This window comes from Prunus persica, chromosome G1 (assembly GCF_000346465.2).
Source record: "Prunus persica cultivar Lovell chromosome G1, Prunus_persica_NCBIv2, whole genome shotgun sequence".
Classification (NCBI taxonomy): Eukaryota; Viridiplantae; Streptophyta; class Magnoliopsida; order Rosales; family Rosaceae; genus Prunus; species Prunus persica.
The window spans coordinates 5,726,034-5,794,719 of record NC_034009.1 but is presented as its reverse complement, the minus strand read 5'-3'; the positions used below and the strand labels follow the sequence as shown (position 1 = coordinate 5,794,719).

General features: G+C 36.1%; 9 protein-coding genes across 15 annotated transcripts in view; 3 read left to right on the top strand and 6 right to left on the bottom strand.

Annotated features, from left to right (window-relative positions):
* LOC18779001 (U3 small nucleolar RNA-associated protein 25) overlaps window positions 1–6,557 on the top strand; it is a 15,201-nt gene extending 8,644 nt beyond the window's left edge. Inside the window, exons 11-25 of the mRNA XM_007213871.2 lie at window positions 692–894; window positions 1,384–1,456; window positions 1,572–1,631; window positions 1,768–1,806; window positions 1,901–1,989; window positions 2,249–2,313; window positions 2,544–2,590; window positions 3,647–3,706; window positions 4,247–4,318; window positions 4,797–4,826; window positions 4,921–5,015; window positions 5,103–5,208; window positions 5,382–5,444; window positions 5,612–5,680; window positions 6,094–6,557. Of these exons, the coding sequence (XP_007213933.2) occupies window positions 692–894; window positions 1,384–1,456; window positions 1,572–1,631; window positions 1,768–1,806; window positions 1,901–1,989; window positions 2,249–2,313; window positions 2,544–2,590; window positions 3,647–3,706; window positions 4,247–4,318; window positions 4,797–4,826; window positions 4,921–5,015; window positions 5,103–5,208; window positions 5,382–5,444; window positions 5,612–5,680; window positions 6,094–6,168 (1,146 nt within the window). The 3' untranslated portion in view covers window positions 6,169–6,557. The remainder of the gene's footprint in view (window positions 1–691; window positions 895–1,383; window positions 1,457–1,571; window positions 1,632–1,767; window positions 1,807–1,900; window positions 1,990–2,248; window positions 2,314–2,543; window positions 2,591–3,646; window positions 3,707–4,246; window positions 4,319–4,796; window positions 4,827–4,920; window positions 5,016–5,102; window positions 5,209–5,381; window positions 5,445–5,611; window positions 5,681–6,093) is intronic.
* LOC18778545 (60S acidic ribosomal protein P3-2) lies at window positions 9,226–10,604 on the top strand. Its single transcript, XM_007212181.2, has 2 exons — window positions 9,226–9,626; window positions 10,235–10,604. Exons 1-2 carry the CDS (start codon window positions 9,429–9,431, stop codon window positions 10,394–10,396), a joined length of 360 nt encoding a protein of 119 aa, XP_007212243.1. The 5' UTR covers window positions 9,226–9,428; the 3' UTR covers window positions 10,397–10,604.
* On the bottom strand, window positions 11,461–14,650 carry LOC18781282 (probable 18S rRNA (guanine-N(7))-methyltransferase). Its single transcript, XM_007211699.2, has 8 exons — window positions 14,409–14,650; window positions 14,211–14,294; window positions 14,032–14,087; window positions 13,815–13,871; window positions 13,402–13,451; window positions 13,071–13,223; window positions 12,081–12,213; window positions 11,461–11,890 (listed from the first exon to the last, which is right to left on the bottom strand). The coding sequence occupies exons 1-8, from the start codon at window positions 14,578–14,580 to the stop codon at window positions 11,726–11,728; spliced, it is 870 nt and encodes a 289-aa protein (XP_007211761.1). The 5' UTR covers window positions 14,581–14,650; the 3' UTR covers window positions 11,461–11,725.
* LOC18778442 (pumilio homolog 6, chloroplastic) lies at window positions 15,944–24,602 on the bottom strand. Of its 4 annotated transcripts, none has more exons than XM_007214490.2 (10): window positions 24,320–24,586; window positions 22,440–23,136; window positions 20,845–22,151; window positions 20,620–20,761; window positions 20,423–20,530; window positions 19,229–19,441; window positions 19,011–19,121; window positions 17,347–17,541; window positions 16,947–17,118; window positions 15,944–16,413 (listed from the first exon to the last, which is right to left on the bottom strand). In XM_007214490.2, the coding sequence occupies exons 2-10, from the start codon at window positions 23,073–23,075 to the stop codon at window positions 16,394–16,396; spliced, it is 2,904 nt and encodes a 967-aa protein (XP_007214552.1). In that variant the 5' UTR covers window positions 23,076–23,136; window positions 24,320–24,586; the 3' UTR covers window positions 15,944–16,393. The 4 variants fall into 4 exon arrangements, with proteins under 4 accessions (XP_007214552.1, XP_020410622.1, XP_020410621.1 ...); XM_020555033.1 differs by lacking the exons at window positions 15,944–16,413; window positions 24,320–24,586 and adding exons at window positions 16,439–16,825; window positions 24,191–24,277; XM_020555032.1 differs by lacking the exon at window positions 15,944–16,413 and adding an exon at window positions 16,440–16,825 and having other exon boundaries at window positions 24,271–24,602.
* Window positions 25,816–30,687, top strand: LOC18780380 (mitochondrial outer membrane import complex protein METAXIN). Of its 2 annotated transcripts, none has more exons than XM_020553781.1 (6): window positions 25,816–26,097; window positions 26,801–27,135; window positions 27,311–27,387; window positions 27,557–27,617; window positions 29,427–29,565; window positions 30,161–30,687. In XM_020553781.1, exons 1-6 carry the CDS (start codon window positions 25,956–25,958, stop codon window positions 30,331–30,333), a joined length of 927 nt encoding a protein of 308 aa, XP_020409370.1. In that variant the 5' UTR covers window positions 25,816–25,955; the 3' UTR covers window positions 30,334–30,687. The 2 variants fall into 2 exon arrangements, with proteins under 2 accessions (XP_020409370.1, XP_007211653.1); XM_007211591.2 differs by having other exon boundaries at window positions 25,818–26,097; window positions 29,427–29,580.
* On the bottom strand, window positions 31,167–36,581 carry LOC18781358. Of its 3 annotated transcripts, none has more exons than XM_020553771.1 (5): window positions 36,322–36,581; window positions 33,714–35,041; window positions 32,727–32,899; window positions 32,304–32,527; window positions 31,167–32,142 (listed from the first exon to the last, which is right to left on the bottom strand). In XM_020553771.1, exons 2-5 carry the CDS (start codon window positions 34,837–34,839, stop codon window positions 31,437–31,439), a joined length of 2,229 nt encoding a protein of 742 aa, XP_020409360.1. In that variant the 5' UTR covers window positions 34,840–35,041; window positions 36,322–36,581; the 3' UTR covers window positions 31,167–31,436. The 3 variants fall into 3 exon arrangements, with proteins under 3 accessions (XP_020409360.1, XP_020409356.1, XP_007213633.1); XM_020553767.1 differs by having other exon boundaries at window positions 32,727–32,938; window positions 35,131–36,579; XM_007213571.2 differs by having other exon boundaries at window positions 32,727–32,938; window positions 36,322–36,579.
* On the bottom strand, window positions 40,473–44,457 carry LOC18781227 (pentatricopeptide repeat-containing protein At2g34400). The gene is made up of 4 exons (XM_007214569.2): window positions 43,466–44,457; window positions 41,276–42,295; window positions 40,956–41,045; window positions 40,473–40,876 (listed from the first exon to the last, which is right to left on the bottom strand). Exons 1-2 carry the CDS (start codon window positions 44,383–44,385, stop codon window positions 41,356–41,358), a joined length of 1,860 nt encoding a protein of 619 aa, XP_007214631.1. The 5' UTR covers window positions 44,386–44,457; the 3' UTR covers window positions 40,473–40,876; window positions 40,956–41,045; window positions 41,276–41,355.
* Window positions 45,291–49,557, bottom strand: LOC18780204 (pyruvate decarboxylase 1). Its single transcript, XM_007214435.2, has 6 exons — window positions 49,069–49,557; window positions 46,886–47,049; window positions 46,129–46,779; window positions 45,931–46,048; window positions 45,629–45,817; window positions 45,291–45,499 (listed from the first exon to the last, which is right to left on the bottom strand). Exons 1-6 carry the CDS (start codon window positions 49,555–49,557, stop codon window positions 45,335–45,337), a joined length of 1,776 nt encoding a protein of 591 aa, XP_007214497.2. The 3' UTR covers window positions 45,291–45,334.
* On the bottom strand, window positions 51,061–51,585 carry LOC18780453 (pyruvate decarboxylase 4). Its single transcript, XM_020563937.1, has one exon. The coding sequence runs from the start codon at window positions 51,583–51,585 to the stop codon at window positions 51,061–51,063; it is 525 nt and encodes a 174-aa protein (XP_020419526.1).

Sequence of the window (68,686 nt, the reverse complement as noted above, 5' to 3'; positions counted from 1 at the left end):
TTGATGGACTATTTTTTCCTGGTTTCCTGTGTATTTCTTTTCTTTTCTGCACCTTATTCAACTTTCTATATAAAAGGCTTTCATATTCTTTCCATATTATTGACTTATTTTCTGGCATCTCTGATACCTTTGATTTAAGAGTAAACCCCACAAGCATGCAATGAGTAGAAAATTATGAGGAAATTCCACTACCTTTCTACCAGGAGTCTAGGCTGTATTCCTTTTTTGGAATATTTTCATAAACTTTATTAAATACTAATCCTCCAATGCTCACTCTGCCTGTATGAGATTGCTCCACTTATGTTGGTTAAAATGAAAACAGAAAAGTTTTTATCGCAGAAAGGTCTGATAATGGCCCCTTTCCATGTTCCCCCTGAATTCTGAAATTGGATGCGATTTTCAAGGGCATAGTAGTAAATTCCTCAGATGTTGATATAATTGTTGAGATTGTTCTTAATGGAAGCTACACAGCTACATTCTGCTGCTCGAAAGCTCAATTGCCAAGAATTCATGTTAGCAAACTTTGTAAACCAATTCCTTAACCAAAAATGATCTTATTTACCTATGAATTAAATAACGAGGGTTTAGTCAAGTGGTCAGGCCTGTTGGTTACTCCCACATGGTCTGGGATTTGATTCCTTAAGGTACCTATGTTTATCCTCTTTTCAATACCTTATGTCCGCTTTCTCAGGTTAATGTGGAGCACATGGATCGATTTTCTAGAGAGTTCGGAACTGAAGAGGATCATGATAATGAGGACGAAAAAGAAATTCCCCCAGGTGACCAGGACTACGGAAATGTAAAACCTCATAAGTCTACGAAACCTGGTGACTTTCAAGTACTTTTTGGTGGAAATAGCAAGGATGACTTCATGGTTGGCATCAAGTTCACAAAGTAAATTACTTAACTTATAACGATGATGACTTATCTGCAAATTTTATAGTAAAAACCATTCAGGAAAGTATTGCTCTTATTGTTGCTTTACTAAGGGTGTTGTATAATCTTCGATGCAATGTGGAATGAATTAAGAAAGTAGTTGACATGTGAGGTTGGAATTACTAGTATCTTTTGGCCATTTAGTAGATAGTATATCTTTGGTAGACGATGTAAATTTTGAGATTTAACGAAGTCAAACAATGTGAGCAATCAAACAGTTATGCTTTAGAAGATTTATTGATAGCCTCAGTATCATAGAATACACACAAAAGATACTATATGAGTATGATATAATATGGATAACTCGAGAGTGTGTAAATCTCTTTCAAGAGTATGCAGGGCTTGTGGCCATTGATAGTAATCCCATTTGTCTAATGTGTTTAATAAGTCAAAACGTTTTATAGGAAATTAGATTTTCAACTCATTTTTTCGTTCTTTGTTTTGTAGGAGGAGCATAAAGTTGTACAGTGATTTCTATACCTCAGATATGATAGTTGCCTCTTCGGTTGGTTTGTTGAAGGTACTTGATTGACCTTTTTTTTTTTTTTTTTCAACTTTCTACACCCCAGATCTGATTATAATGTGATTGGCTACCACTTTCTTTATATTATTATTGAGTGGACTTATTTTTCCAGAAAATTGATGAGGCTAAAGTAAATAAGGAAAAGGATGTCGACTATCTTTCTTCCATAGAGGTAAATCTCTTAGTAACGTACTAACCTGTCAGTGTTTGGTAGTATGTCTGTATGGTTCTCATGAGTTTTTATTTTTATTTTTTCTGCTTCCGAGATTCTGTTCCACTAATGGAGATATATTTCTTTGATGTGGCAGGTTCTAATTGTTGATCATGCAGATGTTATAACAATGCAGGTAAAGAGTGTAATCAATTATCTATTTGAAATATATATTACTTGCAAAATTTTATATCGTCTCTTTTCTTATAAAAATTTATAAAAATTTCCAGAACTGGAACTTTTTAAAGTCAGTTGTTGAACAATTGAACCACATACCCTCTAAGCAGCACGGAACTGATGTCATGCGTATAAGACAGTGGTATGTTTTCTTGTCAATCTTTTTCCAACTGATGTGAACATTGTTTTGTGGTATGTGGTTGCATGGTAAGTTTTCCTACTTATAGTGTCCTCCCTCACGCTACTAGTTACGAAATGCTTCCTATACAGCCTATATAGTTATGAATATCTCGAGAAGCGCAAGACAAAAATGTTGTTTTCTGAATTCCAAATTTGATTTCAAAACTAGTTATTATATCACATGTCATGAAGATTGACATAACAATGCTTTTCATGGTCAGGTACCTGGATGGATATGCATCCTTCTATAGGCAAACGATACTTTTGAGTTATTATTCAACCCCAGGCAAGATGACTTCTTCTTTTCTTATACGGAAAAAATTTAGTTGATAAGCTATCAATGACAACTGTGAAATCATTTTCTTTTTTTTTTGTATGTTCTTGTATACTTCTGATATAATTCAAATTTAAAAAGTCAATAATATATGCATTAAAGTTAGAGGGTATTCATTACCTTGATAAAGATATGCATTCCAGTTCTCAATCTCCTTTAATCTTGATGCCTTCTTACTGCAGATATAAACAGTTTGTTCAACAAGAACTGCAATAATTACCATGGGAAGGTGTGTTTAAAAATAAATATTTAGAGCATAAATCTTTACTTTTGACTATAAAATATCTTCTATAGCACTTCCCCTCCTACAAATTACAATAATGTTCCCACTATTCATTGGATGCTTGGTTGCTCTTGTTATTATTCTGTAAAAAAATTCTTTCCTTTTGGTAGTGTACTATATGAATTCAGATAAGTAACTTTTTTTGTGGTTGCTTTTTCCTCTTCGGTTCAAAACTTGTTTGGAACAGATCTTTTAATCCTTTAAAATAATGAAACTGAGACACTTGTCATGTTGTGGATCATTTTTAGTTACAAGAACGGTAATGCAGGAAACATGAAATGTTTTATTACTTTGAGATAGAATGTTTGAAAACCAGCACCAGTTTGTCTCTGTTCAGACTTGGTCATTTTAGGAGGACAGGAGGGCCTTATCTGTACTTATCCAAAACTACTTTAATGTGAATGGTCCACTGTTTTATGCTACAAACATACAAACCTGTGGGAACAGGTCTTTATTTTTCGGTTTTCCATGATGGCACCTTGTGCTTTTTCAACACCTGACATACTTGTCTGTGTCTACATATCATGATAATTTATTACTGACTAGTAGCCAGTAAGTATGTCAATCCAAACCAATAGTAACGTGTGTGTATATGGTATTCATGCTTGCATTGAGAAAATACATTAGAAGCAAAGATTCTTTGGGAAATTGAATCTCCTGAAGCTAGATTTTCTAAGAGAAACTGATAACATGTGTCCATTCATCTACCCAAATCTATTTTTAAAACGAGACCATAAATCCAGAATATGCTGAGCTTTAGTGGCCTGTAAATACTATTGTTCTGCGCTCTACTGTCCACTGGTCCTACAATGGATCAAATGATCAGTAGAAAAGATGAAATTAATGACAAGTCTATCAATTGAAAAATAATGGTTGTTTTCCCAACAAAATGCAAAAGAAAAACTTCTTTTTGTGATTTTCTCAAAACATTCAGACTGCTAATGCTTATTTTATGGTTCGCAAAATTTGCAAGTCTAAAATACTTATTTTGTTATACCATAGGTGAAGTTGGTGCATGAACATAAAGGAGTTCTTACTAAAGTTGTACTTCAAGTCCGCCAGGTATTTGTCATCCTTCATTTCCCCTTCTTCGCATGGTTAGGAAGCTGAGTGTACTGTCCAAGTATTATTTCAATTTATGTACTGCTCCTTGTATCTTTCTTGTTGCCGATAATTGGATTTTTTTTTTAGTTTTTAAGGTGGATTTGAAATGAAAACATTTAGTCAGGGATATTTTATTTATTGATTTATGCTTTGGGTTCACTTGGGACCTGTTGCGGCTATGTCACACAGGGTTGAGCCAACTCTTTCTCATCCCATAATCTCGAACTGGTAAATGCAGAATTTGATCCTAGGTCCCTGATTATGGCTCCTTCCAAGGTTTCATAACTCCATGTAGTAATAGAATCTCAAAATGGATATGGAATGTGTTCTTTTTTTGTTGGTGTGATTGAATATTTATCATACTAGGGTAAGTGTCACTATACTCAGTTACTTATTAAATTGTAAGGTATGGGTTTATAAATTATTTATGTCTCGGATATTTTCTGTTTGGAATAGACTTCATCAGCTAATGCATGCTGTTACTCCTCAACCTTCCAGATTTATCAGCGGTTTGATGCAGATTCAATAGAGCATTTTGATGATGCTCGTTTTGAATATTTTACTACGAAGGTTTGTTCTGCTTTCCATATTGGGTTCCTTAGTGACATGAGACTTTATAATTCATTGCAATAAATATAAATATAATTTGATTTCTGAATTGACGTAGTTCGACTTAAAGTAGATCTTTGTAACTAATGGCTAGATAATATATGGAAACTCTGATTAGAAATTTTCTTGAATCTGAATTGCAATAGTTATGGAACTTTTTGAATTGAAATAACTTATTTAAGATCATTGGTAAATATTAAACCTGTGTACTGTTTTACCTTTTTGTGAAACAGCATAAAAGGTAAAGATTTAAACCTTGATAATTCGATTTGAAGATTTTTAAAGAAGAAAAGAAGCCCATATATACACCCTGTTCCCTCCTACTCTAGTCATTGAACCTGCTGCATCTTGAAAAGTTAAATTTTGCACTTCACTGATTTACTTTATTTCTTCCATTTTTGCTCGAATGTTGAGATGTTTGTTGTTTTTCTATTTTCAGGTTTTCCCAAAAATAAAAGATTCTATTGAGGTAATTGTTTTAAGCCCTAAAATTTGCACTTATTGCATTATTAGTGTTTAAAATTTTTCCATGAATGATATCTTCCTCGGAATTTTTCATTCAGGGTGGGATTATGATATTTATCAGTTCTTACTTGGAATATGTTCGAGTTCGGAATTTTTTGAAGTCGCAGAGTGCATCCTTCTGTTTGCTTCATGAGTGAGAATCTGTCCTATGTATATTGTGAAGAGTTTCTTTGTGTGGTCACAAATGTGCTGATGGAATATATGTTTCTTTGCTCCTTAGATATGCAGGACAAAGTGATATTTCTCGTGCACGGGTTCAGTTTTTTGAAGGAAAGCGGAAGATCATGCTTTACACTGAGAGATCACATTTTTACCACAGATATAAGGTAGGTTCTTTAGAGTGTTTTGTCCACTGGTCATGTATATGCGTGCTCTTCTATATTGGAGACACTACATTGTTGTCTATTGTTGCTTAAATTGGAAAATACTTTATGGAAGATTGAAGTCAGTCTTAATAGCCTCTTTGCTGACATATCCTTTTTATTTTTGTGGTGAGTAGATTCGTGGAATTCAGAATTTAATCATCTATTCACTGCCAGAGAGAAAGGAATTTTACCCTGAGGTGAGCACGATATAAATTGTCCCTTCTCTTTAAGAAGCTCAATTGAGTGGCTACCTGATCCAAAAATAATAATAAGTTTCCATAATTGATATTTTATATCATTCAGTTTCAGATAGTCATATACTTGGTCTTTTTGTAAACCAAATGTTCTTTTGATTTTATCACAGGTTGTTAATATGCTTGATGCCCATGACATGGCATGCACGGTGCTCTTTTCTCATTTTGATCTCCTTCGGGTATTTTTTTTTTTCTCTCTTTTTAAATGTGCTGAATTCTGCTGTGATGTGGATGAGATAGGGGGTAGTGTTGAACTTAGTAGGAGATTTAAATGTTTAAGAACTCAGTTATCAATCTGTTATACTAGAAACCAGCATGGTTCTCTTCAATTAAATAAAGAAATTATCCACAATGAGCTTACATCGCAAGTGGTTATGAGCAGTTATCCATGCACCCCTGTATTAAAAAAAAACATCCAGCATTAAAATAGTGTAATCTGATTGAGAATATGTTGTCTTTTTGCCCTCCCTGATGTAGTGAATATGAATTAGATTGTCTACTTTGTTTGTTTGTTTGTGCTTGGGACCCCATGAATATCAGAAGAAAAACAAAACATTATATTCACTAGGTTTTTTCTTTTTTTGCTTTTTAGCTTGAGAGAATTGTGGGAATGGCTCCAGCAAAGAGAATGGTGACATCAAAAATGAGTATGTTTTCTTTCTCTTGAAGACTTTGGTGAGCTCAAGAAGCCCTTAGAAATTCAGAATATCAGGCACTTCCAGCACCGCAATGGTAGCTATTCTGTCGTCTTCCAAACCTTCCTTCATAAGATACGAGCAAAGGAAGTCTTGATTTTTGGATATAAGCATGGGGGTTCAGAAAGGATGTTCAAAGAAATAATCCATTGTAATTTAACTTTGTATTCTTGACTTATTTTTTTAAGCAACAGGACAGGTTTGATATTGTAGGCTGTTGTACATGTATCATTTTTTATAGTGAGCAAATGCCAATTTACAATTTTTTTGAATTTGTTTTTTCTATTATCTGTGGTGATACCGAAGGGTACTTTGATTGTTCAATACAAAAATAATGCATATTTTTGTAGGATAAATGTGATATGAGAGTTATCAATCCATTGTTAATCTGCATTTAACTTAATCCAACGGATTTAATTAATTGTTCAGATTATATGATCTGATATTAATCCAATTTGTTTATAAATCATTTAGTTTATAACACTTTCGTTTTTGGTTTTTTTTGGGTTTTCTTTTTATAGGAGATGGTGAAAAAAAAACATGATAAATGATTTAAATGACAAACATGAAAGGAAAACTATGGAGAAAGGAAAGGTGAAGAAAAATGCATGAAACAAAAATTTGAAAAAAAGAAAAAGTAAAGGAAAAACTACATATAACCCTCCAAATTATAGGGTCATTTTCAAGTTCATATTCACCTTTAGGAACATTTACGAGTACATATTCAAACTCTCGAAAACCCTACAAATTGCCCATTCTGTTACACAAATTGTTAATGAATCTATTAAATGATCCCGAGTCTCTGCATTTAGCATCGATACATTTACACGCATTTAAAAGAATGCAAACCATTAGATTAATCTAATGATTTTAATAAGTCCACATCAACCGAATTGTATTAAACTAAAAACTAATTAATTGAACCACATTATTTCCCTAGCAATGCAACCTTCCCCTCTTCCTCCCTCCCTCCCCAACCCACACTGCCAGCCATCCCTCCTCTCTCTCTCTCTCTCTCTCTCTCTCTCTCTCTCTCTCTCTCTCTCTCTCTCTCTCTATTTGCAAAACAGAGGGAAGGAATTATGTATATGGTATTGTACAATCATGGAGAGAGGAAGAAATGGGGTTTTCATTTATGATTTTGCAGGTGTAATTTTGATGTTGAGACAATAGTATTAAAGATAAGAATTTGATATTATCAGTTCCTAGGCTTTGTTGAGAGCCACTTATCCCAAATATTTAGGGCAGAGAGAGGAGGGAAACGGAGGTGGCAGCCATGGCTGGCAGTGTGGGGTAGGGTGTAGTTGCGATCGCTGGGGAAATAATAAGGTGCAACTAATTAGTTTTTAGTTTAATACAAGTTTGCTGACGTTGACTTATTAAAACCATTAAATTAATTTAATTGTTTGTATTCTTTTAAATGAGTGTAAATGCATTGATGTTAAATGCCGAGGCTCAAGATCCATGATGATGTGGTGAACATGGGCCCCATGATGATAATAAGGTGCAACTAATTAGTTTTAGTTTAATACAAGTTTGTTGAGGTGGACTTATATGCACCGATACTAAATGTAGAGGCTCGGGATCCATGATGATGTGGTGAACATGAACCTCATTCTCGGGTCCCAACCCCGAATTTTCTCAAGCCACCACCAAAACCAACCAAACTTAGAGAAAGGAAGAGGGAAAAAAAAAACCTATACAATTGGGTGGAGAAATTGTAGATAAAGAAAAGAAAAGGAGAATAACGATTGCAGGAGTTAATTGTTAAGTTCCATTAAGCTTCTTTTTGCCTTTTAAATTATTACGTTTGACAAAAAGAAAATAATAATTAAATGGTATTTTAGGAATAATGGTGGGTGGAAAGATATAATTATGTTTTTTCAAATTTACATGATATGTAGGAAGGTAAGGTGAGTGGGGAAATAGGAGAGGGGGTGGAAATAACATCACTTTTTCTTGGTGAAGCATATAATATTATGTTATTCGCTCTTGGAGTTCAACTGGTGAGAGGGAGAGTAGAGTAACATTTCAGAATTAGGATAAGTTAAGGCTTTTTTTCCGCTAATACAATAACTTGTTAAGAATGGAAGAACAAGTACTTAACCATAAAATGCTAGTTAAAAATCTCATCGAGTGCAAAGGACCCACTAGTGACTAGTGTAGTGGTTTAAAGCAATTACTCCTTCAGGCAAGGTCCTGAGTTCGAGTCTTAGCATCCGTATAGTGTGTGTGAGTTTAGTATATTATCACATATCTCAATAGGAAAGATCCTAATAAAATTAAAATCTCTGAGTCAAAATTGATATTATTCGTGTTTGACACCAGCCGATTTGTTTTATTCATGCGTTCATCTATCTATATATATAAAGCAAAAGGTAGAGAATGGTGAAACATTCAAAATACCAGAAAATGCCCTTTGTTAATTCAAACATTAAGAATTGAAATTATAAATTAAATGAGGATAATATGGTAATTTATTTTTTTTAATATTAAAAAAATTAAAATTAAAAACAAAATAAGATAATATGTCCTACTTTTATGGAACATAACTACCCTGTTATCTTTTATTAATTCTAAAAATAAAATAAAAAAAAAAAAAAAAAAACCAATTGGCACATGCGTGAGCATGTGTCAAGGGGCTAGTGTTAAGTATTGGTCAATTCAGACCGCAAAGTTTGGTATTGTAATTAGGAATGACAATTTAACCCAATTCTTGCTTCGCTTAATGGGGCGGGGATGAAGATAGAACTCCACATTTTTTACTCTTGCAGTTTACTATTTGAACTTTTTTTTCTCGTTGCTTTTCAAGTTTAAATTTGGGTCTTAATAGTGTAATTGTAAGATTATGCATCGCATTTTATGTGTTATTACACTAATTTACAATTTTTAATCATTATTAAGGAAACAAAATACCAATCAAACAAGAAAAAATAAAATAAAATTTAATATCAATAAAATAGTTATGTGGCTCGTTTACTTGTCAGGGTCGGCATTGACGGTTGATCCACAAGAACGAGGATTGTAATGACATATCCATCCCTAATCACATTCAGAAAATTACCAAGATCATACGGACAAATAGGACTTTTCGAGAGTGCATGCTAGGGTTTTGGCATCGCATTCTACATAAAGAGCAAATCACTAAACGAAGTGCCGTTCATGCCAGCAGTGTCTCCCGAGTCTCAAAAGCACTGACATCTGAAACTTAGGGTTAGGGTTTCGATTCGCTATGGGAGTGTTCACTTTCGTGTTGAGGACCTCAGGAGGAGAGTGGAGCGCGAAACAGCACAATGGAGACCTTGAGGCCTCTGCTGCCTCCACATTCGAGCTCCAGAGGAAGCTCGTCCACACCGCTCTCTCTACCGACTCTTCCGGTGGGGTCCAGACCTCCTACTCTCCAGTCACTCCCACATCAGCCGTCTTCCAGGTCTTTCTCTACTAAATCTCGAGTTTTTGTTTTTGATCGTATGATCCTATGCCTTCGATTTCTTCAGTTTTGTGTTTTTTTTTAATTTATGGTTTTGATAAGACAAGGAAATTTGAAATCTGGGATTTTCCTTTGATTTATTTGGTTGCTTATTGTTGATTTTGATGGGTTTATCATATTTGGTTTGATCGTGCATATGGGATTGTTTTGGAGCTTTTTCTTTTGATTTGTGATTTCTGAAAATTGCAATCGATTATTGCAAGAAATTACATGGAAAATAAGCTCTAAATGATCAAACACTCCTGTATTGGGTTTATGCTTCAAATTTAATAAAAATTATGTTGCCCAAATTGTTCACAGAAGCACTCTCGCTTGTTTTTGTTTTAATTCTGTTGATATTGTCTGTTGTAGTGAAAAGCCAAAGTTTAAAAGCACTTCCCCATGCAATATGTTTCGAATGGCAGTTTTGTGTTGGGAAAAACCTTGGAAACCATTGGTTTAAAGAGGACCAATTGTGGTTGATATATGATATTAATGCTTGCTAATCCCTTTTCAATGGTTATAGTGTTGTATTGCCGAATCCATAACTTGAAACTTCTTTGGTACAGGTGATCGTTGGTGGTGGCGGTGGTGGTGGTGCCTTTATTGGAGGCGGAGCTGCTGCAGCTCCTGGAGGTGGTGCGGCAGCTGCAGAGGCTCCCCCAGCCGAGGAGAAGAAGGAAGAAAAGGAGGAAAGTGATGATGACATGGGATTCTCTCTCTTTGATTAATCTAGTCATAATTCAGTCGTTTCCGGATTATATATTATGTCGTAATCTTACTAGTTTCCTTTTTCAATTTACATGTAGTGTTGGATTTTTGTGAATTGTTGGATAAGAATATGAGACATGAAGAAGTTTTGTTTGAGAAATTTTTGTTAGACAATTTGTTGGCACTAGTTAAATGGTTGTGTTGAAAATTTAATCTTCTGTTTGGTTTTGTGTCTGCATTTCTCATCTATTTAGCTGGTTATATCCAGCTTAGTTTTTGCTCGCGTAATTCTTCCGCACATATTCTTTGGTGGTGGTTACAAGGTTCCATACAAGTAAAAGAGTCGTTACTGTTAAGCCTTATTTTTCCGTGAAGGTATGTATGTATACTGTGCAGCCATTGAAATTTGTCATGTATGTACTGCGTTCCTAATTTGATTTTTAAGGTCCCTAACCTCAGTTATGTTTGTCCTATAATACCAAGCACAATGGCTTGGTACTTGTTAACAAATAAATTTGAAAATTGAAGGTTCAACATCAAAACTGATGGTAGTGACAATTTTTCATGGGGTGTGGCTTAAAATGTATATGTAAAATATAAATGAAATGTGAGAAAATTATTTTTATTCTATAATATATTGCCTAACTCCATCTAATGGCTTAAAATGTTCATAACTTTTTCAATTATAAACACTTACACGAGCAAAATAAGTATGAAGCTAACTAAATTGGATTGAATTGAATTAGATTGGATTAGATTCTCCCAAGCAAATCAATCATCCGATCCAATAATATCGGTTTTGGAAACTAGCAATCCAATCCAATCCGCCAAATCATCAAAACCAATTAAAAATGGATTGGATTGGATCTTGCACACCCCTAATTTCTGAGCTGCAAATTCCAAAAAAATGAATGCCAAACAAATAGAAGAGGAAAAAACTTTGGAGGAGTTAAGCTGGCTCAAATGCGAAGCAGCGTATTGCAATCCGGATTATGGTAATGTCGAGGGTTTACCAAGCCAGTCTTCCAAGAAAATATCATCACAAAACGATGAATGCAGAGGTGAAAAGGAATTAATAACTATATTCATTCATCAAACAAGGATTTTATTAAGTTGGTCAATACCTTAAAACAGAACAAAGTTTCTCTTTTCTCAAAACTGTTAAGGTTACAGGAATAGTCATATTACAACCAGACGTCCATTACCTGGAGAGATCTGTATATAAATTGCTTATGGCCAGTATTCTAAAGCACTATTGAGAAAAAAGGAAATGCATTTGCAGAGCCTACATAAACCGCTCAAAGCACACACCAAAGCCAGAACACTCAAAATTTAGGCCTGCTGTAAGATCAAAACCGAGCCTTACGTTTCCGAGCTGTGTACTTTGTGTCTGGCGGAACAACATTTCCTTTTTTCCTCATCTGTTCCTTCTTCTTTATTATCCATTCTCTTCCCTTGCCTTTCTTCGTTATTTTCTGTTTTTTCTTGGGCCTGTGCCTGTCTGAGATTGAAACCTGCTTCACACAAACAATAACACATCAGAAATTCAAAAATAAATAAATAGCTATGGTTTAGTACTTTGGAATTTGCACTAGCCTTGTGGAATAATAGAAAGGTCATACCGGAAGAGGACAATGTAGCTAGCCAACATCACCTTGACTAAGCAAAACAATGAAGATAGTAAATGCATCAGTGAAAACTTACTGTCTGATTGTCTTCATCTTCACTATCATCATCAGAGGAACTCTCACCATCTTCGCCTTTTCCATTGGGAGTGGATGTGCTAATAGATGGTGGCCCACAAGTGAGGACAAGGTATTCTTTTCTTTTCTTGGAACTGTTACAAGATAATTAATGTGAACTCAGAAACTAACCCTTTTCCCCATAAATCCTATTCATGCAATACTCTCTTAAGAGCTTCACTCATTGGGTTAAGTTACGGAAACACATTCCAATTTTTCCTCTGATCATCCAGGCAAGGAAAATATTATATTGAAAGGAAATCAAAAGAGGACTAGTGAAAGGTAAAATGATGAAATGAACATGTAGACAAGAAAATGAATAAAACCATTGTACCATACAATGATAGTGCAACTTGTAAAATGGAAGAGAAAAAGGTTATTTATTTATTTATTTATTTAAGACCTGAATTTCTTCAGGAGCTAATTCACAAGTCAACAGCAATGATGAGCAGTTCAGCAATCATTCTTTACATGTTTATTGCCCTCTGTATTCTCAAGAAAATAAATAACACGAAATACACAGAGATGAATAACCACAATGCCTTCAATATTTTCATTTATTCTGAAATTGTCTAATTATTACATCAACATCTCTTAACAAATCCATTCTATGTCCCATAAATTAGGGTCTTGTTACTCCTTTCGAAAGTACCATTATTTCATTTATCAATTATAGCAAGCCTTAAGAACTAGTCAAGGATGTCAAATTTCCATGCAGAATAAAAATCCAAACTACATATCTGTTCATATTTACTGGCATTGTTCAGATTTTTTGTGCAGTGCATGGGTCGATCTGATATATAAGGTTCATGTATCAGGAGTGGTTACAAGGTGTTTCTCAGTAGCTATATAAGCTCATGCATGAGCAAAGACCTTAGAGAGCAGTTTAGTAACCACATCGTTTCAGACAAACTAATAGCCTATCATTAGATTTCTTTCATTGGTTGCATACCTGTTGGGATAATCAACAACTACACCCCCAGCAAATCCAGCACGCATTGCAGAACTCAAAATCAGCTCTCGCTGGTCTAGATTTTCAGGATACACTTGAAATGCTGCTCTTGCTCCCCTTGCTAAGCATCTGTACAATGATCCAAAGAAAGCCCTGCAAAAGAATTTAAGACAAAACGCTCAGACTGCAATCAAGAAGAGATTACAGGCTCAACCTATGTTTAATGTGGCCAAGACCAATAAGATCCTGATACACCTATCTTCATATTTCAAGCATACAACAATATAGAATTATGATGAGGATATAAAAACCAATCAGAAACACCACATACTTCAATCGTAATCGTGGAATATGTGAGGACTTATCAGCATTGCACAACCACTGCATTCCAACAAAAAAAAAAAAAAGTAAAATTGGAGAAATATTCATAAAGTAGACCATACCACACTATCAACAATCCACACATGAAGTAGTATCAGTAATTACAAATGAAGAAAAAACAGGTATAAACTAGCAATTTTAATTCAGGAAAGCTTTAAGGATTAGACAAACCACAATCATTTAGAAAATGGTTGTTCATATATTAAAAATAGAGTGGAAATAATTGGCTTTTAAGCTCTCAACTAGTGGAGTATAAGAATACTCCTGACAAAGGGCACATGCTAACATAGAAAAAATAAAGCTAAATATTAATTTCATTGTAAGTATTGGCGAGTAAACAAGAAGAAAAAAAAAAGGGCAAACCTGAACGGCTGAGATACTTATGGCTCCATCAATAACTCCTGAACGAAGTCCTAAGCCCTGCAAAAATAAAAAAATTAGGGTTGAACCATAACATTTTGCTGATAAAAAAGAAACAACTTTGGGTTGAATGCATTTCTCTTTTCTTTGTCTTTTCAATGATTACGCTGAATTGCAAACCAGATATAAGCAAACATATCAAGAGCTTGAAGTGTGATACCTGACCCATGTCCCCGATCAAAAGGTCACCCTCAACCTCATTCTCCAGTGCAACATCTCCAATTATCAAATAAATGAAATGCCCATTTAGAAACAACCCATGGGAGCAAGCAAAGAAGCTCAAAAGCAAAACAAAACTTAGAACAAAGTATTAAAAAAAAAACCCAAAAAAACACATACCAAGCATTGACCGGGAAATATCTAAACCAATCCACTGATGCCCACTCTCTGACAATGTATCTCCGCTAAGACCCGAACCACAACCTACAGTGAAAAGCTCAAGCACTCAGCTTTTTCACTTGTTCAATAAATAAAACTAAAACCCCTTTGCTTTTTGATGAAAAATTGAAAGATGAGCTGCTGGGTTTCGAAAGATACCAATGTCGAGGAGCAACCTGGGGACGCCATCTTCAGGCAAAGCGAGAAGCTCGAGGGCTCGGTGGGAGAGCTCTGACTGAATTTCCATGATTCGAGAATTGCGAGTGTACTTGCGAGCCTCCTCTTCATTGTAGAAAATCTCAGGTGGAGCTTGCAGCTCTGGCCGAGACATGATTGCTTCCTGTTCTGTTTCTTGTTTTGCAAAACACAACAAAATGAAAGAGAGAAAGGGAGGAGACGGATAGAGCTTAAACCCTAGCACTGTGGCATGGGTTTACACGCTTCAGGCTTGATGGGCTTAGATTGAAGTCTCTGAAGTCCAACTTTGTAGCCCAGTTTGGGCCCATTGTTTTCATTATTCTCAAACCAAGTTTTTGTTTCCTTCCCGAGCTGTTTACTTATGCATTATTTATACAATAAGAAGAATTCCGTCAATCATCAATACTTGCAAAAACATTACAAGATCATCTCCTAACATGGTAGGCTTTTGACTTGGATGGAAAGCATAGATCCAATCCCAAAACCAGAACAAAAAATGAGAAAAACTAGAGTTGAGATTTCTCATACTAGCAAGATGAGTGAGAAGCACTAACATATGTCACAAGTTTGTATTTATGGGTTAGATTTTGTAACACGTGTTATGCTTTCACTTGACAGTATACACGGTATTCTGCCATGCAAGTAAAATTGCATTTGAACTTGTAAAGATGGACACCCAACTCACCTACAAAAAACGAGATTAAAAAAAAGATTGGTTAGCGGAGTAAGGGACACCCAACCCAACTGACCTATAAAAGATTAATATTTGCCTTGAACAAGCACTTAACTCATGAAACCATGCACACTTTTTCCCTTATTTATATCAATATTCACTCGCAAGAGGAGCCTGGGAGCCTTTTCAATACATCGTTTTGGATTTTGGGGCTAAAGGAACACAAAATTTTGTAGCAGCATGTCACCTCACAATGGCATGCATAAAGTTGCCCCAAAATAAGGCGTTCAGAATGTGTTAGCAGCGTCTCAGCTATCATACAGCCAAGATCGCATACTCAGAAATGTATTGACATTTACTTCAAGGGGTTTTCCTTATTCTCTGTTTGTTTTGTTTGTTTGTTTTTTTTTTCCATATGAACCAAATTATTATTGCTAAAGTAGCCTCACAAATCTCAATAGAGAATTATTGCTAAACAATTTGTTAGTCATCTTCTAAAAATTGATGAAAATAACCATGAGGTTACAAACTGTCACCACAATGATGCTTGGGTTTCAATTTAGAAAAGATGTTTATTTGTTGTCTAAAACACCAATTTACCCTTCATGTACGCCAAAAATAGAAGAGTCACACTGAATGCTACATCAAAAGTGGTTTTTTATTTTTTATTTTTTTGGGTCAATCATCAAAAGGGTTTTAGGGTTTAGAGTATAGTCAATTTTTGAAAGACTTGATGCAAATTGTCAGACCCCAATCCACAGGCGTACAAAACATATTTGACCCAAAAAGTTCGCACTCGTAAGTGCTTCAAAGATCATGACTCTAGAAATGAACAGGATATTGTGCTAATTTTTATATGGTCATAAAGATCAAGGCCTACTGAAATCTGAAACCAAGAAAAAGAAAAAAGATCAAGGCCTACAACTTATCATGAAAGCCACACATCTGAATAATGTGCTACATAAATTTACAGCACCAAGGTTTTCCTACCAATTACTCCATCCAATTGAGTTGTATTGCAATCAAATCATCCTAAAAGTATTTAAGTATATATTGCTCGACGATAAACAGATATTTACTTGCAACTATCAACCCGGCCCACATCAACCCTCTCTTATCGAATTGCACATGACAACTTCGCACATACTGAGGCGGCACGGCCACAATCTCATGCCATTCTCTTCAATTGCCAGGGGGATGCACATTACCTGCATGCTTTGACAAACCACAGATTCACTGAAGGTAAATTCTTGTTTAATTCCATTTGTTGGCATCACGATCCTGATTGATTTTCTGTAGGCCAAAGAAAAACAAACCGTACAGTCAAAAGACAGAAACACGAAAATACTTTCAAATGAAGTCTCTGCTAAGTTTGACCCTGTATACCACTAGGAGATGCTCAAAAATTTATTTCTGTGTCATTTATTATTCCGGATCACCAAGTAAAGATGTTTAGAGAATAGTTACAAAGCACGACCAAAAGCAAAAAACAAAAACAAAAACAAAACTAGCAAAGTCGCCAGGGGGGGCAGTACAGTGGACACTCATCATCAAAGATTATTATGCCATACATTTAACCGTACACGCAGATTAAACATAGATGCTTGCATCCGGAAGGTAGTATGCAACTCAGGCTGAGTGGATTTTCCTAGTCAATGAACTGAAAAAAAGAAGGAAATTTCAAATGCAGTTGAGGCTACTTCAACTGCATTTCAGTCATTTCCACTACCTCTTCAAGTTAATGTAGTGTTCAACATGCATGCTCCCTATTTAAATCCATGCAGCATTAATAAAGCAAGAGTGGTTTAAAGTTTAAGAATACACACCTTCTCCAAAAAGCTGCTCAAACCGAGACACAATGTGTTTCCCATAAGTGTACTTCTTCAATGCATGAGTATGAGCCCTTATACGATTAATTAATATCACCCGCTGACTATCAGTACAGATTTCAAGAGCCTTCTGGATCACATAATTTGCAAATTGGTCCTTCATCATTACCTAAGACAAATCAAACATGAAGGTAAAGAAAGAACATTGGAAGCTCCAAATGCAACACAAAATATGCAACTGACCTGAAAATCCAATTACTTGTACCGCTCTTAAAACTACAACTGACATATATAAGTGTGTGCGAGTGTGTGCACCAGCGCATGAAACATACAGAATATAACTGAAGGATTGTTCTTATAGGACTGGGACTGAAGGATCAAGAGAAATTATTCATACCAACAAATTCTCATTTCCTTCATTGTGCCCAACAATCTCCCTAACTAACCGTTCCCGTTCTGCAGCACCACCATACTCCAAGCATTTCTCAACAACATTTGAAGCAAACTTGTGTTGGCTCAGCTGTACAATATGACCTGACAACTTGCTTATAATTTGGCTTCTTTCATGAGGTTTTCCCCTCTCTAATACATGCTGTCAACCATCAAAAACATTCATTAGCCCAACAATTGACACAGATCAATCGCTTGAAAGATAAATAAAACATATATGCAGTTGGAAGCATAAAGTACATCCAGAAGTTTAGTTGGCAATAAGTATTGCACATTAGAGCAAAGGATATTTCATATTTGCAATATAACTGTCTCAACTTTCAGCTATTTGGGGAGAAAAAAGCCTACACATATACATGCATACATAGAGAGTTTTGAGGAACCAAATAGGCACGAGAGAGAGAGAGAGAGAGAGAGAGAGAGAGAGAGAGAGAGAGAGAGAGAGAGCACTTCAACAGCTCTCCTGTTGTCATTTCACATAGAAACTTGTGTGTAACAGTGTAAGTATGCATGTGTGGCAGGCAATTTCTGGAGTAGACTCAGACACTGAGCAGCAAGTACAGCTGTAAATCGGCTCTATACAACTTGAGTTCATATCGAGTTTGGGTCATCTGAACTCAGCTTGTAATAAAAGCAAGCCAAGCCTTGGCGCATAAAGCTCATGAACATCTTGTTTATAAGAAGTTTACTTGGAATGAAGGATCTTTTGAATGATGATTACAAAGCAATTCTATCAAAATCAAAGCATTTTGTTTATTTTCTTTTCTTTGATGCTTATATGGGCTATGTCTTGTTCTTATAGTACCATGTTGTGCTTCTACTTTTAAAGTTAATGTTGAAGAATGTATTTTTTAAAAATATTAAAGACCAATGTCCTTGCTGTTAAATCTTAATTATTATGTTTATACCTATATTTTTATTTTTCTTCTAAAAAAAATATCTATATTTTTATTCACTATTTATCATTAATCTTTCCCAGCTTGAAGATCTTGTTATATAAGCGGGCCAACTTATTACTGTAAATTAGTTTGATACAGCCCGAGCTCGATTCTTCTTTCATCTTGTTCAAGCTTGGCTCATTTACACCCTTAGCCACAAGCCCACTCCTGTGGACTACTCAACTTCTGGAGTAGGCATTCCTTTTCAAAATATTTAGACCATCTGAATTATTCTTACTATTGGAAGCCTCTTTCTTCACAAACTAAAGCCTCTGTCAAAAAAGTTACCCAAACAATTATTTGCATAGCGTAGTGTACTATCTCATTGCTTACTCAGCAATATACTTGGTCATTCTGTTAAATTTTGAACCTAAGACCTAACAAATAAACTATAATCTTTAGGCAGAAGCTGAAAAGAGATTTGAACAGGAGTCTTACTGAAACGATTAAGGATTCTATAACTGCCAATGTATGGCTATCCTCTTCCTATATGAGAACGAAAATTCTCATGATAAACATGCGACTGTGCTAGCTCTATATTAAGAATTACCACCAAGAAGTCGACTGGGTTGCCGTTATGCATAAATAATATCTTTAGAAAGGCACCTTAACTCATCAGAGACAGACTAAGTCATAATTAGATAGTAATTATAGTACAGAGCCAAATACAAACCTGGGTTACATAATTGCCATACTGGTCCTGGGCAAGAGCACAAACAGACTCCAAGATCTCATCAACTATAAACTGGCATTGCAGCTCATCTGTACAATGCTCCAGAACTCTCTACAATGAACCAAACACAGGAAACAAGTTCATTCTTTGTGTGATAACCAAAAGAAGAACATTAAAGGGGGGAAGAGAAGTGCCAAAACCCCTCAAGTTTAGTATACCTGTATAACACGACAACCATAAGGGTGCATTGAAAGTGTTGCAACTTGACCATGGAAAGCAGATATTATAAACCCAATTTTTTCTGTCGGAATGCTCTCAATGCACTTTTGTATGACATGGTTTCCATTTTGATCACGAACACATCTCATAACATGTCCATCCAGTTCATGTACAAGCTGTACTTTCTGTTCAATCTCAATAACCTCAAGTGCCTGCACCCACAAAAATAGTATATATATAAGCATTACAATTGGGACAAGAAAGAACATTATGCTAGAAAGGCAATTATGTTATGCAGCTTGCTTCCAGTTCCAATTACATTATGCAAATATTGTTGGCAGCTTGTTAGAGATCTCATTTTCCAGTCAAGCCCATATAATCAGATAATAACAAAGTTTCAGTCTTGAAAACAAACAAACCCATCAGTTTATTATGAATTAGAGGGTGGCTATTAAAGATTAGTATGAGGGTAGGGTTGGGTGCAGAAGATGGGGGTTGCACTGAGGTTGGGGTGGTGGCTGGTGAGGGGGGAGGGAGGATCTATTCGAGCAAGAGGGAGGATCAATTCGAGAGAGAGCTTGGTGGGTTGGAGTGGCAGGGATGGTGGGAGGTATATAGGGCAGGGATACTGGGTTTTATTGTTTTAATTTTTCCAAGGTTCTTTTATATTTTAATCTTATTTTTTAATTTTAAACAGAATTATTTTAGTTTAGTTCACAGAAGTTAAAAGCTGGACTTAAATTGCTAACAGAATGAAATACAGTAACCAAATGTGTTTTCAGGCCTAAACACAGTGGCCAAAATTGTGTTTTACCCAAGAAAATGTAGATTTACAAATTACAGGAACCTAATAAATTACCGCCACATGGACCTGCATTCAGTTGTTTACTTCTAAACATCACTAGTAATAGCACTTAATATCGAAGACCTCTTCAGCGCCTTCAAATATATATGAATGAGGTACACTACTAAAAAAAAATGAAGATAAAATTTAGCAAAACTTCAAGACAACTCAAGCTAAGATATCAATCAATTCAATCATAAGACCCCTCTAAAACTGTTCTCGACTATCTACACCCAAAAAAAGGAAAAGCTGAGTCGTGTTATAGAATTGCAAATCATAAAAACATAAATCTGCAACATGAAGTTAATAAGCCACACATATTTTAGCAACACTTATCACACTCACATACCTTTTGGATTACACGACAGCCATACATCTGCAAACTTAAAGGCAGAATTTGACCTGAAAGTTGCTTGGCAAGTTCCTTCCTCTGCTGAGAGCTTCCATACTCAAAAAACTGAAAAGAAAGGAAATGCAAATTAATAAAATGGCATGAACCATGACATTTCTTTAACTGCATATAGATAAGAAAAAATAGAAACGTACCTTCTGAATCACATAGTTACCGAAAACATCAGTCATTAGTTTAGAAGCATGTGGGAGAACTTCTTTGAATACAGAAGCCTTCTCTTCAGCACTACAGTTTTCCAACTTCTGCTGAATAAATCGACTCCCATGTTGATCAGCACTGGAGTTGAAAAATTCATGATGACTTACTTGTTTAAAAAAAATTATTAAAGAAATCAAAATTTGAGCACAAAATGAACTTACCTGAATTCAACAATATGTCCTGTGATGTCAGACAGCTCAAATTTGCGGCCTTTTCCAGATTTCAACTCTTCAAGGAAATTATAAATCTTGGGGTCGTCAAAACTATCAAAGCCTCTTTGCCCTGGCCATCCGGAATACAAGCCAGTATTTCTACCTGAACTTATGGGGGATACTGGCAACACTGGACCACTAAGGGGTGAGGTTGGATACTGCATCAAAATACCAACATTTGGTGCACTTCCAAAATAGTTGGGACTCACTGGCCCTCCTCTTTGTGGGTTCAAATTCCCCAGGCTTCCATTTCTCTGTTGTTGGATTTTGTGGTCATCCAAATAAGTAGCATGATTGGACACTTTCTTTGAGTCAAGGCCACCTCTAGATGCCAATGAATCAAATTGGCTAGAAACACCATATGACTCCACAAAAGGCTGTTGATGGTACTGCATGTACATAGGATCGGAAAAAGAAGTTTGCAGTGGAAAGCCAAGTTGCCCATAGAACTTACTTAAATGTTGCATATCAGCACCAGGTGAAATGCTGCCACCAGTTGCAACCCCAGATGTTTGAGCATTAAAGCTTGGACCAACAGTTCCATCAACAACAACAGGAACAGCACCTGGAGGATGGTATCCACCAATATACGGAGGAAAGCCAGTGGGGTTTAAAGCATATCCACCTACATATTGTGGAGGAAAAACGCCCGGTGCCTGAAAATTTGAATAATATGGATTAGCTGAACTCATGTAGGCTGCTGCAGTTGCATATAGTGGAGGTGTGAACCCAGATGTCTGGAGTAATGGCTGTACATCCGCTGCAAACTTGGTGGTGCTATGGAGATACTGATCCATGCCAATGTATGCTCCTTGGGAAGCTATTTGAGACTTGCCACTTTGAAGTTGAGATAAACTGTTTTGTTGTTGGTGTATCTGGTGTTGCGGGAAATGATTCTGGTAGCTGCGCTGCCATTGTTCTTGATTTTTTTTATTCTCGAGCATGTTAGATATATTAAGAGCCTTCATTTCAGATTCAATAACTGCAACACCAGCATCATTAATCCCTGTAGTCCTGGTAAAATCAAGAGATGAAGAACTTGCAATAGGGGCTGGTGAGGAATCATCATTTAGTGAAAGTACTGTATTATCTGCAGAAGTTGCAACCATGGTGGTCCTAATGGCAGCTGTCACATTAATAGGGGGATCATGCAAGGAACTGGAAACAGGTCTTTGATCAATGAATTCCTCAGGTATTTCATTGCCTAAGGTACGAGAGTGATTATATACAGGTTGTGGAGAGCCACCAAAATCTTCCTGGAAATAAAAGATGGTTTTGTATTTACAACCATGACATTGTAATGAAAGCAAGCTAAAAGCAATCAGTCATTACTTATTCCACATCAACTCCAGTGTTTTGCTAGCAGTAATATTCTTTGGAATTCACAGTATGATAAAACAATTATTTAATTTGTCAATAAGTGAAAATGATTCAAAACTTGACAACCTAACTAGAAAAATTATATTAAATGAAATTCTCAAGGTAACTAAAAATAGGAACATATGCACCTTGGTAAATAAAATTTCAAGGTATCAATTTTTAACCTGTATTAAATCACCCGCATTTTTGTGTTGGCCTACCAATGAAGCTGCATCCTCTTCGGACCAAATTTGGCTTGTCTGATCTACCCAATCACTAGAAACCTGTTTCGGTGACTGATCATCCTCAGATTCTTCCTTGTGTGTAGGAAGTGATCCCTGAGACACATGCAAAGGAGCATTACCACTGTCATCTACAGGTCCCCAATTCTGGCTGAAACTACCAATATGGCGTACCAGGCGTCTATTCTCCCACGAGATAAGTGGAGGAGGAAGTCTAGGATTAAGATTGACATTGGCACAGTAATATGCCAAATAAGCTGGATCAGCAAGTAATTGTTCCTCAGATTCACACCTTTCAATAACACTACTTAGACTTGCCAGGCTTCCAGTCGTGCTAGAGTGCTGCTGGGATAGAAGGTTATCAATGGATAAAAACGAACCCTCCATGGTTGGGGGTGCACTTCCACTTCGATTAGGGGAAGCATCCTTTTCGCTGCTATGAAGCCTATGGCCCCTCAGAAGCAATTTCAACTCCTCTGCTGCCATATTAGCAGAGGATGGTGTAATTTTTGCAGCCTTCTTATGGGAAGCCCATTTTCCACTAGTTTCGGACATTCTAATTGGACTTTCTGTCGCCATGCTAACAAAATATAATATGCCCTCTTTTTACTATGATAGTATAAGAAACCTCACATGGAACCTGAGAAAGCCAAGATATGCAGGGCATTAAAGGCAATATGTGGGGGACTATAGCAAGAAAATATACGAAGTAAAGATCAAATATAGTAAGACATTAAGTATAAACTATAGCTAATAGAAAGACCTAGAAATGAGAGAAGGCGCCCTAGTACTTCAACAGCATATGATTAGTAGAAAAACTTACTAACATTTCTCCTTAAACTGAGAACACTTAGTACTTTCATGCCAAGAAGTACATTTTCATTTTATAACCTTTTTTTTCCTTCTGAAACACGTGAACTTAAAATGTTCAAAGAAAATATTTAGTCCTAAGAAAGCAGAGGAATTAGAAATTTCTCAAACTTATAATTGGTCTTCGTATCTAACTTTTCTCAAATCGTACAAGATAAATGCACTATATGCTGAAAAGGAATTGATACATGGGCGTCATAACAGCTTTAAAAAGAGGAAATTCCAAAAAAAAAAAAAAAAAAAAAAAAAAAAAAGGCAAGATTCATTAGTATTATCCAAATTGCAGAATTAATAACAATTCTTATTAAGTGGTTTTTTTTAATCTTATCATTCACTTCCAATTATCAGCAAAAAGAAAAAAAAAAAATGAAACTTCATTGCAATACAAGTGAGAGCTTAGACCAGCAGATAACATGAAAAATTAACCCTTTGACGATAAAAAAGTTAAGAAAAGCAAAAACAGCCTCTTTAGGAAGCTCTAAAGAGAGACTTCATTTCAGACGTAACTAATACGAGTTCCTGAGTTTTGAGAAGAACCCAAAACAACATAATAATAAAACTCAAAACTCTCTCTTTCCCTTCCCCCAAATTTCTATCCAACCAATCGAAATGCAAGAAAAAAAGCCAATAAAAAACATGGATAATCAGAGGCAGACAGAAATATTATCATCAACAACAGCAAGCCCCAGCATACTACACAGCCAAAACCATGAAAAGCACAAACTTTATCAGCAGCAACCAGTCAAACACATAGAAATGGAAAGGGAAAGAAACCCAGTAGAATTCAAGCGTTCAAATACAGCAAAACGGTCAGAACAGAGTACCAAAGTATTGGAAACGACAGGAGCAACACAGAGAGATAAAGAAACAAAGACAGTTTGAGTTTTGGGAACCCTAGGTGGACCTTTTCTTGTCACAGCAAAGTTTGAGTAAAACGTTATAGATTCCCTTACCACCACCAGCTGATGCAAAAGATTCACTGTTCAAAACAAACCCTAGATTCTCTTCGGAGAGAGAGAGAGAGAGAGAGAGAGAGAGAGAGAGGGATGTGATGGCCCGTCTGTGGGTCTACTAAAAATGATGTATTTGGCTCAATTCAGCGGGTATTTGCTATTTAAAGCTCTGTTTCTTTAAACCGAAGAAAAAGCGCTAATTCCAGTCCAGATAAGGTTCTTGCTCTGTTTCACTTCAAATTCTTTTTTAAAATTTGCTTCCTTTTCGGGTTTTTTATTTTATTTTTTCATCTCTTAATTTCGATTTTAACGGGAAGGAGAGCAAAACCCAAACTCCAGGTGAATAAAGTAAAAACACTACTACAAACATGAGCTTAGCCAAGTTAGTGTAAGTGAATGTGTTTTTCACTTTCCACTCAAGTTCGTATTCGAATCCCCCTCTTATTATCGCTTGTATAAAAATAATAAATAAAAGTAAAAACACTACTATTATTGGGAATATGACCCTTTGGGTTTGGTTGACTTTAATGGCAAATCAAAATGGACAAACAAGAATGTGTGCTAAATAGCATGTTGCTTTTGCATATGCTACCTTGTGTATGTAAGCAGAAAAAGGAAATGGTATCTTCCATTTTTTTAATGAAGATCTTGCATAATTGGTGATGTACAAAAGAAGATAAAGTCTACATGATTATTATACTATTGTATTTAACTATCATAGTGAGATGCTGATTCTTGTGTGTTCATAATGTTCTTGTGTCCACAATGACGTTGTTTTAGGATTAAGGGTATGCATTGAATTAATAATTCAATAGAGAACTAAACATCGAGGGTTTGAACAAAAAAAACATCATATCAATTATGAAAATTAGGGTATGATACATACTTTGTAAGTGATATCGTTATTAATCTTATTTACTCTAAAAACGTGCATTATGTGTTTTTTTTGGATCTAATAAATGTGTATTAGGTGTTTGAAGAATTTGAATAAAATCTTTAATCTTTTTATTATTATTATAATTATAATTGGAATACTCTCCAATTGAAAACACATATGATACATCATTTTTATTTTGCAAGCAACATTTGTGTGAAGATTTTGAACATAAAAAGAATTGTTCCGTGGACGCTACTTCTTATATGAATATATTCGTGTGTTAATTTGAAACGTATTAAGTTATCTAATCAAGAAATATATATATATATTATCTTAATTATATTTAAAATACAAAGAATTAGAAATTAGAATGGGGTACAGAGTATAATTGTATACTGCATGAGTTTGACAAACTTTGTATATGAGCGATAAACGTGCCTACATTCACCTGATTGGTCCTTTGTCGTCAAGCTCGCCGTTTATTTCTGCTAAACAAAATATTTAACAAAAATAATAATAATTCAGGCCATTGGGCCTTGACCCATTTTAATTTGGGATCGGATCCGACCCGTTTTAGATTCCATGACCCATTTGTGAAACAAAGGCTAACAAAGACCCAATTTCCAAAACCCCCAAGAAAAACCCCCTGCGTCTGCGTCCCTGTCTCTTTGTGCAACACCCCCATCGAGGAAAAAACCCTACTTTGCTTGTGGATTTGAGCTCAGAAAGGCAACGCCCTAAGTGGGTTTCGTAGGTTTTATGGAAGAGTACACTCTCGTGGTGAGGAAGCCCTGTTTTGGCTTGCCTACTGCTTGCCCTTCATGCTTGCCGGTCTTCTTCTACCTCAAGTTTGCTAATGTTCCCTTTCACTTGGCTTACAATCTTACCTACCCTGACTCTGGTATCAACGCTTTCTCTGCATCTTCCTGTTTATCTTTCGTTTTCTGAGAATTTTATGGTTGGGTTTTAGTAGGGTTTGGCATTTTGGTGGTCAGATTTTTCCAGGAGGTCTTATTGGACATTTGTTTCTTGTTTGTTTTATGCATTGAGGTTTTTTGCGGACTGATTTTATGCATTGGGTTGATTATTCCATAATATATGGGTTTTTTTTTGCTGTTTCTTGGATGTGAAGTTCCTAATTCCCATCTGCTACTAATTTGAAGTTTTTCATTCAAATTTCTTATAAATTATTGGGAATTGAGCTTATATCTTGGTTTTGTGGATGGTGTCTGTTATGCATTAGCAGTACGGTTGGGATGTTTGTTGCTGAAAAAAAAGAAGAGGATTTTGTGGGTTTGGTATCAGTTTAAATGGGTTTCTTTGTATATTTAGGCAGATCTAATTTTATAGGACAAGGGTTCCTAGAGGCGTTGTTTCCACGTCTGTGCAGGAGCCTTGATCAGAATAGGCAGTATGCTTTTTGCACCTGCTTATTATATTTGAATTTGTATAATAATGAGTTTATTTATAGGATTAAGCTCTGTTGTTGTAGCAATAAAAGTTACAAATTTAATTTTTCATTTACATTTGAGTACAGTGTGAGTGTGTGCACACATCTTACAAGTAGACAAAAGTGATGATATTGACTGTGGCATTTGTTTTAGATAAAATCCCTTATATTGAATCTGGTGAGTACGTGACTTATAATAATGAGAAGGGTGGCATTATCGAAAGACTGAAAGAAGATCGCATTGCTGATTTGGACACTGAACTTCACTCAGTTCCAGAATGGATATCTACAAAGGCAATGATTAGCTCCTGGCTTGCTGATGCAATCAAGTATGAACTCTGGTTGGGAACAGATGGTAGTTCTGCTGAAACGATATATTATTCTGATCTCCCATGGCCAATTGGAAAGATTCTATTCTTAAAGCAACTGCACAAAGTAAAGCAGGAACTTGGGATTACCAAAGACAATTCTGAGAAAATAGAAGAACAGGTTTTTTTTTTTTTTTTCCTTATCCTACTACTTTGTGTTAAGTAATAAATTCTCTCTCTCTCTCTCTCTCTCTCTCTCTCTCTCTCCTAGCAGTTATTTTATATGTTTTTTTTTGTTCATTGTTATGTATATTATTGAAACAATATTTTTATTGATCTGAAAAATTGATGGACAGACATACAAGAGAGCCAGCCTTGCATTTGGAGCCCTGTCAAGTAGGTTGGAGGAACAGAACTTTTTATTTGAAAACAGGTGCTTTTCTATCGCATCAATACTCCATTTCCTTTTATAATGAAGTCCTTAGAACTTCTTGTTATTGCTCAACTTTCTTTCTTTTGTTTTAATATCCTTTTACATGCAACGTAACAATTAATACTCACCTGCTGATTGTGTATCCACCTGCATCGTTCCTTTTGTGCAGGCCATCAAGTTTGGATGCACTCTTTCTTGGGCAGGCACTTATCACTCTTCAAGCATTACCAGTAAGTCATTTTATTTATTTGCAGACAAAGAGAGGAGAAGTTTATATTAGCAGTTAAGAACCATTTACATTAAACTTTATCAATTAAATAGTTTGAATCTTGTAAGAAGTTCAGTTTCTGGCTAGAATTTGGAGCTTTCCGTGTGGATGAGTAATCCACATAAACTCAGAGTATTAATTGCTTGAATGGGAAATAAAAGTAAATAAGATGCATGCCATGTTTAATTCTGCATCATTTCATGACCTTGGAAATTATGATTTGCACCGTTTTCTATATGAGCTTAGTAATTATTTTAAGCTTTTAAACTCTTTTGAACAGAAACGTTGTGTAAATTCTAATGCTTCTAACTCATTAGTGTTGTTTAAATTTTAAGACATTTATACTTCCATAGAAAGTGAATTTTATGATAGAGCCAGATCATTTCAAAAAACAATTGATAAAGCTAAAGATCAATTTTTTTCAAACAACAATCGGAGCATGTTGATAGATTGGAAACAGGACTTCTATTATCTCTTTTTGCTAATGGTTTCTGGATTGTGACTTGCAATACAAAGAATAAACATACTGTACATGTATTTATTTTATAAGCTACTTTTTTCGTTGGGACTGTTAATAAAATATGTATAATACACTGGGAAACAGAATTCTTCTGCTTTACGTTTTGTGAAACTTTGTTTACCGGTATCTTTTATGCTTCTACCTCAAAATATTGATTTATTTTTCTTGGGCCAGTGAGATTAAGATTTTTGTCTAAAAGGCTTGGGTTCAAGTTGAACCGTCAACAAGCAAAACGGGAAAATTGGCTTTATACATATACCCTTTTGTATCTTGTCTGGAACTCTGACTGAACATTTTGAGCTTAGAAAAATGTGCTACAGTGTATAAATGACACAGTTCTTGTTGACAAAATCCAACCGCATGAACTAAATAGCAAATTTAAACTAAAGAAAGATGATACTGGTTCTGAACTCGCACTCGGATGTTAGTGTTTTGTGCACATATTTTGGCCCCATGATTGAACTTTTTAGTTAGCAAAGTGTAGGAATCAAGTTTGCAGCTTTTCATTTTAGTTTCCCGGTGCTTGATTTATAGCTTCATTGTTCATCTCTCAACTGGAATTATGCTTTCCATTCTCCCTTCCCCTTTCAGATTTACTGATATCGTTATATAGTTACTTTTTATTTTTTTCGATCCGGATATTATATAGTTACTCTAAGCACCTAGTTTTTCAAGTATCATGCCCTTTTATTATGTTGCCTTAACACTTAAACAATGTGTTGGCACTTTGAGTAAGTAATTATAGCATTCCTACTATTTGCAACATATTGCAGTGTACAAAATATCAAGTTTAAAATTACATCAATTGCTACTGTGCTATGTTAATTATAACACACGGAAATGCTATGAAGGCATACTGGTAGTAATATTTTGTTTTCTTTTATTTCCCTGCTTTAATGCTTTCCTCCTCACTTTATTCATGCTTTAGCCTGTTTTCTATGTGACATTGGATCGCCTTTTAGATGTGAGATTATGTACATGATTTTAGTTGGAGTTGGTTCCTGATTTTGTTTTGTCATCTTGCGTGATTGCTTATTTTGATAATCATGAGTTAAATGAAATTTGATCTTGCAATATTGCAATATTGCAGAGATGAATCCAAACTTGTTTTTAATATTATTCTTAAATATATTAGTTTTTACTGAATGAACTTGGCCTATGTGCTACACCAAGTTGTATACCAGATTTTGTCGAATCTTTTTAGTTTAAGGAGTTTTGTTAACCCTGCTTCTTGAAATTTTGTGCTGTTAGGAAACATCAGTGCTGCGGAGCAAGCTTTTAGAACATGAAAACCTTGTTAGGTATGTTGATAGGCTTAAGACAGAGTTCGTGGATGCAGGTTCTTCATCTTCAGTCCCAAACTACCCTTCATCAGCAGCTCCTAGAAGAGGTCCTTCAAATTGGAGTGAGATACTTTCATATTCAAGACTTGTATATCTGTATTTATTCCTTTGGACGGTATAATGTGTTGGATTTCTTGCTTTTACCAAACCAGATCAATTTCCTCTATTTTTGTTTCTTGAGTGGAATCATTTCGTATCCTGGAAAATTTGGGATTAGACTTGGCTTGCACACTAGCAGTTTTTCAACACCCTGTTTTTGCTTTCAGAAAAGTAGTATTTTAGTTTTGAGTGTATAAAACACGAATGAGATTCCAATTAGGCCTCTCTTTAACTGGAAGCTGCAGTTTGCAATCTGAGATCATGTGAGACCAAATTCCTCTTTCTTGCATCACTAATGTTAGAGCTTACTAACCCCGTACATGGGTGATATATATCATCTAAAATATAGATAGGTCACGAAAGGTAAATTGTAGTTCTTCAGGGGCTAAAGATCAAGTAATATATAATTTGACCTTTTGTGTATATGAAGTTTATGTGATTGAATTTTTTTTAATTATTTTAGTCCTATATGTGATATTCTTATATCAGTAGAAACTTAATTATCCTGAAATGCAATTTTCTTATGCTTATTTTATTTTTCAGGTTCTAAGCCCAAGAGCAAACCCAAAAGGGAAAAAACAAAAGAGGAGAAAAGTTTTCAGAGAAGGTCCAAATATTTTTTGGTAGCACAGCTGGTTTCAGTTGTACTTTTCGTCACTCTCATGGCCCGAGCAGATGATGCTGAAATTGAGCTTGATGATGAAGGATATGAGTAAATGATTAGGAAAAAAAAAAGGTTTATCTTTCTGAGTTATATTCTCAACAGCAGCATTTTTTTGCACGAAAACCAGCCAGGGTTAGCAGCCTGATGAGGAAGATTTTTTCTATAATCCTGTTCTTTCATTTTTGTAGTATGATATGGTTGGAAATTTTGGAAAATAAGCACCTTTATAAATACATGATATGATTTATTGGAAAGATCGAGTTAGAAACGAGACTTGGGGGCTTGAAAGATATTCTCCTAACCTGTAAGATTCCAATGTTTGACTTTTGAAACAATGTTGACAGTGCGTAAATTTTGTTCAATTTGAATTGTTCAAGGGTTGGACCATGATGCAACTTCATACTTATAGGTCTTGGGCCTCTTGGGCTTCATTTTTCTGAATGAGATCATGGAATATAGCCCTGATACACAAATCTTGGAAGTTGATTATTGATTATGGTTGTAATGCTCTTATTCAATAGATGTTCTTGGTTGATATGGGGATTTCTTGAAAAGGAAGCACAATGGTAAGCATTAGGTGGGTGTATTTTGACAGAAGACATTGTGCTAGGTTGGAAGAGCATTATGTCATATTCATCTGCTTGACGTCTATCCAGTCGTGTCTGAGCACCTGCATTAGGGTTTTTAACTTCTGGTGCCGGTGGCTGATTTGACTAGGAACCTCATTTTGTGTCCAAATGAACTAGGGTCTTGCAACTCCTCGCACATGGAGGTTCCTAGAAAACGAAAAAAAGAATTGCACTAGCGGATTTGTAGTTCAGTGGTGGTGGTGGTGTTTGATCCTTTATATTTTGAGTACTTTGCTGAGGTTATAAACCAAGCATGTTATTGACTAACTTTTGTTACCAAAGCAATGAATAGAGATCCGAACCCTGGCATGTACAGATTATCTTTCCTGTGACGAAATGTTATAATTAATGTTCTTTTTCTACTCTTCTAGCGAAGTCACAGCTATATCAGGATTTAGGCACTAGCTAAAAGGGATAAGGTGGCAACAACTCTATGCTAATATTCAAAATAGATTAATTTATAATTACATTGACATCCATTAATCACTAAACTACCCCATAAACATCAGAAGACTACATTGCAGCTCTAAGCCTTGGCGTTGTCCCATTGATTCACAAGTTCGGCATATCCATCAGCAGAAGCAATAGAAAACTCTGTCAGTGAGCTCATAGTAACTGACATTCCAGCACAAAGTACCCTTATAGCAACCTCAGCCATTTTGTCTGCAGTCATTACTTGTTCAACTTGACCGACCTCCACAATTTTCATATCCCCACTAAATTCATCTGGTGTTCCGGCTCCGAATCTCTTTGAACCTACCCTAACATGGCGTGAATCCTCTCTAAGCTGTTGTGCATAGAGGGACCCCATACCGGCTGCAAAAAAATCTAGTCCATCCAGCACCGGTGTCTCGTGTATGGCATCCAGAAACCTTGACCATTGGATGCAAATTCCAAATATTGGAAGAGCACCATTTGAGCGACGGGGAGAGAGTGGCAACTTTGATGTATCAGGATCAGCCCTCATGCAACGGAGCAGCCACCCTGTTAAGGCATGCACATAGGATCGTTGAGAAGCGATCCATGACTCAAAATAAGCTCTCCAATTCCTCAGCTCTGTCTCAAGATTGGCAGCTGAACGTGCTAGCCGGTTTGGATCAGTAATTGAAATGGAAGAGTGTCTCTTAGCTTCCAGTTTTGAAGGCGTGCCTGCTAGTAAAACCTTGGCTTCATCTAGGCTTCGTTTCTGTGACCGATGACACTCTGCCATTACTTTCCACATCCTTGCTAACCTGGAGTTAATTAATTAATTAATTAATACAGAGGGATAAATACATAAAGCATGGTGTGAGCTCATATGCTGCCATGCAGTCAGCTTCAAAGCTAATTCTATGCATGGAAAAAAGATAAGCACATATTTTAGCTACGGTTGATAAAGAGCTAGGGGACATACCCTTGTACCAGTTCTGAAAGTTGAGGCTGCAATTCTTCATCCCTTAAGGTCTCAATCCTCTTTGAAATAGCTTCAACCGAATGTATTGAAACCTTCATCTGAGTATGCAGATCTCTAATGGCTGCCCTTGTTTTTTCTAATGCAGAATAGTCATCACCTTTTACATCTTGGTTCCTGAGATGCGTCAATTTCTTTTCGTATGCAATCCGAACCTTTTCTCCAGACTGTAAGTAGTGATGCACAGATCAATTTTTCGTATTTTCCTTTTTGTTTAAGCATAAGGCAACACATATTTATATCATGAACTGTAACATATGCATACAAAACATAGAGAATTCCATTTGACGGTTCAAGTATTTTTGTAACACAAGCAGGTGCTATTTGCAATATGTAAAAAGTATGTGGTAGAGTTTAGAATTATACCTTGACTTCCTCATAGAGTTTCTTCTCCCAAGCATATAATCTATCCAATGTTGATTGGTGACTACCTGTAAACATGCAGGCCTCCTCTGAGATGTCACTACTGCTTTCATAGCCTTCATCTTTAGAGCTCGAAGAATTCAGTAAATATCTGGAAGAGGCTGAGCGAGAAGAAGCTGTGCGAAATAAAGCTACTGGGTTCAACATTTTCATGGCTGCAACAACAAAGTACTTACTATATAATAACCTGAAAGTTCAAAGAAAATAAGAAAACCAAAATGAAGAATTGATTTGATGAAACATTGACCTCCCTGGACTGCATATTGACATACAAGGTAGCAGATAGGACAAGATCTAATCTGTTGTCTGCATATTTTATTTATTATCTGTATATAATCTGTTATCGCTGTGTTTGTAAAATCACAATATATACTCCTTGTGAAAGTAGGCTTCCCTCATTTATTTATTGAAAATTAATTGGACAAGTCTTGGAAGATTTTGTGATTGCAAGATTCTGAAATGTCTTCCACTTTTGCTTCTTGAAAATTAAATAAATCATTGACAAAAGTATGTTATTATCTAGTGAATAAATTGGCTGTCATGTTTCCTACATGTCCCCTCATATCATACAACAATACATTTTGTTAGTTAACCTATGAGTTTTGTGAATCTCAACAGTTTCTCATACTTTGTGAACATGCATATGATTTATGGTTTCCCTACTTCAGTCAGAGGCAAGGAGAGGATTAGGATCCTCTCAATTTGGAGATTCCATCAGGTCTTCATTCGGAAGACCAACTTGTTCAATTTGGTACAGAGGATACTTATCCTTGTGCCTGGAGGCATTTGGAAGCATGTTTTTTTCGGCTTTCCACAGCCATATCATGACCAAAGCCTAAACATCCATCTGATGGAAACTATGCACAAATGCCAAGGGCATAACAAGAACAAATAACAGTATGGGTGAAGTAAAAAGTGAAGTAAGCAAACCTGTGAGTTCGTTGGAGGTTGACGAGTACTCTGCTCTACCGGCCTCTAACAATGCTGAGACCTCATTGGCTGCATTGCAAACAATCATGAACTGAGTTTCTAAAACCTTGATAACTTCTGCCATACTTGTTGGCCTTCGGTCTACATAAACAGTAAAGCCTGGCGTTTCCTCCTTAGCTTCCCGGTGACCAACAGCGGTTGCTTGGTTACTAGTTTCAACTTGTCTTGTATTCTGAGATCTTGACACCTCTATACTCACACTACTATGCGATGGTATTTTTGCATCATGCTCAATTTCAGTTCCGCTATCCATTTCCTCCTCCTCCTCCTCCTCTTCCTCATTAACATCTTCAATAATAACTTCTTCTCTGTTGCAGTTTAGATCAACTTTATCCTTTTCTTGTGCTACATTTGCCTCGTTCTCACATTCCTCCTGTTCAGTCTCAACTTCTTCCAAGTCAGGAATCCCTTCTTCTTCTCTGACCTGCCTTAGACCTCTAATCTCATCATCCATAACTGTCTGATCAAGACTACTTCGAGTGGGATAACCGTAGTAATCTAATGATGAAAATGGGTTCCAAAAGAAATCCCATTGAGAATTTTGAGGTGAAGGCGGAGGGATGTTGGGTCTATTGTTAGGGGAATAAGAGAAGAACGAAGAATTCATTGGTGAAGATTGCATTCCAAAGAACCCATCCATCCCAAAATGGTGGATTGGAGAGTAAGTTTCAACTCTGGCTGTTTCTGGTGATTGAGGCCTCTCTTCAACTGAAACTGCTGGGTTCCCTCCTGATCTTAGATAACATATTTTCACAGATGAATGGGGTTCAGATTGGATTGGTGTAGGTGTGAAGGATTTTGGTGAAAGTGAGATAAAACCAGGACTTGTTTTCTTAATGGGTGTGAAAGGTGGGGTTATGAATGACTCTAACAAGAACTCACGAGGCTCATCTCCTTCGACATAATCACGAAGAGCAGCTGAAACTCTTTTTAGGGACTGGATATAGGCAATGTGTCCAGAGGCAAATCGTGTTCTTTGCTCAAGAGCCTGTTTAATAAATCTCTTTCGATCTTTACAAAGTTGAACTGCTTCCACATCATCTAGCTTTGATGTAGAGCATCCCATCTCTAGTTTCCTCTTACCTTCTCCTTTCACCCTATGAATTTTTCAGGCTTGAATCAAAACCAAAATCACAAGGGTAGTCTTGTGTATTTCTCGCCAGATTCATAAGGTTTCCTGAGGCTGATCAGTAGAGGACTTCAGTGACCTCACTCCAACATGAAGAACAATCACATGTGCAAAGCACGAAAAACCAACCGGAAATAATCTGCATAGAAATCAAATTTTAAATAACTACATTGTCAATTATTTAAATTCTTCTATAGAACTAAAAACACTTGGAAAAGGTCTGAGTACTTTTCTTTTCTTTATATTCAAGTCACAAGGAAGGTTTCAGAACATCTCAAACTTGCACAATCAGGAAGATGAGATTCTGTCAAAACCCCACACGACTATATAAAATCCTGATTGCTACAAAGGCCTATTAAGCTACTAAGTTTTTGTCAAGCTGGGGAAGAAAGCATAGAACTGGGCTAGGAAACAACTTGCAAAAGAACCTCCTACCATATCCTGAACAGAAAGGTTTATCTTTCATTATTGGTGTATAATGGGATAGTATTCAGTTTGTTTTTTTTTTTTTTTGCTAATTTAAGAAGGAAAAAAATTATCTGGGACAACACTTAAAGGTTAAGGTTTCCAAAATTTACAATTTTATGATGAGATGACAGTCACATTAATTCAAACCAAGAAATAGAGGAAAATGAAAAGGGAAAAAAACTCAGAGAAAATAAGAGAAGGGCACAGCAAAAGGAATAAGGGGGGGGGGGGGGGGGAGAGAGAGAGAGAGAGAGAGAGAGAGAGAGGGCACAGCAAAACGTTTGAATAAAATCTTCTGTGAAATGTTATTTCAGTTGTTCATATGAAGCTGGAAAACAAAGTTTTAGACTTTTGCGAGAAAATAAAAAGAAACCCTTTCTTCCTCTTTCTTTTTTGAAAAGAAAACTAATTTTAATATGTTGTTATGCAGATATGACAAACAGAGATTTCAAAAATAAATAGGAAATAACTAAAACTCATGAATAGAGAAGAAAAAAGGAAGCTCTATCTTGGAAATCAAAGAAATTTATATCATTAATGCTTTCTGAAGAGATCCAAATTAATACTAACAACAAACATGAGAAGCCATTTAATTTTTTGAGCTTGTATTAAAGTGACTTAATGCTCACCTAAAGCTCATATGAACAAAAAGCCAGAGAACCCATTTCAAAAATTGGGAAACAGAAAAGTTCAAATGGTTTATTTAACAGGATGAAGGCCAATCAAGCCTACATGAACATTGAAATTCAAAAAGGAAAACCCATTTCATAGTTTGAAAAATTAAATTAAATCTAGTGCTGAAAATGCTAATAAGAAAGCACAACAGCTTCCCAAGAAACTCAAAAAAAAAAAAAAAACACAGCTTTGGCTGATTGTTCTAACGAATAATTTACAACAAACAGAAAGAAAATAATACAAATGAACAAACTGGGTTGCAGTGGAGAAGTATACCTTGGTAATTGCGGGCGGGAATAAGAGAAGGAGCTTTGATCACTGAGAGAGAGAGAGAGAGAGAGAGAAGCAGAGAGACGTTGCGAAAAAAGTAACGGTCAAAAGCCAAATGAGAAGAAAAACATAAAAAAAACAAAACTTAAAGTTCGAGGTTGGAGGACTCAAAAAAGATAAAGGGGGAAACAGCGGGCCGATAGGTAGAGAATATGACAGCTCAATAACTTTGCCCTCCATGTTGCATATATTTCTGTAAATGCCACTTCAATTTTATTGTACTTCTCATCTGAGGGCTGACAAGGCAAAGCAGCAAGTTGTTGTGTTAAAGTTTTGTTTTTGTGGGTGATTTATATTCGTACTTAAGAGTTAAGATATTAATTTTCGCATCCAGCTTATAATCTCCTACAGATCTGAAATCAAAATGAAAGGAAAAGGCCACAGTTAAACAAGGAAATGAAGGGAAAAGGTACAATGCTAATCTATATATGCATTTTGTGATACATAGAGAAAATTAAGCGGGTATATAAATGTGGTAAGTTTAGTATTTTCTATTAACATATGCAAATATTTCTGAATGAGTGAACTATGTGGGCATCAAGCCGGCCGAGCTGTTCAAATCAGCCAAATTAAACTAATTTAATCAATTTCATTGAATCATCAAACCGTAATTAGATTGGTTTGATTTGATTTGGCTTATATGTAACAATCTAAACAAACCAAACCACCTACGTTAATTTTATTATTTTTGTTCTTAGGCATTTTCTTATTGGTTATGACCATTTACTATTGTGTTTCATTCCACACGTTCACCGTTAATATATAATTGTGCTGTTAATTTATTACTTTGATGGAATGTTGAATGTTGATAGGATGCTAGAGATTCGGAAATTATAATGGTGGTGGCTTTATGTGCTTGCAATTGTTGAGAATGTTAAGGTGATGATTTTAACTTCATAAGAAGTAAGAAAATTGTACTTTAATTGCACTAAATCACTAAAATAATAATAATAATAATAATAAAATACTGTTTTTTTTTGGGTAAAAAATAATAAAATAGTGTTCAGCTTAGGCCTAAATTGACAAACCGTTCAATAGTGGGTTGGTTTGATTTATCCACTCATTATAAGTCAAACGTACCGCTCAATGATTAATTGGTTTGGTTACGATTTAGGGATGAAATTGATTCACACTGGCCACGCCCACTGATAGCAGAAAAGTTTGTATAAAATGAAAATAACACTATTTTGTTATTCTCAACTAATTATATATTATTATGTGAAAAAGTTATCACGTGTGACATGCTGTGATTAGTTGAAAATAACAAAACAGTGTTATCCCTGTTTTACATAAGTATTTCTCCACTTGTAAAGCCAATGTTGTATGAACATCAGATCTTTTGAGCTTAATTAGCATTGCTCACAATAAAATTAAAAATCACCCTGATTCTATACTTTTCTCTTATTTAAAAAAAAAAGAGCACGTCTTCTAGTTGTCTCTTGCACACAAGCTGAAGGCTGAAGCCCATGTTGAAACTCAAGTGGGTTGTTCACCGTCAGATCAGTTTCACGGACTAGATGAAACTTGAAAGTAAATTCAATAGTGGGAGCTTCAGCAAAAGAAATGGTGGTCCTCTGGTTCTAGCACACCTGGCGCTTTCTGCTGTGTTTCTCATAAACGGTGGTGTCAAGAATACTTTTTTTTTGGGCGGATAAATAGGATAAAGAAATTTTGAAAAGCAAAAGAAAGTCCGTTGTAAAGAAAAAGAAGGGGGAGCTGGTCCCACCAAAGCCTCCGGGATGCCATTGGTAACGACCTTGTACGGAAATACCCTTGAATTCAGGCGAAAATATCAGAAGTGTCTTGTATTTCGGCCTTGAAGACCATCTATTTATCATCTCATGTTTATATTTGTAATTTCAAACTTGAAAACTTCGTTATTAAGTTGAGATTTACAAAACGTTACCTAGAAGTACTAGGAGCTCAACACTGCATAAGAGCATATAAAGATGTAAAAGGGAACATGAGTGGGGTGTGTAGTTGTCACACTCCCTTCTTTTTTCTTTTTTTTGGGAGTGTGAGGTAAAAGAAAAATTAAAACTACAAATTTAAATATCAAGAAACATGAAAATTGAACATAAACTTCTATTTAAGTCAAAGTAATTTACATTGTAATTTTACAAGCAAAATAACAAGAAAGTAACAAACTTTCAACAAAACATTCAAAACTATCCACAACCCGTTCTTCTTGTTTCATCGGCAAAAACTAAACTTCAGATTCAAAGCCTACAATAGATTCAATAAGAGGTGAGCATTACATGCTCAGTAGGGGTCCTATGTCTTATGTGATTAGTGAGATTTATAATGTACAATTTATGCAATGCATGAATGAACTTCAATTACCCAACCTATTAATCTATATAATTAGGCAAGCAAATCTGCATGTCTCATACCATGCATTTTACCATTGTAATTCCGAATGTCCCATTATATAAACTAACACCCATCTTAGTTATCCCATAATTCCCCTTTTGCTAGTCAGTTTGTCTACACCATTGATCTCCAAGCCCAAATCACCCAATTGACAATTATACAGCCGATTTCCTAATCTACTTTGCACACGAGCTCGCCTGAACTTGGTCCCTACAATGGTCAGACTCGACTACACAAAAGAACCTTCCCATTACCCTCTTTTCCATAATTTCCTTGTCAACCCAAGAATTCCAACCACCACCGATAACATATGAACATGTCAATATTAATTAAGTCATAATGATAATTGACAACATGTAAACATCCAATATCAAAAATAATAATCAAATAATATACCAAGCATAATATAATATTCACAATATTTAATTAATTTATGCAAAGCCTCCTCAAGAAAAACCCCTACCTTAAATCTAAAATTATTGTATAACTCCCAGTTGCAAGTCCAAACACTCTTCTCCAAAATCTCACTATACTTTAGTTCTTACCATTTTTTTTTTCTTTATCTACGATTTTAGGAAACTTTAAAGCAATTGAAGAACCTATGAAACAAGGAATACTAGGTGGGGCTATTTATAGTAAGCTAGAATCGGCAAAATTATATAAATGAAGCTTGATATTGTGCCACATGACTAGCCTAGGAATTTCTAGACTACATGGGTGGCTTGAAAATAAACTGCCCCCCCCAATTAATCCTTGGGTGCTGACTCTGGAGAGTGCTTAGTGTGCATTTTGCCAATTACGTTTATATATATATATATATATATATATATATATCAGAGAGCTTCCATTGAGGGATCCCTCAAATAAGCTTATTTGAGGGACACCTCTTGTAGGCCCCACTCCGGATTGTATTTCACTAATCCAAACCGTCTATTTTGTAGATACTCATTCAAAGATCATCTCTACAAAAAATCACTTGAATCCGATATCATGTGACCACTCAATTGAGTTATTGAAATTTTAGTACTTTTCTTAAAGCACCGTGTTCATTGATTTTGTAAGACACAATTGGATGTCGAAACGGTTTCCGATTTGTCTATTTTTTGTAAGGATGATCTATGAATGAATACCTAAAAAATAGATGGTTTGGATTATTGGGAAAAGAATTGTAGGGTACTTTAAAGGGCGTCCCTCAAATAAAATTATTTGAGGGATCCCTCAATAGAAGGGGACTGTATATATATATATATATATAAGAATATCTACTGTTCTTACACCTCATACCAAAACATGCCACCTCATGCTTCAATTGTTTTTTTTGAAGACTCCATAATGCAACACGTCACTTTTAAGAGAAAGCTTAGTAAGCAACAATACATTTTCTAAAAGCTTTTGTGTATAGAATAAATATTAAATGAATTGCTATAGTTAAATTTATACAATGAGGTTTGATAGGCTATAGCTAGATTCACGTAGCTTACCATACAACTACCTAATATATATATATATAGTTTTGAAAACTAATAATTATAAATAATTAATTATATGAAATATTAATATACATAATTAAAAATATGGGGTTTCATAGTAGTGATATCTAGACTTTCAGCCTGCGAGCACAATGTCGGTCCTCACACCCAATTGAGAGTCAAGAATTGAGATTTAGGGATTCAAGAATTGAAGTTTCTGATTTGTGAGATTACGTATGCAGAAATAGACTTGAGAAACTAATCAAGGGTTGATAATATGAATCAATGTAGTGTAAATCAAGGGTTGAAAATACAGAAAGAATAGGTAAATGTAGTGCGGTTCTAAGATCAAGCAGTCGACATCTGCCTCCATGACTACGATTCAAAGGACGAAGCTTAGGGTTTTGATCGTGTCAATCCACGCTAGCTTCCTCAAAACTCGGAAGATTCCCTTGTGCCTCTTCTATTTAATGAGAATGCGAAATTTAATCATGCATTACATCTGTCTAGAGAGCTCTGTACAAATGCTGCAGGGCAGTGACCTGTAAATCCTAGTCAACCAATCGCTGATTTCTGCGACCAACCATCATTTTAGGTTCAGTCATGGCCTATTAAACTACAGTATGTGTTTGGGAAGAATAACGATTCTGGAACGTAACCTGCAAGTATTAAACAAAGGTTCCATAACTAAGAGGTAAAGGAACATGAAATAAAGATCTCGACTGCATCAATTCACACCTTTAGAGCTTTAAATGCAATGCCTCATTGCCTGTCTCATTCCATCTTCCATAGCTGCAGTAAGCATATCCATTTCTCCGTATGTCTAAGCTGAAAGTTAACAACCAAAACATAATGAGCAACTGTGTGATAGAAAAAGGGTTTTAATAACCCTCATATGTAATGCTAAACCTAATTCTTCCTGTTAAAACAGTACAACAAATCAGTGAATTATTCTTGAATAAAAATAAATTGTAGACCAGACATCAGACAAATTTTACACCCTAAAAAGGTCGCTAAAATTTCCAGAAGACAGATAAACATTTCTTGAATTCACCAACCTGGCAGGCAACTCATATTATAACCTTGTCGTTTGGTTGATAAGATCCAGATGCATAGAAAGTGGTTGAACCTTGTTTCTCTAGACAGAATTAATGTTTGGAATGTAACCTTCATTCTTCAGATCCTCGTATAATAACTTAAGTAAATGAAGAATTTCTATTGAACCATCACCCGAGTGAAACTCACGAAGTTGATGCTCATTCCCAATCCAGCTACAACCAGGAGTCTTGCTGACACCCCTCTGTTTCATCAACACTCTCATCTTTGCTGACTCATCCCACATTTTTAAATTCGCATATATCTTTGATGAGATAACATAGTTTCCTGAGTTTGAAGGCTCTAATTCAAGAAGCAGCTGCACTACTTGCTTAGTGACATCTACATTTTTACATTTCTTACAGGCGCCAAGCAATGCCCCCAGTACAACTTCATCTGGTTTTTCAGGCATTTTCTTAATGAAGTCCCAAGCTTCATGTACAAGTCCTGCACGTGACAAAAGGTCAACCAGGCAAGAGTAATGCTCTACTTTTGGGACCAGCCCAAATGACGAGCTCATCAAATTAAACAATTGACGGCCCTCATCCACTAATCCAACATGTACACATGCAGAAAGCACTCCCACAAATGTGATGTCATTTGGCCGAGTAGCCCCAGCACCTTCTGTCATGCTCTTGAATAGGGATATTGCTTCATGTGCTCTCCCATGGAAAGCAAGGGCAGATATCATGGCATTCCACGAGACCTCATTTTTCTGGGGCATGTCTTCAAAAACTCTTAGTGCATTGGCTAAACTCCCACACTTAGCATACATGTCAATTAATGCAGTGCCGACATAAATGTCCTGTTGTATGCCCCTTTCGGATGCATATATGTCAATCCATCTCCCCAAATCTAAGGCACCGACCGAGGCACATGCAGACAACATTCCAACCAAAGTAATTTTGTCAGGATTAACACCTCTCTCTTTCATGTCATCAAAAAGCACCATTGCTTCATCGGACATTCCATTTTGAGCATACCTGTCATGTATATAAAATGATGATAAACATACCATCAAACTCAATTAATACATATAGTTAATAACGATAAAAGGACACTTGATTTATACTTTCCAGATATGTACTAGAAGATGATTCATACAAATATTAATACAATGGTTGGTTAATTAACTGGATATTCTTATCCAATTCATCCCATAGAATCTAATGACCACAGCTTAACTTTAACCAGTTGCTGTAAGGGGAATATTGACCAGGCTCGAGAGTCAACTGTTTAAAAGATGAATAAGAAACTTTTGTAAGCAATAAAAGTACCTGCAGACATATTTTGGTAAATGGGATTATTAAAGTACTGCGAAAGGTGGGCATATGCAGTACCAAATGGAACACCATCATGAATATAATTGTCGTTACTATTGTGTTTATCATTAAACCAAAATGCTGGTAAGTGATAACAGTTTTCAAAACGAGCCAGCCACCTTCTCAAAAGCTGCATTCCCGAGGAAGAAAATTTTCAACCAGAAGGAACCTCAAAACTCTTATATAGTTAATTTTTCCATGAAAAAGAAGTAGAAGCAAGTGTTCCCAAATCAATCTACCACAATTTGTTCCAAACTAATGATACAACCAAATGTAAGTACTAGTTTCATTTAACGAAAATATCCATCTGTCTTTATTCCTTGAATTTCCATGATACGATAATCTAAAGACATTTCCCAAATATCAAAATACGAGGGCAATACTCATGGTTCATGATCTAGTAAGTGCCAGATATAACCTAGCCCTAGGTGTAAGGTATCTAGCTGTGAGGCGCTGAAAGGTTCTATTTTCTATTTCTTCCTTGCATAAAATCCCAATGCTGCCACATTTCGTTTTCAGATACCACACTGCTTTCTAATATTTAGAGTCAAATTCTCAACTTTACATAACCCTAGTCTCTTTCTACTCTGAACATTATTACAACCCAGTTGAGATCCAAACCTCAGCCTTGTTCAATCTGTAAAATGTTATATTCCCTTTTTAATTTTTAACCATCAAAACTTAACATTCAAATTATTTAACACAGGTAGCATGATTCTCCCCTGTAAGCTCTGACCCCATCATATCCACAAATTGAATTTGCAGGCCTGCAGCAAGGGAATGTAACCAAAGAAATATAAACAAGATTGTACATGAGGGAGAGTTACTTGCCCTGTTATCATGGCATTCCAGGTGACTCGATCCTTTTTCTTCATACTATCAAAGACCCTCCTCGCCGAGGACAAATCACCACACTTTCCATACATACCAATTAACGCAGACCCAACATATGAATTCAGCTCCAACTTATTCTCAACAACAAAACTCTCCACCCACCTCCCCAAACTCAAATCACCCAGGTCCCCGCACGCTCCAAGAATGCTCACCAAGCTCATTTCATCAGGCTCAAACTCTGCATCCCTCATTTCCTGAAACAACCGCACAGCCTCACCAGCATACCCCATTTTGGAATACCCGGAAATCATCGAATTCCATGAAACCAAGTCCCTTTGACAAATTTCATCAAACACCTTCCGTGCAAAACCCAATTTACCACACCTAGCATACATGGTAATCAAAGAGTGAGTCACATGTCCATCCTTATCCAATCCAGTCTTAAACACTGACGAATGGGCTGCACGCCCATGATTCAACTCAACCAAATTCGCGCACGCAATGAACACAAAAGGGTACGTAAAATTATTGGGCATCAGACACAAAGACTTCATTTGGTAATAGAATTCAAGAGTAAGTTGGTATTTATGCCATGTGGTGGTAAGGCCACGGATCATGATGTTGAAAGCGTAGTCGTTGGGTTCCGGGATGTGGGAGAAGAGCATGGAGGCATAGGAGAAGTCTTTGAGGTCAACGATTTTGGGGAGGAGGAAGTTGGGTTTATGTATGGAGTTTATGAGCATTTGGGTGTGAATTTGTTTCAACTCTTTGGTGGATACACAGTGTTTCAGGAGGTATAAGAGCTTTTGGGAGAGAGAGGGGGATTGATTTGGGTTGTGGGGATTGAGGTGTGTGTGGCTTTTTTCAAAAGTGATTTGGCGGGTAATTAGGTGTGAAGAGACTTTGGCTCTAAGCATAATTTAGTGCCTTTCAAATTTGCTGTGGTGGTTGTCGCTATTTGTTAGCTTATAAATCTTGGGGCATGACAAATAGAGGGCTTTTAATAAGATAGGAAAACCGAAATTGAATTTTGTTTCCCCAACCAAATGGTTATAAGATTAGTTTAGAAGTGGAAAGAAAACCAAAAGGCCAAAATGGCCCAAACTAGATTGAACCCAACAAAATGTAGTAGAAATTAAGTTGGTTAATTACGTCACTAACTTTTAACAGAAAATGGTTTTTGTACTTATAAAACATTGCGAAATCAACTATTGTTGGTCTAGTGGTAGTGTTTCCCTTTCAAATTGTTGGAAGAGGTTTCAAGTTCGGTTTTCTCTCTTCAAAAAATCGAAAAAGAAGAAAGAAAAAACATTCAGACATGCGATTAGCTGATTTTTGTGCTAAAACTGTCTATAGAAGGATGTTACCTTGTGCACACAATTGAGCTATAACTTGTCTGTTTTTATGGCCTTTTGTTTGCTTCCTTCCCTGTATTTTAACCACAATCCTCCTCTCCTTCACATAGGCCAGGCCTAGACTTATCTGCCTACACTACTTCCATGCACTGGCCTGTAGTTAGAAGAGGGCAATTATATGCAGAAAAGGACCACAGATAATAGGGAAGGGCCACCCTGCATACCCGTCAGAGCCCTTAAATTCCCCTTGCTTGCAATTGCAAGCTAATTGCATATTCCTGGTAACACCTGCCAACTAAGATTTATTACATACATGTATATCTTCTAACATATATATCATGTTGCCTGCTGCTGCAAAATAAATCCATCTTAAAAAATTTGAAGATGTTTGCCAGAGCACAGGGCATCATCATTAACAAACCGATGACATCTCGAGTTAATTAGTTTAATTCTTCAAAGGGGGAAAAAGAAAGCTTAGTTTTAAAGTAGTTATAGTTGCAAGTTAATTTAATCATGGATTTTGTCGGCGGCCTCTGGCAGCTAGTCTACATGCAAACTGAATTAGCTCCTTGCTTGTGTCATCCATGTGTAAAACAACCTCTATGAAACACAAGCATTCCTCTTTGTCCTCAGTCGCCGTCTTAATTGCTTCAACAAGCTCCTCCTCACAATGAACCTACAAACAAAATAGAACTAAAAATTAAAAGAATATAAATCAAAGAAATTTAACCTATAGGATCTCGTTTCTATTTACCAGTTGAGTAGTACTTAATTAAGAAAATGCAGTTATCATGTCATGTCTCACCTTGGTGGTCCAGCACTTGCCTTCCCCATTGTGAATAGCATCAACCAAGGCAGCGTAGTTCCAGTTCTTGATTACATTGTAAGGCCCAAAATGGAACTGTTCTTCTGTCATGTATCCGCCATTGTTAAGTAAAAATATGATATTTCGTTGTCCACATCGCAGCATAGTCGACACATCTTGTGCCGTCATCTGTAAAATATATAATGTGCTTGAGTACAATGGCATCTAGTCTAGTAACAAAGTGAAGAAAAACAGAAGGGCTTTATGGAAAATTAAAGAAAACCTAGTTAGAATAATTATACCTGGAAGCTCCCATCACCAATACAACTAATTAGTCTCTTATTGGGTGCAGCCTGTGCATATCCTAGAGTTGCACCAACTGACCAACCGATTGATCCATAATTTATTTGACACTCATAACTGCAGATCCATTTTCAATCTCCACATTATATATTCTAAATTAATTGCAGAACAAGTCAATGCATATTCAATTTGCTTACCCGCATCCTTGTGGGAGTTTCAGCTTCTGGCAATTAAACCACGAGTCTCCTGCTTCTGCAATCACCGTGGTGTTACTTGACAACATGTTTTGTATGTTTTTGAAAAGAATGTTGACTTTCAGATTCTCCTTGGGATCACATTGAGAAGGAAGGCCCTCTGAGACATGCATCCGGCTGTAGTTCTTGTAAGCAGTTGAATTGTACTCGAGCCGCCTTGCAAGTGCTTTGAGAAAGTCCCTCATTTGAATGCCCCCAAATCTTGGTCCATTTGCAATAACTACATTCTGAGACTGTATGATCACCGCCTTCTGCATTTTGACATGAAGTGAGTACGCGGCAGTATTTAGTTCGTCAAATATAGCTCCGGCAAAGAGGTAAGCGTCAGCTGATTCGACAACTTCTGTGCAGAAAGGGGTGCTTACTACACCCCAGTAAGTCCCAATGAAATTTGGATGGTTCTCTGGTATAAGGCCTTTGGCTGAGGGCATGACTGCCATGGCATAACCACAAGCATCTGCCAACTCAATAAGGGAATTACAGGCCTTTGCAACTCTAAGAAGAGGCCCAGAAACAATAACTGGTTTCACAGCCTTGTTCAAGTACTTTGCTGTTGCCTCCACTGCAATCTCCAGGCCTTCTTGGTTAGTCAGTCTGAAAAAGGAAAAAGAAAAACAGTAATGATAGGTTAAAAAAGTACTAATATTTAGTATTTGAATACCTTGAATAATTTACTGTCTAAAGAAGTCAGAAAAATTACTTGGGAGTTAAGAAGAATGGAGCAGGCTCTTGAGGAAAGGATGGATGAGGAATATCTGGTAAGTTACAGCTTATGCTGATGTAAACAGGCTTGCTTTCTTTCAAAGAAACTGCAATAGCTTCATCTATCTGCAACTGTGCATCTTCCAAGTCCTTCACAACAGCCTAAATAAATAACAGGGTGCATGTTATATCAGAAATTGAGAGATGAGAGTCCGGAATCCGGGTACCAAAAATACAAAATCAATTACTTCCACATGCTCTTTAATTTCCTTCTTTACACCAAAGGGAAATGCTTAGCAAAATAAATTTTTAAGACTTGAAACAGACGGATGAGTTGTCTGCTACTAATTGGTCCAACACCTACTGTCTCCAACTTAACAACATGCATGCTCAGGGGGTACGGGGTTTATAGAAAAAAAGGTCTCGCTCTTATATTAGTATTGGAACCACTCAATTATTCATTCTTCATCAACAGAAATCAGTTCAAGCATCATGAGGAACGGCTGCATAAGTAACTAATAACATTAACCGATGCCTAGAGCTGCATTGAGGAATGATCCCTTCAATATACCACAGTAATAGGTTATGTTAGGGTATTTGATCTTATTTGTTCTGTTTAATACGGGTTATTTTATTATTGGGCATGAACTCCATATATAGATTTATTACGTAAAGTAGAAAAGACACAACAATATTCTTTAACATAACTTGAACTCTAGCCTAGGCTTGTGGACGTTTGAGGATTAAAATTCTCCCATGAACCAAGCTATCCTAACGAGAGAGACTCATACAACAAAAGGAAAGTCTGTGGTCTTCAGTCATGGAAGTGAATACTGTGGTCTATGTGTTGAGAGTATTTGTCTCACATTATTGAAAAGTTAAGGGACCTAGCCTGGGTTTATAAGGAGTTGAGCTACTCTCCCCATGACCAATTGGTTTTGGAGTGGAACCTCAACATCCTTCATGGTATCAGAGCAAGGCTTCATGTGTTGGGCCCAACAGCCACACTTGCTCCCACGTCACCTAATATGTGTTGTCTACATGCTAGGGCAATTGGTTTGGGTTGGAACCTTAACTTCCTTCATGGTATCAGAGCAAGGCTTCATGTGTTGGGCTCAACGGCCACACGTGTTCCCACGCCACCCAATATGTGTTATCCACGTGTTAGGCTTGAAAGTTCGCCACACGTATGAGGGCGTGTTGAGAGCATTTGACTAAACGATCTCATAGTTGTGTAGTTCTCTTGAGAGCAATATGTAAGTATTCTTTCTCCCAAACCTCTTTCATTGTTCTTAGTGTTCTTATTTAGTTTTTGTACTTCTTAGGTTTTTTTATCCGTTTGTGCAGATTTCAGAGGTGGACTTAGCCTCATTTTCTTTTTTACTTAAAAAAAATCTAACTCGAGCTCTAATGTATTGTGCTTGGCTCTATATATTAGAGATACAACACTCTCTCTTACAATATTTCAACACTCTTTATAGAGAGGCATAATTTAAACATTCACCCTGGCCCTTATAAAACCCAGGACTGGCTTGGGGGATGGTACATGCAAGTTCTTCTTCTACCATTGAAACCCATGTGTATTTGACGGCATGCCACTGATTGTACCTTAGAGATTCAGCACACCACTGACACACGAAATTACGTGAATTCAAGCAATATATCAAGCAACACCTATGCCCAAATTTTCAGTCCCAACTCGGTTGTATAGTTATCAAATTAGAAAAACACCAAAACTAAGTGGAAAATGTTTGTTGATGGCTTTTCAGTTGTGGGGGTCTTAGAGGTTTCATGTCCAAAGCTAAGTGAGTGGGTGTTGTGGGTCTGGTTAGCTGTACGTACAAAATTTAATAGGTAAGTCACTTTGGGTTTGAAGGAGGCAGGTCCAGACATCCACTCCCTCTAATGTAAAATAATAATAAAAAACAGAAAACAAGGATTTTGTTTAACTTCTTTTTTGGTAATGATTTTCATTTGAATTTTTTTGGTACAAGTTGATCTCATTTCCCACAAAATCAAAACTGTCCTTGGGCTAGAAACTTATATATTGAGTATTTGGAGAGGAGATCTCAAGCCTCTACATTTAAAGATTATGCATTCGTAACATCAATGGATATATCATATTGTGTTTGAATGTTAGTTTGAATATGCATGAATGATTTGTCGTAATGCATGGCTAACCTGGTGGCAAGTAACAGTTTGGAAACATCTGAGCTCTTGGCTGAAATCAGCCAATCCAATGGTGTGGTGGAGAATTCGGTTACTGCCATAATCATTCGAATTAGGACCACCAACGATGCAAATGACAGCGAGATTTTCACTGTAAGCCCCAGCAATGGCATTAATAACACTAAGGCCACCCACAGTAAAAGTGACAACGCAAGCGCTCACGCCACGGGACCTGGCGTAGCCATCGGCAGCATAGCCTGCATTCAGCTCATTGCAGCAACCGATGAGGTTGAGCTCCGGCTCGGTTATAAGACCGTCGAGAAGGCTGAGGTTGAAGTCACCCGGAACAGTGAACACATCTGTAATTCCTATCTGAACAAGTCTGCGAGCAAGGTGATGACCAAGAGTACTAGGGTTTTGAGTGCCACTGCATGAGGAGGAGTCAAAAATGGCATTAATATTATTGGTAGGTTTGGATGCGATGATGGCTTGGGTATCCATGGAATTAAAACTCACTGTTTCCCTCTTTTCTGCCGAATGGAAGGATTATTTTCGACCACGCTCAAACACTCAGAACCAAAATGACTGAATTATGAGGGGATATAGAAACTTGAGGGGTTTTTATCATATGAGAGGGTCATGATTTTTTCCTCACTCTTTAAGCACGTGATGAAAATATACATCCAATTTCCAAACCCTACTCAAGCTGATCAGTCAGCTCGCATAACGTGGCCTAGTCTTGTACTAAGGCTTTAACACTAGAGTTATTTTCACTCATTGAAAGAGAAGCAAGGTAATTTTATTTTATTGATTGAAATAGGAAAGGTACAAGGCTTTAACACTAGAGTTGGACGATGGCTAGAGTTGCACAGCTGCAGTTTTCAGTTTTTCTTAGTTGATTATAACATAAGTAGGCTGCTAGCTTATATATAGGGATGCTAAAGTCAGCAGTTTGGAAAAGTCGGTTGCACAGTAACCGACTTTTCCAATGTCATTTTCAGCCACATTATATATGTGTGGCTTTCTCTAGAATAATCTTCATTTTTCACATTGGTTTTGCCGGCCTATATAAGCTTCTCCAATAGTTTAGGCTCATCTCAAAGCATTCTAGATTTCTCCGCACATTTCTCAAACATGTCTATCAATCACGTTCAAGAGCTTCTTGATTTTTATATATTTTTTAGCACAAATGTGTATTAATTTCAACACTTGTAATAAATTTTGTAGTATCAGAAAATCTAATGAAGCTTTCTTATATGTCAATCAATTGTAGGTCTTCCATATGTAAACGACAATCTGACACAATAAAGAGGAATCTGAAAGTCACGAAATTAACAGAGCTCCAAACCATCATATATCAACAGCCGTGCAGATATTCTTCCTCAATGCTCGACAGAAAAACGCTTCATTCCAAAACATCCAGTGGAACGACGATTACAAAATCCCTCGTAATCTGCGTCAAATAGTGTAGGAGGTGAAGAAAGATCCCACATTGCGAAGTAAACAACTTTTAGAAGGGCTTATAAAATTGGGTTAATCCTTACATTGTCAATTGATTCTTAGAGAAACCTACTTTCTTCATGATATTAAACCACGTTTAATAAACCCATAATTAGGACTGGTAATGGGTCGTGTCGTGTTGGATTTGCACAAAATCCCTTTTTGTTGATTGTTCGTCCAAAAATTGATGATTTCATTGAAAAAATATGCAAATGACAAAATTAACCTCAATGAATGTATATGCAATATAATCTCAAAGGCAATGAAAAGGAGTCTCTGAAAATAATTTAAAATCTTAGGAGGTGTTTGTGTAATTTCTGAAACCTCAGTGAGTTTTGTGACAAAGCCAAAAACCTCAAGGGTGTTTGTGTAAATAACTCTTTCATTTGGGTGAGTTGAAATCGACAATCTTAAGATGCACGGTGGGAGAGAAGAGATCTCGAACTTCTATATTTAGAGATTATGCATTCGTAACATCAATGGATATCATTTTGTGTTTGAATGTTAGTTTGAATATGCATGAATGATTTGTCGTAATGCATAGCTAACCTGGTGGCAATGGCAAGTAACAGTTTGGAAGCATCTGAGCTCTTGGTTGAAGTCAGCCAATCCAATGGTGTGGTGGAGAATTCGGTTACTGCCATAATCATTCAAATTAGGACCGCCAACGATGCAAATAACAGCGAGATTTTCACTGTAAGCCCTAGTAATGGCATTGGTAACACTAAGGCCACTCACAGTAAAAGTGACAACGCAAGCGCTCACGCCACGGGACCTGTCGTAGCCATCGGCAGCATAGCCTGCGTTCAGCTCATTGCAGCAACCGATGAGGTTGAGCTCCGGCTCGGCTATAAGACCGTCGAGAAGGCTGAGGTTGAAGTCGCCCGGAACAGTGAACACATCTGTAATTCCTATCTGAACAAGTCTGCGAGCAAGGTGATGACAAAGAGTACTTGGGTTTTGAGTGCCATTGCATGAGGGGGAGTCAGAAATGGCATTACGATTAGAGATATTTAGTAACATACTCATTCTTAGCACTAAAACTATAAGTAAATCCTACACAATTTAATTTCTATAAACAAACCCAAAAAATGACAACCAGTCCTATTGAATTTAATTTTGATTATTAAATTATTTTGATGCCCTATTGAGTGTTTTGGGATTTTTTATGAAGTTTTAAAATTGGGTTTGTTTTAAGAAATCAATGGCAGTTTTGTAATTCAAAAGAAGTTAAAAGCATATTTGTTATGTTGTAAATGGGCTTTGGATGTGTTTCTAAAGTCTATTTCATATATATATATATATATATTTTATAAATAATTTGAGCTCCTATATTGGATATAATAGTGAATCTCCCTTAATATTATTGACAGGTTTGGATGCGATGTTGGCTTTGGTATCCATGGAATTAAAACTCACTGTTTCCCTTTTTTCTGCCGAATGAAAGGATTATTTTCGACCACGCTCAAACACTCAGAACCAAAATGACTGAATTATGAGGGGATATAGAAACTTGTACGGTTTTTATCATATGAGAGGGTCATTATTTTTTCCTCACTCTTCAAGCATGTAATGAAAATATACATCCATCACAAGAGGAGGCCCCGTACCGTACACTACTCATTTGGATTGTGCGATCGACCACTAACCAGGCTCCGCCACGAGATTTCCAGAGAGCCATGGAGCATTTAATAAATTTTGTAGTATTACAGAAAATCTAATGAAGAGGAATCTGCAAGTCACGAAATTAACACAGCTCCAAACCATCATATATCAACGGCCGTGCAGATATTCTTTCTCAATGCTCGACAGGAAAACGCTTCATTCCAAAACATCCAGTGGAACGACGATCGCAAGATCCCACACATTGCAAAGTTAATAAATTTTGGAAATGCTTATAAAGTTAGGCTACTCCTTAACATTGCCAATTGATTCTTAGAAGAATCTACTTTCTTCATGATATCAAACTACGTTTAATAAACCCATAGTTAGGACTGGCAATGGGTCAGGTCGTGTTGGGTTCGCACAAAATCCCTTTTTGTTGATTGTTCGTCTAAAAATTGATGATTTCATTGAAAAAATACTTATGCAAATGACAAAATTAACCTTAATGAATGTATATGCAATCTAATCTCAAAGGCAATGAAAAAGAGTTTGTGAAAACAATTTAAAATCTTAGGGGTGTTGTGTATAATTTTGAAACCTTAGTGAGTTTTGTGACAAAGCCGAAAACCTCAAGGGTGTTAATATAAATAACTCTTTCATTGGTGAGTTGAATTCCATACCTTAGGATGCGCGGTGGAATAGAATAGAATATGTCAATATATGCATACTATATATTATATTATTAGTAAAAATTAACAATTAAATAGTAAATTTGTCAAGTAGGTCATTTTGCTGGTTGACGGGTTGATCCAAAACTCACTCGTTTATTAGACGTTTCATGGCGAGTTGACTCAAATTTGACTCATTATTTTAATCGTTATGATTGATCCGCTAATTTTTCGTAAGGATTTCAAGTCATGTATTGGGTTATATTGGAAATTTCCACTCTACCCCTACCCGTAACATGCTAGGAGTATGAGAGATATCTTTGGGTGGAGAATAGGCCAGTCAGTTTGAGGTCGGCTAGGCGCACGTAGAGTTGTAACTTGTAGGTGAGGTTGGAAGAGCATGTTGACACGAGATAACCTTGGTGTTTTTAAATAGAAAACATCTTTCATCAAATAAAACATGTTGTGACAGAAAAATCCCACTTGTTGAAAAATTTAAACAACATGACCTTGTCCATTTAAAAAATACCAAGGAAAACACATCTAGTAGAGTAAAATTAAGTTGATTATATGGCTTTAAGTGCCTGTTTGGCATTGCTTATTTGGGATAATAATTGATTTTTAAAAAATTTTGAGAAGCCCAACCCGTTTGATAAACTGTGAGAAAATCACTTATTGTTAAAAATTGCTGTGAGAAAAAACTATAAGGGAAAGCAGCTAATTAGCTGCTTTTATTTTTTGATTATGCAGGAATCAGTTTCGAAGAGGTGCTGGGTTTAATGATTATGCGGCAATCATTTTTTGATTATGCATAAAATCAATACCAACAATACTTTTAACAAAATTTTACCAAACGTCAAACTGCTTTTTCTTACAGCTGATTTCACTCATAGCAAATCTGACAGCGATTATTTTCACAACACAACAATGCCAAACTAGTATGGAAAACATGCACAGCCAATTTTTTTAAGAAAATCATACTATTTATCAAACAACCTTCGAGAGAAGACTTCAACCCAAAAATGCGATGCATAGCCTGTTGAAGGTTTTTCAAAATAGAAGTGCATACGACCTCGTTGGAATGATTTTGACATACCTTGTCAGTCTTTGTATGTATCTCTGGATGCCAAAACATTTGGAAATTATATATGAACGTTAGAAAGATTTCATATAAATGAATTTAAACTAAAAGACACATTACATGAAAGAGGAGTCCCATATGAAGTGGTACAACTTGATGAAAAGATGTTATCCAAGAGATAGGTGGATTTCTAGGAAAAAGAAAAAAAGAAAAAGAGATACATGGATTCAAATAGGTGTGATACCTATTCAGAAAAGACTCAAACTTCTCTATAAATAGAGAATGTTTCTCTGCAACAAATATATGAAATAGTCATCCAATTCAATCCCAACTCTTCTCCATCTAGTCACAAAAGATTGTTAATGTATGCATTTTGAGTTATTTCTTTTGGCTTCCCTTGACAATTTTGTAATAGGATTTTTATTGTTTTTATCAAGCTCAAGCTTAGATTAAGAATAGCTTCTCTAGGTGTTCTTAACTAACAACTATCCTATGGAGATTCAAGCAATTTGACAAAGGTAAGTATGCATTGCATATCATGGCATTAAAACTGTTTTCATAAAATGATGACTAGTCATCTATTTCTCGTATGACTAGTCATCCTTGCTCTGTAGGATTTCCAGCTGGATAACAAACCTTTTTGTCCTATTCTCCTTTCTCTCTCTGCTGCCATGTGGGTATTCTGACCTAAGGGAATTTTTGTCTTTAAAAGGCTATCAATTCCCTCATTTGCAGCCGTCACTCTTGGGGGATAGGTTTTGGAAAGTTTCATAGCAAACTTTCGCTTCTTCTTCCTCAAGAGTAACCTTCATATTTTATGACATCTATGAGTTTTTCCGAAATGAATTCTACCTCCTGAAAAACTGCATGTGTCTTTGAATCTCATCTAGCTGCATAAATCACTCTCATTTATATCTAGGTTTGATTCAAGACTAATTTCTTCAAGAGAATGGTTTCTTGAGGAAATTGGTCATTCTTCTTTGAATCCAAATTCTGGTTTCGTTTTTGAGTTGGAGCTTGAAAGCTAGTGCCATGGGATGAACGAACTGAGAAAGAGCTGCCATTGCCATGATGAACTCAGCTTCAAGCTTTGCTAAGTTGGAGAAGAAGATTGCACAAAGGAGGTATTGCTCATCTTCCTAAATAGATCTAGGTTTTGCTTGAGCTTGCTTGTGTTCCTTTGTAAGAATCTTTTTCTACTTAGTGGATTGCCTGGTCGGTTGATGACCCCCAGTTTTTCCCAATGGTGGGTTTCTGGGTGAACAGTTTCTGGTTTCCATCTCTGTAAATTTTCTGGGTTTGTGTTCTTGGTAGTTGACTAGTCATCTGTATCTTCAGTTTGCTGTTTACTTGTTCTTGGTAGTTGACTTGTCATCTGTATCTGCTGTTTGCTGCTTACTTGATTAAGATGATTTCACACACTTTCACCATAGTTGTTGCTAGCACAAGGGACGCCTAGATTGACGGGTCCTTCTGAGTGCTTAGGTTGTCACTAGTAATCTTCTAGTGTTGCAGGTACCTTGTGGCATGATTTGTATGCAATCTTGATTGTGATTGTTTCTGACTATCAGTTGACTAGTCATAAGTGTGCTTGGTCAAGTTCTAAAGTGTGTGAAGGTTATTGTGTTTTGGTTGTGTCGTTAAATTTACCCCTCGTCACCTAAGTACCATTTTCAATTGGTATCAGAGCACCTGCTCTTAACATAAATAGAGAGATCCTTTGGGTGCTAGTTGGTATTAGGTGTGCAAACATAAAAATGGATCAAATTGCTCCTTGCATTCATAATGAGCTTGCCTTGTTTGTTAAGAATTATAGAAGGGTTGTCAAAGATAAAACCAAAGTCACTAGGAATTGTCAAAATCTTCCTAGTTCGTCTACATGTATGTCTCAAGACAATGTTTTTAAGGAGATGAATGTTTTGGACTCTTATGGCTTTAGGGAGGACAAAAGTTTGAAAGGTCTTGTAAAGTGCTATCTATGTGGTGGTGCTGGTCACATTGATGTGGAATGTGCAAATAACCACAAGACAAAGTTTAATGGGAGAGAAGAGTCAATTAGTGCACAATGGAGTGATAATGGTAGTGATGATTCCAATAACTATATCACTTCATCTTATGAAGAGGCAAATAATTTTGCCCTTGTTGGTTCTGTTCATAACTCTAGCCTTGCTAGAGTTCATGTAGTTAAGGAAGAATCTGTGTCTAGAGATGATATGCACGATGACCAGTCATATAGAGAACAAGATGACCAGTCATACAAGGAACAAGATGACCAGTCATACAGAGAACTATGTGAAAAGTATGATATGCTTTTCAATGAAACCTGTAATTTCAAAGAACATAATCTCATGATGGAAGAAAAGGTTAAGAAACTTGATGAACTGAATGAAACTCTCAAAATGACCAAAAAGAAGTTGAGTGATAGCTTGTATGAGAATGAAGTTGACATGTATGAATTGTATCATAAAGTTAGCACTCTTGAAAAAGAAAATTCTGATTTGATTAAGAAGTTGAATGTCCTTGAAAATGACAAATCCCTGTTTCTTCATAGACTGATTTTATTTGAGTTTGAAAAGTCATTAGTTGTGCATGAAAACGTAGTCGTGCATGATAAGTTTGTGGTTGAAAATTCTGATTTGCAATGCATGTTATTTGAGAAAGACATTGAGGTTCAAAACTTGTTTGAGATGATAAAATCACTTGAAAACAACATGGTTAAAAAATCTGAATCTTTTGATGCTTTACAATTTGAAAATATAAGATTGGAACATGAACTTAAGTTGGAAAAAGAAAAGATTCAAGGTTTAACCATTAGTGCTGGAAAGATTGATAAAATGCTCAATTTTGAAAAATTGTTCGGTGATAAAAGAGGTTTAGGATATATAAATGAGTCTTCTACACCTTCATCATTTGAGACAATCTTTGTCAAAGATGTGTCAACTCAAGAAGCTCTAAAATTTGTTCATGATCTCAACTTGGTTTTTGATTCCATGAATATTGTTTCTAAGGGAAAGCTGCCTCTTTCACAATCCAAATTTGTGCCTACCTGCCACCATTGTGGTGTGAAAGGACACATTCGACCTAGGTGTCATATCCTTAGGATTGAGTCTCAAGTTTCCAAAGAAAGTGAGTTTAAGACTCATGTGTCATCTTTTAAGGGGTATGCGACTGTAAAGTCTGTGGTTTGTACAAGAAATAAACATTCTTCACTTGCAAAATTTGGTTTCCTACAACCAAAAAGGTTCATTCCTATATGCCATCATTGTGGCACATTAGGACACATTAGACCAAAGTGTTTTGATTTTAGGAATTTTGAGCAAAAGCCTTTTGTTCATTTCAAGAAAGTAAATGATGACTCACTTCAAACTCAAGTGAATGATCTTCTTTATAAAGTTGTCAAAATTCCTAAGGTGATCTCTTTGCCTCATAAAGTCTCAAAAGTGAAGCAAGTTTGGATCAAGAAGGAAGACCATGTTCTTCCTCATGTTGGTGACTAGTTTCTTTATTTTATGTATCTAGACCATTCTCTTATTTGTGTGTGCTTCATGGAGTCTAGATACATTGTCATGCATTTGCACCTTGTTCTTTTGTTTTATTATTTTTAAATGTGGTCATTGCATGCATATCTTTCAATCATCTCTCTCACAGTGCTTTGAATCTTGGGTGATCAACAAAATTTCAAGTTCTTTTGAACTTATTCACATTTATCTTGTTGGTCTTGTCCAAACTTTTTCCCTTGGTGGCAAGGAGTACATTCTAGCCATTGTAGATGACTTCTTTGGATGTATTTGGGTCTCATTCTTGCTTGAAAAATCAGAAATCTTTCAAAGATTTAAATCTGTCTGCCATCTTTTACAAAAAGTGCAGATGACTAGTCATTTGCCTCTTGTTAAAATTAAAACAGATCAAGGTTCTGAGTTTGAGAATTCTCAGCTTCTGAAATTTTGTGAGGTGATGAGAATTAAGCATGAGTTCTTTGCACCTATTCCTCAGCAAAATGGTGTTGTGAAAAAAAAAAAAAATATATAGAGTTCTTGTTGAGATGGCTAGGGTGATGCTCAATAGCAAAAATTCTGCTAAACATTTTTTTTGGGTTTACATCTCAAACAAGGTGTTTTTGAGGTATGGTGCCAAACAAATTCCCTATGTGCTTTGGAAAGGTAAGAAACCTAATGTGTCTTATTTTAGAGTCTGTGGTAGCACATATTTTATCTTAAGAGATTGGGAACACCTTGCTAAGTTTGACTCTAAAAGTGACAAAGGAATTTTTCTTGGGTATTCCACTTCAAGCCGAGCCTATAGAGTATATAATTATAGGACCGGAACCATCATGTCAATATTGATGACTTTGCTGCCTTTACTAAGATAGCATTAGATGAGGATGATCTTTTATCTTCTATTCTTGAGGGAGAATCTCCAGGTCTGGATCTACTGGTTGACCTGTCAACCTTTAGCAAATTGGTTGACCTGTCAACTCTTGACAATTCTGTTCTAGTTGACCTGTCAACTTGTCATAATCAACCTCAGAATCTCAGCTCATCTGTCCCTGTTGAAAACTCTCTATAGAAGCAAGATAGGAAACCTTCTCTACTTGACTGCAAGTATACCTGACATTTCCTATAATGTAGGAGTTTTGTGCTAGGTTCCAAAGTGATCCCAAAGAGTCTCATTTGTTTGTTGTCAAAAGAATCATAAAATATGTGAGTAGAACTTTTGAGTTTGGGTTGTTGTATACTTATGACACTTGTGTCAATCTTATTGGGTATAGTGATGCTGATTGGGCAGGTTGTAGTGACAGTAGGAAAAGCACTTCCAGGATGGTCTTTTATGTAAGCAACAACCTAGTTGCTTGGCATAGTAAACAACAGAAATCTATCTCTTTATCCATTGCTGAAGCAGAGTATGTTGCAGCTGGGAGTTGCTGCACTCAACTCCTTTGGATGAGACAAATGTTGGAAGACTATGGTTTTGCTCAATCATGCTTTCTAATCTATTGTGACAACATGAGTGGTATAGATATTTCTAAAAATCCTGTTCAACACTCTAGGACTAAGCATATATACATTAGGCACCATTTTATTAGAGATCTTGTGGAAGACAAAATTCTATCTTTGGAATTTGTTCCCTCTAAGAAACAGCTAGCAGATATACTCACCAAGGCCTTGGACTTTCAGAAACATGTCACACTTAGATAGTCCATTGGCCTTTGCTCAATTGATTGATTAGCTTATCTGTTCCTTATCTTCAGCACATTGCAAAACTGTTGACTAGTCATCTTCGTTTTAGTTGACTAGTTAAATATAAATTTTTGTTTACTTGGTGTGCAAATGTCAAAAACATCTGTTTCTTCTGATCTCTGATAGTGTGAAGTTTGAATCATTTTATGCTTTGCCTGATTTGTGCATAATTCCCCCCTTCTAGTTTGGAGCCATTAGATGAAATTTTTTGGTGTTTTTATGTCTTCTTGGTGAGACAAGTGTTGTGATCCATTGTGGACAATCATTGTTATAATCTCCTATATTATCTCACTCTCTTAGGCAATTTGTTTATAAATTTAAAAAAAAAAACAAGAAAAAGAAAAAGGGAAGTGTGACCAATGTAGTCACGACTCTAGGAAGGTATAAGGTGATTTGATTGAAGAATCTAGAGCAAGAGCCGCAAAATTGGGCCACTCATGCACTTAAGTCTGGGATGTGCAAATATCAAACATAAAAAATGGCCAGATTGAGTGATGAAAATCAAATAGGTTGAGTCTATGCTTTGAGTTTGTCTTGAAAGTTCATTATATACTTGTCTCTCCAAGAGCGATATTTCTTCATCTCTTGTGTTTTTCTTTTGGCTCTGAACCTCCTCTGTCCATCTTGACTTATCTCTGAGCATGAAATCTAATTCATATTCTATCTATCAGAGTTAGTTGAATTATTTTGTTTGCACATGTGGTTATCTTCTCTCTCTCTTACTTACTGTGCTTGAAGACTTGGACTAGGCTATAGTAGCTAATACATCGTTGATCACTTGATATATTTGCTAGTTCATGTTTGTGTTTTTAAAACCAAAATCATGTCTTCTTCAGGGTCAATACTAAAATTGCTGCTTGCTATGATATTGCTTGAGTTCACTAGTCAACATATGCTCATGCTGATTGTGGTTGACTAGTCGTCTGCTTAATAGGGATCTTGTGCCTATTGGTGAAATTAATTTTCACTCTCTAAGAACCAAGACCATTGGTTATGACACAAAACACAAAGGCTCACTTGTCTTCTCCTTATCTCATTTACACCTTCTGTTCGAACATTGGTACTGTGTTTATGTATGATCGTGTTTAGATGACGCCATTTTGGTCTATGACCAGTCATCTTAATAAGGTGTGTTCCCACATTCAATGATTTAGCCTAACATAATTCTTGAAATCCTTAAGAGTCTACCTTGCTATGAGTTTTGGATTGTTGGCTAATTTATTTTGTTGGGGGAGTTTCTTTGAGATGCATGTGTTTTGGCAACATTCTTGCTGGTTGTTTTTATCATTTTCATACATCAATGTTGCATTCCTAAGCCTTATCTCTATTGATTTGATCTCTTTGTTCTTGGCTGTGTCTATGAGGTTGTTGATCTTTTGATGCCACCTCAAATTTAGACATGCGTGACTAGTGCATTTCATAGTCCACTCTCTTCTCCTTGTGCTTGTTGGAAGCTATGTTGTGTTTTTTGGACAACCTAGAGACTTATTTCTTGTATTCTTTCTCACATGTCCTCAATTTTGAGCAAAAATTTAGGGTTCATCTTGCATGGTGCTTTCTTCAAATTTGACATTGATTGATGCCTTAAATTTTGATATTTTGGTGCTTTGTCTTGATTTTGCACTATGGTGTGTAAAGAAAAATTCATTGGTTGTCCCTTGTTTTGATAAATATGTTGCTTAAACTCTGTCTTTTTAGGGGAGTTTCTTTATGTGTAATGTGTACACATTGAGCCACTTGATTTTAATTGCTTTAGGTATGATTCCTTGCAACTTGTGCTCTATTTCTTATTCTTTTTAGCCTGATGCATTTTTGTGTTTATTGGCTATTTATGGAAAGTTTGCTGAATCAGTACGTCAAAGGTTAATTCTTTTATGCTATATGATACTCAGGGGGAGTATGTTTTCCAAGGGGGCGTTTTGCTTTAGGGGGAGTTTCTATTTGTGTAGTGATTTTAATCTTGTACCCTCTGTAGGTTGATAGGGGGGAGTTGTCTTGTATTGTTTTGAACAAATGTTGTTTGTGCTTTGTAATCAAACTGTGTCATGTGCATATTGTTCAAATCTGATTATGTGACTTGTGTTTAATTCACTTGATTACTGTTTCTCTCTATTTGCCTTTTTGCTCTTTCCTTATCAACAAGGGGGAGAACACTCTCAACCCCATATTGCACATATTCACATATTGCATATTGCTTCAAATTTCTGTGATATAATATGCTCGTCTTGTGCCTGGGAGTTTGGTCATTGTTTTGCAGGTACTTCATTTAATCATCTCCCTAGGTTCGATTTTGGGTTGAGTGTATTTAGAGAGTGTGTTGTCAAGGAAAGCCAAAAAGGGGGAGATTGTTAATGTATGCATTTTGAGTTATTTCTTTTGGCTTCCCTTGACAATTTTGTAATATGATTTTTATTGTTTTTATCAAGCTCAAGCTTAGATTAAGAATAGCTTCTCTAGGTGTTCTTAACTAACAACCATCCTATGGAGATTCAAGCAATTTGACAAAGGTAAGTATGCATTGCATATCATGGCATTAAAACTGTTTTCATAAAATGATGACTAGTCATCTATTTCTCGTATGACTAGTCATCCTTGCTCTGTAGGATTTCCAGCTGGATAACAAACCTTTTTGTCCTATTCTCCTTTCTCTCTCTGCTGCCATGTGGGTATTCTGACCTAAGGGAATTTTTGTCTTTAAAAGGCTATCAATTCCCTCATTTGCAGCCGTCACTCTTGGGGGATAGGTTTTGGAAAGTTTCATAGCAAACTTTCGCTTCTTCTTCCTCAAGAGTAACCTTCATATTTTATGACATCTATGAGTTTTTCCGAAATGAATTCTACCTCCTGAAAAACTGCATGTGTCTTTGAATCTCATCTAGCTGCATAAATCACTCTCATTTATATCTAGGTTTGATTCAAGACTAATTTCTTCAAGAGAATGGTTTCTTGAGGAAATTGGTCATTCTTCTTTGAATCCAAATTCTGGTTTCGTTTTTGAGTTGGAGCTTGAAAGCTAGTGCCATGGGATGAACGAACTGAGAAAGAGCTGCCATTGCCATGATGAACTCAGCTTCAAGCTTTGCTAAGTTGGAGAAGAAGATTGCACAAAGGAGGTATTGCTCATCTTCCTAAATAGATCTAGGTTTTGCTTGAGCTTGCTTGTGTTCCTTTGTAAGAATCTTTTTCTACTTAGTGGATTGCCTGGTCGGTTGATGACCCCCAGTTTTTCCCAATGGTGGGTTTCTGGGTGAACAGTTTCTGGTTTCCATCTCTGTAAATTTTCTGGGTTTGTGTTCTTGGTAGTTGACTAGTCATCTGTATCTTCAATTTGCTGTTTACTTGTTCTTGGTAGTTGACTTGTCATCTGTATCTGCTGTTTGCTGCTTACTTGATTAAGATGATTTCACACACTTTCACCATAGTTGTTGCTAGCACAAGGGACGCCTAGATTGACGGGTCCTTCTGAGTGCTTAGGTTGTCACTAGTAATCTTCTAGTGTTGCAGGTACCTTGTGGCATGATTTGTATGCAATCTTGATTGTGATTGTTTCTGACTATCAGTTGACTAGTCATAAGTGTGCTTGGTCAAGTTCTAAAGTGTGTGAAGGTTATTGTGTTTTGGTTGTGTCGTTAAATTTACCCCTCGTCACCTAAGTACCATTTTCAAAGATAAAACATCTAGATATTATATTTTGCTAGATATAATCTCTAGGAATCTTGAGTTTCCTTGTCAATTCTAGAGTATGTTTGGGGTTTGTCTTCAAATGTGCAACTCATTGACAAACAAGAGCTTCATTGTATCCACAAGACTTATTTGCGTATCCTTTTGCACCCAAGTTATTGGGGGTAAATAAAGTCTGAAAGATACTGTTTACATGTCTTGAAGCATCTTTTATATATCTTTCCATTGTCATTCCTCATAAACACTTCTTCCATAGCCATTCTCACAGACTTTGTATCAACAAAATTATCCAACATAGCATCGGTCCAATGAGAAAGGCATGGAGGCAGGCATGCGCTAAGAAGGTAACCCCAATATCAACAATATGACCTCCTAGGATGGCTGACGTCAATTGACCGAGATACACACTAAAATATATAACAAACCTAATACATATATATATATATATGGTATAATAGCATGATGTCTAGAGATGGAAACACTAAACAACAGAAAAAGATGACTAGTCAACCGCACAAATTCAGATGACTAGTCAACTATCAAGAACACAAACCCAGAAAATTTACAGAGATGGAAACCAGAAACTGTTCACCCAGAAACCCACCATTGGGAAAAACTGGGGGTCATCAACCGACCAGGCAATCCACTAAGCAAAAAAGATTCTTACAAAGAACACTAGCAAGCTCAAGAAATTCCTAGGTCTATTTAGGAAGATGAGCTATACCTCCTTTGTGCAATCTTCTTCTCCAACTTAGCAAAGCTTGAAGCTCAGTTCTTCATGGCAATGACAGCTCCTTCTCCAGCTCTTTCATTCCATGGCACTAGCTTGCAAGCTCTAACTCAAACAGAAATGAAATTTGGATTCATGGAGAAAATGACCAATTTCTTCAAGCAACCATACTCTTGAAGAAATCAATCTTGAATCTGACCTAGATGTATATGATAGAGTGTTTGATCTAGCAAGATGAAGTTTTCATATTTCAAATGCAGTTTTCAAAAAGAAACAATTTGGAAAACTCAAAGATGAAAAATATGAAGGTTACTCATGAGGAAGAAGAAGCGAAAGTTTGCTATGAAACTTTCCAAAACCTATCCCCAAAAAAAAAGTGACGGCTTCCCAAAGAGGAATCACAAGGCCTTTACAGACCAAAAATTCCCTTAGGTCAGAATCCCATGTGACAGCCAAGAGAGAAAAAAGAATAGGACAAAAAAGTTGTTTATCAAGCTGGAGAGCAAGGATGACTAGTCATCCAAGAAACAGATGACTAGTCATCATTTTATGAAAACAATATGATGCAATGTTATGCAATGCACAATTTACCTTTGCCAATTTGCATGAACCTCCATATGATAGTTGTTAGTTAAGAATACCTAGAGAAGCTATTCTTAATCTAAGCTTGAGCTTGATAAATAACAATAGAAATCCTATTACAAAGTTGTTAAGGGAAGCCAAAAGAAAAACCCAAAATGCATACATTAACATAAACATGAACTAGAAATAGGATATCATAGTTATGACCCTAGAATGGAAGTGTTATTACCCTAGACTGGAACATAACATGTGTAGACATGCATGAGAAATAAGATGTCATAGGAAACTATCAGTGTTATTACCCTAGGCTGGAACATTACAATCATTAATCAACATGACAGTAAACTACAGTGTTATTACCCTAAACTGGATCATTATAGCTATTAATCAACTTGACAATAAAGGTATGGAATATTACAGTCATTAATCAACATGACACGTTAATGAAGCTATGGTTTTCAAGACATTTTGTTTGCAATGAATTGTTTGGGTTTTTTTTATAAACTTGGGTTGGGCTTGTTTTGGGTACTATTTAAGTTTTTTGTGTTGAGCTTTTTTTAAGTTGATCAATGACAGTCACATAATTTATAGGAACTTCAACACCAATTTCTTATGTAATAAATGAGTTTTGAGTGTATTTCTAAAATGCATTCCATATGAAATTTTTTTTATAATTTCAAGTCCTATTTTGAGTATATTAGTGAAGTTCCCTAAAATGAATCTATTCTTGATGACAGCAATCATATATTTGCTTGAACCCATCCCCATTAGAGTTCTCTTTATTCCATGCAGTGGATGTAAATTGGTCAAAGATGTTGTGTTTGGGCCAGAGTTTTTGTTCCCCTAATGATCAGATATGGAAGGTTGTCCAAAATTGTAGAATGTGGATATATCCTCGAAGGACCAAAATGCGAGATCAAGGCCTCTGGGAGGCATATTGCCATCATACTCAAAGTTTTTCCTTTTTCTTTTGACCACTGCAAAAAGTTGGTCAGATTGAGAATATAAGCATCCCGTACTATCAAGCCTATCACATATCTATCGTTACTATTGCAATCACTTTCTCATGAAATTTTACCCATCAACGAAACATGGTATTGTGACTACATGACCATTTTCACAAGATAATTTTCACTTTACATTTAAGTTTCACAAATACCATAATTTTTACTTTACAATTAACTTTGACGGCTCTTAAGTTGAGTTATTTAAGATACGTATTTGTAGGACCCACCTCACAATGTGGACAATCAAAACCCGTAATCTTTGAGGTTCTGTTTTCAAGAATTATCAATACAAAACTTTAGCCTGTTCTCATTGCAACATTAATTAGTACATCTATTTATTTGATTATAATTAGATGTCTAAATGATTTTTATTTTGATTGATTTTTCACGTGAATGATACTAAAATTAAAATTTAGAAAAGAGAATGTTCATATTATACATTAAATTACAATTGAACTTTGACCTGGAGATTTTTGCTTACCTTTCTTGACTTATTTGGCTTGACTGAAATGCACGAGTGCATGGCTAGAAGGGACATGAGCCTTGCATGCTATTGCCCATCATCTTTCAGTTGAATTTATCTCTACCAACAATGCTCCTGTGCGTACTCATTCTTCTTCCTCTCTACTCATTGGTGTCCTCCTTGTCATGGTAAGTTGAAACTGAATCTGGATGGTGCTTGTAGTAATTCTGTTTGGAAGTGTGGATTAGGGGCAGTTGTAAGAAATGTGCATTGAGATCTTATGGGTACTATTTCAATAATCTCTATCTTTGGATGTTTCTCAGCCAAGATTACTGAACTCTTAGGAATTCGGGAAGGCCTTCGGTTTGCATGGGAGGCTGGTTATGATTCATTAGTGGTGAAGTTTGATGTGAAGATTTCCATTAACGACATGGTCTCTGTGAGGCTTTTGGGGCTGCAGGGGGGATTATCAACGATATCCACATGTTATCTAGAAATTTTGCTTCTCTTTCTGTTGTCTTTGTCCCCATATTGTGTAATATTGTGGCTGATAGACTTGCTAAGTTTGCTTTAGGTAGTGTGTCTATAGACGTTTGGCTTGAAGAGGGTCCTCCATGGTTAAATATATTTCTTCAAGCTAACGTTGATATTTTGAATTTGTCATGAGTTTTTGTTTGTAACCTTGATGGAGCGTGTGCCACTCTTTTTCCTTCGTCTCAAGTTTTATCTTATTGAGTTTTCATGGGCAAGGTTTTAATGAGGCCAACATTTGTTTGCTCAAGTCTATAACCTTAGACAATTTAAATAAAAATTTACTACTTCTTCAAAATAAAAAATATAAAAAATACAATGCGGAGTGTGCTATACAATGTGTTCCCCAGGTTGTTTATTAAAGCAAAAAAGCATCCAAGCAATAACATCAAAATGAATATCAGCTAGGATTATTCTAATTTATGTTCTCAAAGTGTGGAGAATTTTATGAGCTTTTGAAGTTTAATCATGGTTTTGGCGGGTGGCTTCTGGCAGATATCCTACACGTGAACTGAATGATTTCTTTGCGTGTGTCATCCATGCGTAAAATAACCTCTATGAAACACAAGCATTCCTCTTTCTCCTCACTTGCTATCTTAATTGCTGCGATAAGCCCCTCCTCGCATTGAACCTTATAAAAAAGAGGAAATGAAAATTGAAAAAAAAAATAAATAAATTACACCAGCTAAGGTTTAGGGCCAGTATCGAAATGGGCCCCAAGATTTCACTTTCATCAATTTCATACATGACATTTCAAAATCTTACCAACTTACACCGACGGTTACATTGACCGTTAAGTCAGACGTTAAATGATGACGCGGCAGTCATGGGACCCACCACATAACCTAACAAGCCAGTCGAAATAGTCCAGACAAAGGGCATTTCCCAAAAAAAAAAAAACAGAGGAGATAGTTAAATTTCTCGCTAGGCACGCCTTCTAAGGCTCTCGTTCCAATATCCAAGGCTTGGACAATGAAATCGAACAAAACAAAGGAGAAAATGTGTTGATTTTGAGTTTTCAAGAGAGACTGAGAGACTGTTTCTTCGAAATCTTGAAATAATCTTCATCCAGTGCAAAAATCAAACTACAAACAAAGGTTTCAGAAAGACAAAAGGAAACCGGCGATAAAGATTTAGAAGCGATTGGATGCCTGAAATGGATGAAGAGGCGTCGATGTGTTTGAGATTTTATCCCAATTGTCAATTTATTCCTAATCGAATGGTTCCAAGCTAATTTAATTTTTTTAATTAATTATGTTTTGTTCGGATTGACCTGTATATATGTTTTGTGAACAAAAAATTAAAAACAAAACTAAGGATCCAAATTTTGTACCAAATTTGGATTCTAAATGATGTGACATATGCTACTTGATCAATATTTAATAAATCTATTTCAACTTGGATTATAATTAATTTATTTAAAAACCTAAAACTTAATTAGTAAAAAAAAATAATCCAGCCATACTGACGAAGGGTTTCAAGTTCAAGAGAAGAACATATGGCACTTCGTCTTGTAGAATTAATTAATCACAATATGCTGCTCTTGTGGAGATAATCCACATATATTCCGACTCCGAAATTTGGATTTCCAACCTCCAATAAAAAATAAACAAAGAACACATGCCATTAAATTCTTAAATTATCAACCATAGATATCGTGTCCTAACACATGCCATTAACTAAGCTTTCATTATTATTTAGGCCCAAGTCATTTCCTTAATTTAAGTTCTTTAATTTTTATAGGTCTCAAGTTTTCTTCATTATTTAACCCAAAGTCCTCAACTCTTTCACTTTAGGAATTTTACTTCCTCGTTTGGTTCACGGAAAGAAATTGATGAAAAATCCATCCTGTTATATTTTTTTTTTATGAGAAATAAAATAGAAGATTCATTTTTCATGTTTGGCAAGGTTGGGAGCGTAATTAAGAATATCATTTCATTTTATTTCCCATATTTGGTTTGTGTAGGAATTAAAAACAAACTTTGTTTATTTTTTCAATTATATATATCCCTACGACCTCAATAGTCAACGGGTCTAGTGGAAAATAGCATTGACTTGTAGACCAGAGGTCTCAGGTTCGAATCCCCACGACATCATAGTTGTGTGTGTGTTTGAGATTTCCCCTCCCCTGTAGTTTAGACTATCGCATGTACTCAGGAAAATAAAAAAAAACCCAATGGACATATCTAAGGCAACAATATGAATAAGTGTTCCTAGTAACAATATGACTAGTGAACTAGTCTTAGACCTATGAGCAAACAAGCACATCACAGACTCACTACAAATCAAATATTAGAACCTGTAAGGCTAAAAGAGAACCATGTGCAACCTTTTTCTCTAAATTGGTTAGAATCTAAGTAAATTTAGGTTTTACCCATAAAAAAACTTTCACTTTTGGAAAAAGCCAAAGCTTTTTTAAAAAAGACAGAAAAACCTCTCCTTTGGGCTTTTCTAAAGTCTCCCTAGAATCTAAGCATCCCTTACACTAGCAACAACTAGAGTGAATGGTGTGTGAACATTCATTAAAGCACTATAGAGATAATAG

Bases quoted from the DNA above. Each gene is read 5' to 3' on its own strand.
- LOC18780453 (XM_020563937.1), bottom strand. From the start codon at position 51,585: ATGAGTATGTTACTAAATATCTCTAATCGTAATGCCATTTCTGACTCC.
- LOC18781358 (XM_020553767.1), bottom strand. From the start codon at position 34,839: ATGGGATGCTCTACATCAAAGCTAGATGATGTGGAAGCAGTTCAACTT. The intron at 32,939-33,713 runs GTTTGCTTACTT...TTGTTGTTGCAG, and splicing joins AACCTCCAACGAACTCACAG to CCATGAAAATGTTGAACCCA. The intron at 32,143-32,303 runs GTATGTCCCCTA...AATTAACTCCAG, and splicing joins CTTTCAGAACTGGTACAAGG to GTTAGCAAGGATGTGGAAAG.
- LOC18781227 (XM_007214569.2), bottom strand. From the start codon at position 44,385: ATGCTTAGAGCCAAAGTCTCTTCACACCTAATTACCCGCCAAATCACT. The intron at 42,296-43,465 runs GCAAGTAACTCT...TATACATGACAG, and splicing joins TGGAATGCCATGATAACAGG to GTATGCTCAAAATGGAATGT.
- LOC18781282 (XM_007211699.2), bottom strand. From the start codon at position 14,580: ATGTCTCGGCCAGAGCTGCAAGCTCCACCTGAGATTTTCTACAATGAA. The intron at 14,295-14,408 runs GTATCTTTCGAA...TTTTCACTGTAG, and splicing joins CAGGTTGCTCCTCGACATTG to GTTGTGGTTCGGGTCTTAGC. The intron at 13,452-13,814 runs GTTTGCCCTTTT...GTTGGAATGCAG, and splicing joins TAAGTATCTCAGCCGTTCAG to TGGTTGTGCAATGCTGATAA.
- LOC18778442 (XM_020555032.1), bottom strand. From the start codon at position 23,075: ATGGCGACAGAAAGTCCAATTAGAATGTCCGAAACTAGTGGAAAATGG. The intron at 20,531-20,619 runs GTACGTTTCTAT...CTTTCTTTTCAG, and splicing joins GTAACTATGTGATTCAGAAG to TTTTTTGAGTATGGAAGCTC. The intron at 19,122-19,228 runs GTATACTAAACT...GGTTCATTGTAG, and splicing joins ATGGTTGTCGTGTTATACAG to AGAGTTCTGGAGCATTGTAC.
- LOC18778545 (XM_007212181.2), top strand. From the start codon at position 9,429: ATGGGAGTGTTCACTTTCGTGTTGAGGACCTCAGGAGGAGAGTGGAGC. The intron at 9,627-10,234 runs GTCTTTCTCTAC...TCTTTGGTACAG, and splicing joins CCACATCAGCCGTCTTCCAG to GTGATCGTTGGTGGTGGCGG.
- LOC18780380 (XM_007211591.2), top strand. From the start codon at position 25,956: ATGGAAGAGTACACTCTCGTGGTGAGGAAGCCCTGTTTTGGCTTGCCT. The intron at 27,136-27,310 runs GTTTTTTTTTTT...ATTGATGGACAG, and splicing joins CTGAGAAAATAGAAGAACAG to ACATACAAGAGAGCCAGCCT. The intron at 27,618-29,426 runs GTAAGTCATTTT...TTGTGCTGTTAG, and splicing joins TCACTCTTCAAGCATTACCA to GAAACATCAGTGCTGCGGAG.
- LOC18780204 (XM_007214435.2), bottom strand. From the start codon at position 49,557: ATGGATACCCAAGCCATCATCGCATCCAAACCTACCAATAATATTAAT. The intron at 46,780-46,885 runs GTAATTTTTCTG...TTCCTTTTTCAG, and splicing joins CCATTCTTCTTAACTCCCAA to ACTGACTAACCAAGAAGGCC. The intron at 45,818-45,930 runs GTATAATTATTC...TATATTTTACAG, and splicing joins TTGGTGATGGGAGCTTCCAG to ATGACGGCACAAGATGTGTC.